The following is a 72,089-nucleotide window of genomic DNA, read 5'->3' as shown; positions in this document are numbered from 1 at the left end:
CTGCTAGGGAGTGTGGGGGGGGCCACAGCCCCGTCCTCCAGGGTGTGAAGCGGGTATGGAGGAGATCAAAACTCCAGACATCCAGAGGCCCCCAGAACACAAGAGACCATGGAAGACCAACAGAGGGGCAGCCGCGCCACTGTCCCAGTAAGAGCTGAGGAGAGTCCCAGATGAGGGCTCGCCCAGCAGCCGCGGAGCAGAAGTCAGGGGGAGTTGCAGTGACGCGCCCGTGAGCTCCGCCGGCCCCCAGCTGCGCCTGAGTGACCGAGCCCCAGGCCGAGAGGCCGGGGGCACCCCACCTCCAAAGGGGCCCGAGCGAGCCCCAGGCCCCAGGCCCCGACAAGCGGCCGCCAAGGAGTGAGCCGGTGTGCACCCGGACGCCCACCCCCAGACACAAAGAACCACCAACACACCGACACCTGAGGGAGTCCGCCACCGGCAGGGGAAGTGGTGGTGGGTGGAGATAGGCCTCCAAACCTTGGAGGGCCTGAGGTGTCCCCAGAGAGGTGGCGTCTGATACCCAACCTGACATATAGACACAGACATACAGGCACACACAGACACAAACATCCATTCCCACCCTCATGCTCTCATATGCACTCACTCCACACTCAACCAACGTGGAGACAGACATAAAGAGACGCTGTACACACAATCACACTCCCCAAGCGTACTCTACAAACCGGGTCTAGGTACCCTTGCCCCTGGAGGGGGGAATTGCACCCAGACCCAGGTGGTGTTACCCTTTTCCCTGCGGTGGGGAGAGGCAGACCACCCCGACTCCGCAGCAGCAGGGAGGCCCCACACCCCAGACCGCAGTCGGACGGCCAAGAGGGGAAGATTTTCAAATGTGATGTTGGTTCACTGGACTCTACTGTGATTTATATTATTCATTAATCCACCATCGCTCTGCTATTCTTCCATGCTTCATGAAACAAGACCAGAATGGTTAAATGAATCTAATTTTATTTATGCAGCAGCTGTCTGTTAGTGCTGCAAAATCAGAGTCACTAAAAAGTATTTAAAAGGAAATGAAAGTGTTCTGGAAGAACAAGATTTGAGTTGCACAAGCATAAATGTGGGCGAGGAGCAAAGGAAATTGCAGCTGAGAGCATTTTTCAGATTTTCATCTAAATTGTACAGCTTTGAATTGTTACTAGATAGCCTTCATTTTCTGCTTTTTTAGCACTTGGCAAATTGCTGGAGCGAGACAGTCAGTTTGCCGTCTCTGCAAGGAACTACGGCTACTTTTGCAAAAGCAGACTTTGCTTTGATTCAGAGGACGACGTGGAGAAGCACAGCTCCTGACAGCTCCTGCAGCAAGTTATGTAAAACATAAATGTTTAGGGGTAATAAATCATATTTATTATCCCGGTCCCTGGGGTGCAAAGTCATAGAATAATTAACAGCACGCACTTTAGTGTGAAGGGAGCTTCAGCTGTTATATTTCACTGTGAGAAACAAGATACGACACAGATTTCATTAAATCAGAACCAAACATATGCAAACAGAGTTGATCAGTATTAAAGTTTAATTTTAGGTTGTCAGTTCAGTGCAGCATGGTTTAGCATAGTGAATAGTAGACTGTAATAAAATGTATATATTTTCTATTTATGCATAGGGGATGTAGTCTAGTTTAATCATTAATAAATTGAGGAATGTTTGTATGTGCTCTCATCTTTCTCACCGGTCTCAACATCTGTTTATCCTGCTTACTTCAGACTTGGCAGGTGTCGTGCTGGATACATGAATATGAAAAGCACAAAACTGAAGTTTTTCGGATGATTGGTGTTTTCATTTGCTGTCTGTTCCCTGTTGGAATGACTGGCTGGAGTCAAACTAATCCTGTCATGTGATAATGTGATCAGGTGTGTTGTAGCATTTAATGGTTGGAAGCTTCCAGAGGATGTCACAGAAACATCTGCCAGGGAACTAGAAGATCTGACTCACACGAATGCATAAGATTTACTTTATTTATCGCAGATTTGATCAATTATATTATCCACAAAGCAGTCCTCTTCATAAGAGTAAGTGTTATCACTTGGCAGCCACCTTGAAACTCCCACAGGTGCTTGTGTTGTTGTTGCTGTTATCTTCGAAATCTGTTTTTAAAACTTAAAGGTTTTGCTGATGTTGCCTCGCTGGAATTTATACTTCTAACACAATCTCTGCTGCTGTTGCATTCTCCCACAGATTTTAGCTCAGCTTTCTTTAAGTGTCTCGACCTTGTATCAGTTGTCCTGTCTTTAGTAGTTTGATGTAACTACTAAAGAAATGAATCTCTGTATGTGTGCTTGTTGCTACTGATGTCAAAGCACTGACCTTAACATTTACCTTTACTGATGCGGGCAGCGTTAGTGCTGTATAGTATAATATGCCCGACTATACTTTAGTGTAGCGCAGTATAGTGTAGACTTTCTGTGTGGAGTCTGCATGTTACCTGTGCTGTGTGGGTTCTCTCCCACAGTCATGCATGCTAGGTTAATTTGTGGGTGTAAATGGTTGTCAGTCTCTCCGTGTCATCCCTGTGATGGACCAGCGATCAGTCTGAGGTGTACCCCTCATCCAGTAATAGCTGTGATAGGTTCCAGGCGCCTTAGGATGCTACTGGATAAGTGGTTACAAACAAAAAAAAAAACAGATGGATGGTAAAGTATTTGTCAATAGAAAACACGGTGTTTCAACCCTGAGTGTGAAGAATTGCAATTCGTATTTTGTCTCAGTGACCTAAGTGCTTATTTATCACTTGTCGATTTCAGATCCATGTCAGCTTCTATGAGTGAAGAACCTCTTGTCAACACTAATCTCCAAATAATTGCCTGTGAAACATCAATAATTTGCTGTGTGTTATGGATTCAAAACTAACAGCGCGTAATGATGCTGTGAGTCGTGCATACACGTAAAGATTCAAGTACATAATATTCAGTTCTGTTTGTTTTATTTCAGGTGTCTCTAGAATGTTTTCGAATATTTAAAAAAAATATTTAAACAAACATTAATATTAATTCGAAGCAGCTCTTAGTTGCTGCGCATGTTAAAAGTTAAGATCGAGGCATTTAGGGAGCGATGCTGCTCTGTCCGTGGTTCTGAAACGGCCTCGACTCGTCCTCATTTTGTTGAATTCCCAATTTTACAGAAATAGCTCCTTTGTTGTCCCTGTGATCCTGAATTATTTATTTCAGACCGTCTTTCCGCTGTGACATTTGCTCACATCGTCCCCGGTTAAGCATGTGCGGGAGCGTGAATCCCCCGTCAGAATTCGGAAATGTCAAGTGATTGATTTCACTATGCAAACACGCTCTATATTGTCAGGATCAAACCTCCAAAGTTACGGATCGGGTGGAACATGACAGGTGACATCGGGGCTCGTTGTGAGTGTTTGCTCTCGACATGCAAACTGAACGGACAGCTGTTTTAAGTTTACGCACATGTAAGTGGCCGATCCGTGATGCGTAAAAGGTGCGCTCCGGGGTGGAGACTTTCTCTGGAGAGGCAGCGGTAGAGAGCGCAACAGCACGACTCTCTGCATCCACAGGTTGCATCTCTCCTCTTCTCTGAACATCTTAGCAACCCGCTGCAGAGTGCAGTCACAGGACATGAAGTCATTTGAGCACGCGCCGGGCTGAGCACTCCGGACCCGGGCTGCAAACAGAAGCTCGCGAGCACGATGCCAAACCCAGGAAGAACTGCAAGACCTGATTCATCAATTTAAAAACGCATCTTTCTGATTTAACCGGTTGTCATGTGAGCGTCTCCTCCGAGGACTGCGCGTTGTGTTCGAGAGCACCATGCTACGGGTCCCTCACTGCAGCGGCACCACGGAGACAACGGCGGCATAATGGCATGCAGGAGCGGCTGCTGCTGCGGCTCCGGTCCGATAAACGAGGATAACGCGCGGTTCCTGCTGCTGGCGCTGTTCATCGTTGTCTATCTCCTGTGCGGGGCCGCCGTCTTCTCTGCGCTGGAACACCCAAAGGAGAGAGAAGCGAAGGAGCGCTGGGCGCAGAGGTTCGAACATTTCAGCCAGAAGTACAACCTGAGTAAGAAAGAGCTGAATAACTTCCTGAGGAACTACGAGGAGGCGAACGTGGCGGGGATCCGCGTGGACGCAATCAGACCTCGATGGGACTTCACGGGCGCTTTTTACTTCGTAGGAACTGTGGTGTCAACCATCGGTGAGATGAAGATGCTGGCCTCTGCAAACTCAGTCAGATACATCACTTTTTCGTTCTTTTACATAATCAGTTTCTGGCTTTTTGTTTCGTGACTCTGTGCTTTTGGTGGATGCAAATAGCAAACTCCCACATCAATGCGTCTCTTCATCACTTTATATTCCTTTCTCCCGGGAATGTAAAGACTGGCCAGGTTCAGTTTGATCAAACTGTAATAATGTCGTCTGTTGACTGGTTAACTGTCAAATTTAAAGCATCACTGCGACGTTTAAGACAGCGGATCTATTATTTGATGGAAAACTAGATGACAGTTTCAAATCTATATTAAACAAACTTATGAGGTGCTTTAGACTGTCAGGGGGAACTGTAAAAAAAAAAAGGTAAAAAAGAGCATAAACATTATGAACAATTTATGAGCACAACACATTAAAAACTGGGTAAGAAAAAACAAGTGTATCCAGAAAGGAGGCCGTTACAGCTGAGTAACTGCAGGCTTAATAATGTAGCAAACATCCAATCGCAGTTTAAATTTGAATCCTGAGTCGAATTTACAAATGTAGAAGAAGTGATGTGATGTTGGACTCCACTGTGGCAGGACTCCCACAAATTAGTGGCTTCACTGTAAGACTTTGTCATATTTTATATCCTCTGCAGTAACACTGGTATAATCACTAAAACACATTCATAAAGATCCTATTTTTACATTTCTGTTTTTCTATTTGTAAAAAAAAACTTGCCAACTACGCTAAAGGGTTGTTTCATGCTGCGTACATCCTGTAAAGACACAATCGAGTTATTATTTAATGATTATTATTGATCAAGAAGCAAATAATCACCCAAAAAAGACAAACTTTAGCTGTGCAACCCCAAATAACCCCGACTGTGTCCTGAGAGCGCTGTAATGGCGCTGAAATTTTACCTTTTTTCTTTGAAGCGCCGCATATCTTGTTCACAGGACTCATCAACATCAAATTTACAAAACAAGTGGAAAGAAATACACATCTATAAAATCCAGGCCATTTGGCTTTATTGTTGCATTTGGATGAAATCTCTGTTTCAATTAGCACCTTGAGATCCTTTCTGAATGTGAAGGCAATCAAACCCTCCACAAGACGCCTGCCTCTGGCATGGAGGCAGCTAGTCACGCTGCACCGTGTGTTTTTCCTGAGTGGATACAGTCATGTTTAACTTTGTTTTTAGTAAAAAGGACAATCATATTGTTAAACAATAATTTGTCGCACGAGCGTGTATAACTATGACGTTTCCACTCTAAAATAAAAGCCAGAGTTCGATTTTTCAACAATTGGTCAAGAAGAAGAAGAAGAAGAAGAAGAGCAGCAGAGAGACAGACGGCACTTCATGAGCTTTAGTGTTAAATGAGGGATGAAAAGACATCAGTGAGAGTGGTGCAGCTGAAAGACCTCATGTTCTGACTCCCATTTTCTTCATCTGCCAGTTCAGAAGAGACAAAGTCAGTCACAGAAAAACATCTTCAGATCCCGTTGGAATAAAAATCTGCAAAATCTGTTTGACCTTTAAAAATCTGGAGAAAAAAAAGCTACACCTGAGGCGTGGGGTGTCTCCACTGCGTCTTTCATTTGCCAAAATAGTGTGGAAAAAAATACAGTGAAATGTGAGACTGGAACACCTCGGCTCTCAAACTGAGTGTTGCTGCACAGAGAGACAAAGCGAGAGAGGGTTAGCATGTCACCAATGGCAACCCTGTGGAGGAAAGCAGTCGCATGAGCACGTTTTTCACTTAGTAGGAGTAGAGAGTTGTAATTGGCCGTCTTTGTTGATGGCAGATAGGAAGAGAGCTTGATTTAAAAGATAAAGCAGCTGCAGGTTGGTAGCCACTTTTCTCTAGTTTGCTTGTGTGTAAGAAAAAACCCAGAAGTTATGGGCAGGACTCGCATTTTCAAGTGAAGGTGACGTTTTAACGTACGAGAACTCTTTTAGTCTGTCCTTTCATTCAAAGATGATCCGTACAAGCTGAGGATTTAAAGTTCTCTCATTAATCATTTTTCCTCTGACTTTGTCCTTTTTTACATGTAGCACAGTGTAGCGACAGCATGATGCTGCTTTGAGAGTGTAAGGAAGGAAACAAAATAGCCTCATACAGTTTTAAACTAGTTTCATGAAGTAGACGTGTGGTATGCAGCCTTGGTTATACTCTGCTAACACAGCCAGCAGCCTGACAGCAAAGCAGTCCTTCCTTTTTAGTCTCAGTTACACTTTCCGTGTCCGTGATTTCGCTTCGGTCCAAATGTTGTTATCAGATGGAGAGTGTCAGGGTCTGTGTGCATGACCTCACAGGTCTGACCACACAGAGTTTAGATTACAATACCCCAACTACACATGCTCCCCAGTCAGGTGGCAGACTTCAAACTGGGCGCCAGCAGAGTTGGCGAGCTTAGCTCCTAGCATCGTTGCAGACATGGCAAGTAAAATCGAGAGTCCACAGATGCGACAAGCCACAGCTCAGTCATCAACGCCTTTGGTAAAAAGAAAAAAAAGAAGCTTGATGTTTGTGAAAATGTGCATCAAACCAAATTCTTTTAAGGTTTCTGTCTTGATTTTAGTTGCTGATGATGATGAGGATGATTTTCCTCTAAGAGTGACCATAAAGTAATCTTATCACATCAAACCATTATCTTTTCCTAAACGTCTTCAAACAGATTTGGTGTCTAAAAGTAACAATAGTGTAACATCCATCAACCTTCACCTTAAGGCAGTGGGGGAGACTATCCTGGAGGACATTAGGTGAAAAGCTAGATCAGACTCTGTTGGTCTTTATATGACCTCTGGCTTCTGTTAGTCTATTTTAAAAGGCTTTTGTCAGAAGGTCTTTCTGCTAAAAAGCACTGAAGGCAGACTTCTACCGCTACAATCTTTGTCAGTGTAGCTACAAAGCTCACATCACAACACTGAGAGTGTTCGGTTGTAGTACTAGAGAGGGTAAAGACCAATAAATGTGAGCTTCCACTGCTATTGTCATCTTATAATGATAGCAGTAACACTGTGTAAATTTACTCTCACTACGTGATCTATTTCTCTGTGTGTGAACGTCAGGGTTTGGGATGACAACCCCGGCCACCATTGGAGGAAAAGTCTTCCTGATGTTTTATGGCCTGCTCGGCTGTGCGGCTACCATCCTGTTCTTCAACCTCTTCCTGGAGCGTGTCATCACCGTCATTGCCTTTGTCCTTAAGTCGTGCTACGAAAGACGTCATAACAAGGCTGTGCTGCCACAAAACGGACGTCAAGTCTCTGAGGGAAACAGAGCAAGTGGAGCCGGGGAGGAACTTGCAGGCTGGAAGCCCTCAGTCTACTGCGTTATGCTCATTTTAGGAGCGGCAGCCGTTTTGGTGTCTTGCTGCGCCTCGCTGATGTACTCCGCAGCGGAGGGTTGGGGCTACCTGGACTCGCTTTACTTCTGCTTTGTAGCCTTCAGCACCATTGGGTTTGGAGATATGGTTAGCAGTCAGCGAGTCGCCTACGAAGGCCACGCTACGGTTGCGTACAGGCTGGGCAACTTCTTCTTCATCCTGACCGGCGTCTGCTGCATCTACTCCCTCTTCAATGTCATCTCCATCGTCATCAAGCAGGTACTCAACTGGCTGCTGAGGAGGCTGGAGGCCCCCTGTCGCTGCTGTTTCCCCAGGAGGGGTCACCACCCGCACCGGCATCCCCGTCGGAATGTGGTGGCCCCGGGCCACCTCCGTGCCCGCAGAGACCCATCCATCGAGACAGACGCCATTAACGAGAGCGAGACCGACACTGGACGCAGGTTGTCTGGGGAAATGATTTCCATGAGGGACTTCTTAGCAGCCAACAAGGTGAGAGTAGACTGACCACTCGTGTGACTCTGCACCTGATGAATGAAATCACACCTGTCTTTACAAGCAAGCAGTTCATTCTTAGAGTAATCTGATGACTGACGCGAGTAGTGGAGGGAAAACTCCTTTGTCCTGCTGCTGTCAGATGTCTCTTTATGAGCCATAACCTCCACGTGATTACCGGTGCATATATGTTCTTATTAAAACTGATCAAAATATTTGTATTCGCTGTACATATGTGTGAAAAAATACGGGGGAGAATTCCTATTTTGATACAAGCTTATGCTTCATATTCAGTGTCTTATGTTTGGCTGCTGAACTGCTGGGCTGCATGCATATGCAGCGTCAAAGTTCTTTGAATATCAACAGCTAAGCAACCACCGGCACTGCTTATTCAGCAGCTCTTGTGGCCCCTCAGGAGTGTCAGTTGTCCATACATTTCCATATCTACTACTCCACCATGTAGACAAGACTAATGAGCAGTGTGAGCTACAATTAAATGTCAAAAGTGTGCGCCCTTCTGCACTGGATCAGAAATCCTTCTTAGATCTTTCTTTACAGGTCCTGGAAGTCCTGACTGAGAAAATTAGAAGGCCGAATGGTTTAATTCTGCTGAACTGACACAACCAAGAATAAGTTAACTGTCTTGTGTTGTGTTAGGATTGTTAGTGAAATATAAGATGAATGAAATTTTGTACAGTTCAGGAAACTGAGTTTAATCGTCTGATTCAGCCTCAGAACAAGCTGATGACATCAGAAACCTGTGTGAATACTTTTTATCAAGCTGTAGGAACTCATGTCTTTGTGTGTTGGTTGATGGTAAAATTTATTGCAAATTATGATATTTCCCTGTTAGAGTGAAGCACGGTTTCTAACCTCTGAAGCACCACATGTTCATTTGCGCTTCTTTTTTACGTAAAACATAATAATTTATGGGTAATTGATGGTAATCGATTTCACTCTGAAAATGTGAGCCTGGAATTTCACTGGAGCACCTGCTAAATCTGAGAGACCACCTTTGAATGTTATGTACTGCTAATACAACAATAACAGAGAGAAAAGGGGCGGGGGGGATATATCACAGAAATCAGCAACTTATAACAAAACTTAGAACCTTCTTTACAAGTACAAACACTTTATAGTAATCTCCACTGCACAGTTAAAATAACTTAGCACTACCAAAGGCTTTAACTTTTTATTAAGGTGGAAATGCTGTTTGCACGATAAACCTGCAGCAGAATAATGGGCAGAGTTTGCTTTTCGGCCGGTTCCCTGTAAGCTCTGCTTTCATTATAAGATAAGATAAGATAAGATAGAACTTTATTAATCCCTCGGGTGGGTTCCTCTGGGAAATTCGACTTCCAAAAAGCACAGCAACGACCGAAGTTACAGTTACAGAATTGTTATATATATATATATATATACACACACACACACACACACACACACACACACACACACACACACACACACACACACACACACACACACACACACACACACACACACACATATATAAATACAGAGACAAATATAATATATATATATATATATGACAGTCCGTCTACCACTGTGTGCCCGTCTCAGGGGAAAGCAAAGGCTTAATTGTGAAACCAAAACAGGAAGAGGACAGTGCGTTTGTGTTCCCTGGTGTCTATCTGTAGCTTTCCCCAGCTAGCTAAAACGGTGGATGCTGGAGCAGTTGGAGTAGCTGTGAAAAGTCTACGAGATAAAAGAGAAAGAGTCGAGGTAAACAAGGTGAAGTGAGCGAGTGATGGTTTAATAAGGCTGTACCCCAGATGGGTATTCATTCATGGAGAAAGATCTGATGGTTTAGAGGGTTCAAAAGCTCTGGTGGCGTGACTTCCACGAGCTCATTAAGTTACAAAAGCTCTGTACTTATTAACCTGATACAACTGGGTGTTTAAAAACTGTGAGGTCTCTGAGACAGCAGCGAAGGGGGTGTGTGTGTGTGTCTAAGGCATGTTAATGTAAGTCTGTCCGTTCCACATCAAAGCGTTGCTTTCACTAACAGCAAAGGAACAAGAAGGGAGGTTGAGGCTTGGAAATTCAGCTAGAAATATGTACATTTGCAACATTTTTCCAAATTTCAAAGGACGACTTTGTATCCAGGTTAGGAGGTGGCTGATGTAACTTGTAGTTGGTAACACAAACGAGCTTTTGCTTTGGGGTGAATATTTCAAGGAACGAACACCGTCCACCATCTGTGAACCATACATGACAGCAGGCCTCACTACACTCGTCTCCACCCACTCCACCCTACCTGTGCTCTCTTGCTTTCCATGGTTGATCTCAGGCATTTAAACACATCTACCTTCACTATCTCTACTCCCTCCATGTTCAACTTTCCACCTGTCTCCCTCTAATCCACAGTCTTGTATTCTGTCTTGCCTCTACTGCCCTTCATTCCTCTTTTCTCCGGAGCATACCTCCACCTCGCCATACTCTCGTCCACCTGCTCCCTACTCTACAGATCAAAGTGTTATCTGCAAACATTATAGTCCACGTCTGCCTGGCCTCATCTGTCAGTCTGTCCATCAATTTTCAATTCAATTCAATTCAATTTATATAGCGCCAAATCACAACAAAAGTCGCCTCAAGGCGCTTCATAGATACAGAGAAAAGCCCAACAATCATATGACCCCCTATGAGCAGCACTTTGGCAACAGTGGGAAGGAAAAACTCCCTTTTAACAGGAAGAAACCTCCGGCAGAACCAGGCTCAGGGAGGGGCGGGGCCATCTGCTGCGACCGGTTGGGGTGAGAGAAGGAAGACAGGATAAAGACATCACCACTGCAAACAACAAGGTGCTGATGGAATCCACTTGTTACTCCTACCTCACCACTTTCTTGTCCTGCACCACCCTCACATACTTCTCTGCACCTCCTGACTTCCTCATACAATGCCACAGTTCCTCTTTTGGTACCTATCGTATAGTTTCTCTAGTTCCATAGAGGCAGAGTGAAGTTTTTACTGACCTCTATACTTCTCCATCAACACTCTCAAAGCAAACATTGCATCTGCTCTTTCTCAGATTAAAGCAATACTGCAGCTCACTGATTGTCACCTCCCTTCTCAGTGTAGCTTCAACAACTATTTCACATGTCTTCATGGTGTGTCTGATCGGTTTTATCCCTCTGTAGTTACTACAGCTCTTCCCATCATCCTTGTTCTTGTAAACTGGTACCAGTACACATCTTCTCCATCCTCTCATTCTCCTCATAATAAACCATGATGTGCCAAAACAAACAAAACAGTCTAAAAATTGTGCCTCAATTTGGATCATCTGCAGGAGCGGCCACATTTTTGTAAACATTTGCAGCTTTCTAACCTCCGCTCTAGCTTACGCACTCACAATATATCCTCTTTCTGCTGGCTGAAAAATGTATCCTTTGATTGGCCTCTTGATTTCTGCTATAAAGCCAAAATGGCAAGCAACGGGCGTCAGAGGTGTGTGGTGTTTCAAGTGTTTGTGGTGCACTTATTCACCCAAAACAGTATGGAGGTGAACCGTGTGCCAGGTTTGCCAAAGTCAGCAGATACACTGTATTCACTCACTCATCCAATTCATTGAATTCAGGTGTTCCAATCACTTCCATGGCCACAGGTAAAATAAAGCAGCTGGGAATGGAGAAAGCAAAGTCCTTAAAACCATAAAGTCCTGACCTGACAGTGGATACATTTACACCCGATTATATACAAAACAAGCCTGTTGCATTTTCTGCTCTTTGTTGTGCAGAAAAAAAATCAAAGGTAAAAGTTGCTGAGTGGCAAAAGTTAAATCACTGACACTCGCGTCAATACTTTTCACCTTTGTTTGCTTAAAGCAGCCCACTAAAGAAGAAATACCATCTGGCAGCTTTTTAATGCACCTGTGAAATCAGATGCTGCCGTTCGATCTGTGTTTGTTTGCCAAGACTTTATAGCTTGAATGTACCACTTCACTTTCCCCAGTTTTCTGCAGTTTCCGTTTCCTCTTGTGATGATTTTTTTTAATCTCTTCCTCTAGGTGAACTTGGCCATTATGCAAAAGCAGCTTTCGGAGATGGCAGTCGGGAACCAGCGCCAGTCCAGCTCCAGTTCACGTCAGAACGGCTTCTCGGGAGGGGTGGGTGCACTGGGCATCATGAACAACCGCCTGGCAGAGACTAGTGTGGACAGATAGGGAGAAACAGCGCGAGATCCTTTTAAAGGAAACAAAAGACACACGAGAAAGAGTATGACACTTATACTGAGCGCCGCCTCCCCGAGGAAGAAGAAGCTTTGATGTTGGAGGAGGAAGGCTGACCCCAGCAGCTACTGCTTAGACGGAAACCATCTCAGCCCAGCTTCTTGCCAAGAACTTGGCTAGATGAAAGATGCACGATAGCGTGCTGGATTTCCACATCTGGACCAGGCGTGCTGGAATGTTCCCCTGTGAGGAATCCAGTTTCCATGGTGATAAATAAAAGCCTGCCTAAAGCCTGTATCTAAGCTTTAAAGCCTGATGCACTACGTGCTGCTTCACATAGACCTGCAACTTTCACTCATTCACAGCACTTCACAACACTTACTACGACTCTGCCCGGTCCATGAAAGGTATTATTGTCAGAGAAGTAGCTTTAATAAAGGTGGTGTTTCTTCAGTCTCACAGCAGTCATTGCACAAAGCCCTGTGTCATGTTTGGAAAGTTAAAAAAGACGGGAAAACATGACTAACTAAAAAGATTTTAGTTCTACGCTCACAGCATTTGTGGTAAATGTTTCACAGCCATGTTGTTACACTATTCAGTGGCTCGCATCCATTCATTAAAACAACAAATAGCAACAACAAAGACAGAATCTCCCTCATTACAACCCTGAGCAGCCCTGCCCTCTGCAGAATCAGAGAGCCTGCACTGATCCCCATTATGTAGGATTTCTGTTTACTCCGAGTTTGTTTCACATTAGTCAAGCACAAATACAGAAATTATGGCATTTTCATATTTTGTTGTGACACAGGCCTGCTGGTGTTTGGTACTGATACAAATGAGGTAAAAACATGTAGTTCCAGGGCTCATTATTACATTTTGGCTCAGTGCTGCTTGCTGTTTCTTTTTTCTGTTAGTCTGGATCCACACGACAAGTGCAGTAAACAATTAGAAGAATATTCGAGGAGCCAAAGCCAATCCTTGTGTTGCAAATTTAAAACCAAAAGTGATCTGCAGCAACTCCAAAGTGTTTTACCTCCAATGTTTTACCTCCTCGCCAGGTTTCATGAAATTCGGCCTGATAGTTTTTGTCTAACCCGGCTGACAGACGACAGACTCTGTATCCTCAGCAGAGGAAAATAACTGAGGTAAATACTTCTGACTCGGCCTCAGGCACAGAGTGAGCATTGTCAGATCTGTTGTCAGAGGTTTGGGTTCTAAGGAGAATATTATGGATCCAAAATGTAGCCAAGCATACAGCATGGAATTATATCTGGGATATTTTCCCCATTGAGATCTGATGAGCTTTCAAAGTGCTCCTTTAATTTTTTTTAGCAGTTCATATTTTGACCATATTAAGATATTTTCCCCTTCAACATGTATTACAATAATGGTCTGGCTTTCTGCACTGAAATTACAGGGTTGTTATCCTCCGGGCTCCACCTCTGATAGTACCTGCTGTACATGTGACTTAAAGCGTGTAGAAGAGGCTCATCAGAAATGTTGATGACATGAATTCATTTAAATGTCAGTATTTTAAAATAGGCATGGCTTTCCCTGCAGCTCTCCCCACTACTTCACATGGGGTTCAAATCTCAGTCTCTCCAGGGAGACGTCCTGTACACGTTGCATCTACGGAGTTATTTTTTTCTCTTCATGCTTCTTTAAACAGCTCATCTGATTTGTTCTGAAAAGACCTGTATTTTTTCACAGACTTTCTGCAGCTTGACGACAGAGCCGAGAAGGGGTGCAGGAGTGCAGTTCACTCTCAGACCACTTGAATTACAATATGCTGAAAGGTTATTATGGATGTTTTTGTCTGCCCCAGCTTTAAGTGCGTCTCATGACCGAAGATGAAGAGCAGAGAGAGAATACTCTTGAGTTTTGTCTTGATGAGATGACAGCCATGCAAACCTGCCAGGGAAGTAAGATCCCTGCATGTAGTATTAGTACAACACAAACTGCCAATTGTAGTTTTTTTTCTGTCTACTTCTCTTTGAAATAAAGAAAATACCCCAAATTTAATATGGTGCATCTACCATTGTACATGTTGGTTTTTGGGTGTCACTGGTTGCTTCAAAGAAAAGCTGTGGTCCTGACAGCAGACCACTGTGCTGAATTTCCCCACTGAATGCCACCTGATTTTAGCTTCACCACAGACTGAGTGAAAGCACAGAGAAGTGTGGGGGGGGGGGGGTGCAAAAAATTTAAAATGGTAAAACTGGGAGCACACACTTTTTTTTTAGAAACACAATCAAAGTTTGCAAAAAATGGCAGGTTGATCCTTTAGAAAGTTGGCTCGTTGTCAAAGTCAGCTGGCTCTGCTACTGCACGTTCATTATGGGCTGACAGAATGCCCGGGTGTTTCATGGACGAAGCCTGGAAAACTTTTCGCTGTAGAACAAACAAGGACATTTCTATATTTTCATCAAGTAAACTAACCTGAAAATACACATTTAGACTGATTCTTTGCTACGGACACACAAACGCAATCACAAACTGCAACACACACAAACTATTCAAACGGAGAAGAATTATGAATATGTCAATATGCCTACATGGATAATAACAGCTTTGAAGAAATGTGTGTTCCTGTTTGTGTGTCTCAGAGTGCACAGATACATTATGAGTGAGACAGCAGAGCCACGGGCAGATGTAGACACACAAAGACTCTTTGTCAAAGCTCTTTTTTTTTAAACAAGTCACGACACCACCCAGAGAGTGACTGATACCACTGTCATATCCACTCTGTTTGATACGCACTCTAATGGAGGAGCCACGTGGGATGTGACAATATAGTTGATTCCACACTGCTGCACGGGTGGCCTCAGTGTGCTCCACCTTTCATGCTTCACTGAGAATAAACCTAATAGGTGGCTATTTTATTATTATGCTTGCAACAGGTGATAAAACGTTGTGTACCAGGGTAAAAAAAAACCATCATGTGTGAATACAGCAATTTTGGGAATAACTGAAAGTGGCTGTAGTTATCAGACTACAGAAAATGCAAATGATACTAAAGAAAGTCAATAAAGCCTCAGCGTTATACAGGTACTGTAAAGGACAGCAGCTGCCACGCGGTGACTTTGCACATGTTTGACTACAGGGATTAGCAAAACAGTACAGCTAATTACCTTAAACTTTTTAATAAACTTTTTAAAGCATATGCATCGTCAGTGTGCACATAACTCTTCATACGTCATGTGCCTGAGTGTGTCAGGGGAGAGTAAACAGCAAATCAGCCAATTAAATAGTGTCTGTGAACACCGAGGCTGTGAGATTCAGCTGGTGCTACCTAAACATATGCAGAGTGAACGCTGGATGTTCACAAGCAGCACCTTAGAAAGAGCGAAATCTCTGCAGCTCCCTCCAGTTGACTGCAAGGACGTTAATGCTTCTCTTAATGCCGTACATACATCAAAGTCTACTTTCTGTTTGTGTTCTTTGTACATCAACCAATAAATTGACTTTTTGTCTTTCTGCAAACACGGGACTCTACTCACTCTCTTGTCTATTTACGTGGCTCACAAGATTAATAATCAGCCACTCTACGCAGTAATGTGCGGTTAAACCTTGGAAGCACACGACATGTGATGTTCATTAAAGTTAATTTAATAAACAAAAGTGACACTTCATTAAATGAATATATTACAGCAGAGTGCAGTCAGTAACCAGCAGAAAGTCAAAGTAATGCTAATAATTACAGATTTAACAGTAAGATGTTTAATAATTAGAGGTTTGTGCTGCTGTTTAAAGTCAACTAATGGTCAAAGAGTCATATGGAGTTACATATACATATACACAGATCAGGTATAATATGATAACCACCTGCCTCATACTGAGTTTGTCCCATGGACTCCATTAGACCGCTGATTGTGCTCTGGTATAGTCCAGAGCATAATCAGCATAATGAGTGGTGATGTGGGGCCTCCATGGATGGGACTTGTTTTTCAGGCACATCCCACAGATGCTTGATTGCATTGAGGTCTGGGGAATTTGGAGGCCAAATCAACACCTCAAACTCGTTGTTGTGCTCCTCAAACCATTCCTGAACCACTTTTGCTTTGTAGAAGTGCGATTTCTGCTGCTGAAAGAGACCTCAGCCACGAGGGAATACTGTTTCCATGAAAGGGTGTACATGGTCAGCAACAATGTTTTGGTAGGTGGTACACGTCAAAGTAAGACCCAAGGTTTCACAGCAGAACATTTCCAAAAGCATCACACCTGCTGGTTTTCTTCCCATAGTTCATCCTTGTGCCAGGTGTTCTCCAGGTATGCACATGCACCTGGAGAACAAACAAACACATGATGTACAACAAACCGTGATTCCTCAGAGCAGACTAATTACTTCCATTGCTCCATGGTCCACTCTGATGATCAGGTAGCCATTGTTGGTGCTTTCAGCAGTGGACTGGAGTCAGGATGGGCACTCTGACTGGTCTCAGGCTCTGCAGCCACACACACAAGAAACTGCGCTGCTCGGTGTATTCTAGCACAGTTTTGGTATCAGAACTAGTGTTAACTTTGTGAACAATTTAAACTACAGTAGCTCAAGTGTTGGATCGGACCACACAAGCCAGCTTTCATTCTCTATGTGCATCAGTGAGCCTTGACCCTCCATGCTTTAGAGACTTATTTGCCTTACTGATTATTGCTTTTAGAAATTAATGTGAACAAAATACCTTGCACAACAACAAAAACAATAAAACTGAACATGTTTATGCTAGAAAGATTACCATAAAGAAAGTATGTTTGTAAAAACCATAATTCGTTTCCCTATAATTATAATACACTTGGAGGTATTCATAACACTTTCTGGTGGTAAGTGTTGTCAGGAGGTCCAGCAGGTCAGCTACTAAATCAGAAGGTTGGTGGTTCAATCCCTGGCTACTTCAGGCAAGGTACTAACCCCACTTTGCTCTCTGATGGGGTGTGAGTGTGTTTGAATGTTAGATAAAAAGCACTTACATAGAGAAGAACTGCTTGTGTGAACTGGTGAGTCAAGTGGTGCAAAACATTTTGAGTAGTCAGGTAGAGTAGAAAAGCACTATATTTACAATTCCACATACTTCACTTCTTCCACATTTGTCATGTTACAGCATTATTTCAAAATGAATTAAATTAATTTTTCACCTCAATACTCTACACAAAATACACAAATAAAAATTAAAAATAAAATACAAAAATATAACATGTACAGTATTCACAGCCATGACAGTCAAAATTGCATGGAGTTTGCCAAAAGTCACCTGAAGGACTCTCAGACCATTAGAAACAAAATCTCTGCTCTGATGAAACAAAGATTGGCATCGTTGGCCTGAATGCCAGGCCTCATGTCTGGAAGAAACCAGGCACCACTCATCACCTGGCCAGTACCATCCCTACAGTAAAGCATGGTGGTGGCATGTATCATGCTGTGGGGATGTTTTTGTGCAGCAGGAACTGGGAGACGAGTCAGGGTTGAGAAAAAGATGAATGCATCAATGTACGGAGATGTCCTTGATCATAACTTACTCCAGAGCACTCTGGAACTCAGATGGAGCAAAGGTTCATCTTCTAAAGGGCAATGACCCAAAGCACACAGCCAAGATAACAAAGCAGTGACTTTGCTACCACTCTGTGAATGTTCTTGAGTGGTCCAGCAAAATCCCAGACTTAAAACTGATTCAAGATCTCTGGAGAGATCTGAAAAGGGCTGCACAGCTCCCATCCAGCCTGATGGAGCTTGACTTGTTCTGCAAAGAAAAATGGAAGAAACTGCCCCAAAACTTTTAGCGTCATACTCAAAAATGGACTGTAATTGCTGCAAAACATTCTTCAACAAAGTATTGAGCAAATGACACGTGGGACTTGTTTTTTAAAGTGGTTTTGAACAAAATGTGGAAGAAGTGAAGCACTGTGAATTCTTACCAGATCCACTGTATGTAATACCACTTAAATTAGATGATGTGTTTGGCAAAGATGTTCAAAATTTGGACTGGAGTCTGCAAACATCTCTATCCCTAAAATGAATTGTGAACAAAAAATATCTGTGTCCTTATTAAAATGTACTAAATTGTTGACTTACTTTCTCTACTTATCAACTGCTAAGTATTCACTTTAAGTATTTCCATGCTAATCAATAAAAGAAGGACCAGTTGTTTTTTGTTTTAGTCCACAGTAACTACATAATAATGTTTAATATCACGTAGAATTCGTTCACGGCTTTGGTCGATAACCTTACACAGAACGTTAAATAAAACATAGAGGTTTTTGCCAACTCACTTCTCCATGCAGTGAAACTCTTCCGGCTGACACATTTTTGTCCTGGAGTGTTGCCGTACTGTGACGTCACTCGATAGCGACGAGCAACAATGGTAAGTGAGCAAGCAATTTTCTCTACGGCTCTTAAAATTAAAATATTGAAACCTATTATTTGCTACTTAAACTTTATTCTTCTCATTTTAAACTCCAGTATACGCGCTGCCACGTTCTTTCAGACTATTTTATGTATAACATGTGGAGTAAAAATGGAATTAAACATAAACATCAGTCTGCTAGCGAAAGGAAAGGCTAGCGACATTTGCTTTTTTCCTCGGGTGCCGTTGTCGAAGCTCTCAGCCATCTAAGCCATTCATATTTTCGATCGATGATTTCATCTATTTTTCTAATGTTAGTAATGTTTTAAAAAGCACAACGGGTTCTCTGTTAAAGTTTGTTTTTCCCGTGGTGTAAAATAAAGGGCTAGCACTTTCCAGTTGCCTGTGAGGCGCTAAATATATCGCTGAGCTAACTGGTGATTTTGGCTTACAGATATAATCGTCTGTAAGAGACAAAGTGAACTCGTTCTTTAATTTCTACTGTGTTAACACAAGTGTGTTTTTCTTCTAGGGACAAAGCCAGAGTGGAGGCCACGGTCCAGGAGGAGGCAAGAAGGATGACAAGGTGAGAATGCCAGCTGATTGTTTTGGTAGCAAAGGTTTATCTTTACAGTGACGTCTGAACAAGTACCTCGTACCTTCTTGTCACTATTTTTTATTTCCAATACTGTGCAAAGGTTTTCATGCCACATTTTACTTCTAATGAGCCAGACTTGTTTTTTTAATGTGGCATGGTAATGAACCCAACACAACCAACACAGTAAAAGCATTTGTGGATAGAATATTACGCAATGGAACACCATCAGTCAAGGATTGGCCTCCACAGAGCCTGGACTTAAAATATTATTTAAACTCTGTGGGATAATCTTGAAAGAACAGAAAAAATATGTGCATTTTTCTCCATGACTGTACAACAGACGAGTGCCAAATGAAAGACATGAAACTGAATTCTTACCTCTAAAGTGAGGGGATCTGGTGGCTTCCTTACATAGTGGGTTGCATTTTGCTGGCGTCATGGTTTGAGGAAATGGATTGTATGTATTGGTATGTATTCAAAGGTCCTACATAATAGGCTGATAGGATGTGTTTATGTTGTTACATAAGTAGTTTGAGCTTTGAAACTGTATATAATGTTTCCCACTGTTAATTTGTTCTTTTTCTGCTAAATGAAGGATAAGAAAAAGAAGTATGAGCCTCCAATACCCACCAGAGTTGGCAAGAAAAAGAAGAAGACCAAGGGACCAGATGCTGCAAGCAAACTACCATTGGGTAAAGGAGTGAAAAGCTTTGCACTGGGAACAAAAATCTCTGCTGCCAGCTTGTTTTCCTGTAGATCAGAAAATTGACATTCATAATTACATTTTATTCCATGCTTTTATTCGATATTCTGTGTGAATTCATTGGATGCATCCCTGGACACTTTGTTTTTACTCAAGATATCATGGATAATTGGCAGTTTCTAAAGTTGAAATCTTTTCCTTTGTGTGACATAATATTTGTGGTTGTATCAACTGGGTTATATGCTGTGCATCTTTTTGACGTTCTGCTTGTTTGCTTTCAGTTACACCTCACACTCAGTGCCGCCTGAAGCTGCTGAAGCAGGAACGGATCAAAGACTACCTGCTTATGGAGGAAGAGTTTATCAGGAACCAGGAGCAGATGAAGCCCCTGGAAGAGAAACAGGAGGTCAGCATTTGCACCTCAAATACCACACTTCTTTCTGTGAAGCAGGTCTGGGTGAAATGAAGTTACCAAAAACAAAACAGTAGTGTTGGGGATCTTGTCAAAATTAATTATTAATTTAACTAATTTAATTAATTATGACCTCAGAATTCAAATTCATCATGCAGTACCACCTGAATAGCATCTGACTTCCAATGACTTCCTTTTTCAAAATGACAATGATCCCAAACACATTGCTGTGCAGTAAAAGCATATCTGGGTTAAAAACACACAGTGGAGCTTTAATTATGCTGAGGTCTGGCTTGTTTTTGTAACCCAGATACCTCAGCATAATTAAAGCAGCGTGGGATCATCTTGACAGTATTTGTCAAAAAATAATTTCCCCCAGGGATCAATAAAGTATTCTGATTCTGATTCTGATTTGTACCTGACTTCATTTTGTGCTCCATGTCTGGATCAAATGAAGTTATTCCAGTGCTGTTTGTGTTTACAGGAGGAAAGGTCAAAGGTAGATGACCTGCGGGGGACCCCCATGTCTGTAGGCACTCTGGAAGAAATCATAGATGACAACCATGCCATTGTGTCCACCTCAGTGGGATCAGAGCACTACGTTAGTATCCTGTCCTTTGTGGATAAGGATCTTCTGGAGCCAGGCTGCTCTGTCCTGCTCAACCACAAGGTAATATTAATATTTTCTTATTTAGATTAGATTAGATTAGATTAGATAGAACTTTATTAATCCCTCGGGTGGGTTCCTCTGGGAAATTCGATTTCCAAAAAAGCACAGCACCGACAGAAGTTACAGAGTTACAGAATATTATATATATATATATATATATATATAGATACACACACACACACACACACACACACACACACACACACACACACATATATATATATATATATATATATATATATATATATATATATATATATATATATATATATAATACAGAGACAATATAAATAAAATATACGAAGGGGATAAATAGAATAAATAGGAATAAAAATACAAGTGAATTGCACATTTCAAGTATTGAGTCTATTGCACCGTTGACTATTTACAAAAGGTATTGTACAGTGAGGTGAAGAGGCACTACAGCTTAGTTGTTCCCCCCTCCTTTGTCCTCCTGTTTCCCCTCCCTCTCCCCTCCAGGGGGAGAGGACCAAAGAAGAGAGGACCAGTGAAGACCAAAAAAAAAAGTGTTAATGAACTTCCCAGCAGTGTTTTTGACCCAACTCCACCACCTAACTTAATACTCATTGACCTTGGGTCAGTGAGTATTAATCAATTCCCCAAAACTGAATTTAGCTGACCTCAAAAATTCACACTAGTTGTCTTGTGTTTGTATATTATTGTAGGTTCATGCTGTGATTGGGGTACTGATGGATGACACTGACCCCTTGGTGACGGTGATGAAGGTGGAAAAAGCCCCACAAGAAACCTATGCTGACATCGGAGGACTGGACAATCAGATCCAGGAGATTAAGGTACACTATGACAAGAAGCCAGAAGCCAAACTGACGTCTTATAGTGAAGTGCTTCTTTTTAGAGATTAACTGCATTTTTTTAAACAAATTTCTAACAGGAGTCAGTGGAGCTGCCTCTTACACATCCAGAGTATTATGAAGAGATGGGCATTAAGCCTCCCAAAGGAGTCATCTTATATGGACCACCTGGCACAGGTAAGTCTCTGAACTGTGGGTTTAGGCTCTTAAAATTTTTTTCTCCTGCCAACAAACATTAGTGTCCACACTGATATTAGTCATGCTGTAGGGAAATAATAACCTATGAAATCATTTTAGTGGTTTTGTGTCATCTCTCCATTCATCCTACTTCTTAGAAGTTTTAAGATCCTTTTCAGATCTAACCTTTAAATATTAATACTTTTCTGTAATTTTCAAACTCCACTATAAGGCACTATAATATGATATTCAGTGTGAAAGAAAGAAAAACTCTGCCATCAGTTCTTTTTAATAAAGTGTCCAAAGATCAGTTTCTGCCTTTAAAAAGAAGTGATAGTCCTGTTTACTGTTGTTGTTGTGGTGGTGATTGGTTGTACAGTGAACTCCACCACAAGTGTTTATAATATTTTAATCGCTTAATGTCTGCTCAGAAATCACACGACACTGTTTGAATATCTCATTTTATGAGTTTACATAAAATCTGTTCTTGACTGAAGACGATGTCAGCAGCATGTCCCAGCACAATGACTGGGACATGCATTGTGCTTTGACTTAGCTGTAAATTTCACTGTCGTGTCTGGAGCTCGCTGGTGTTTTTTATGAGGCGCTGCATGTCATTGCCGTTTCACGTAGAAAGATGCTTTGGGCTGCTTTCCTGCCACGAGGGGTCGCCACAGCAGACAGCTCTGCATGTTTGATCTGGGAGAGTTATACGCCAGATGCTCCTCCTGACACCTCCCCAGTGGGGCTTTGTCTCTCCTGCTAGAATTGAACCAGAGATGTTGAAAAACACAAAGCTAGAGCAGGGCGATGTGACCAAAAATATTTATCACGATATACATTTGAAAATTTGCGATAACGATATAATTGACGATATAATTGACACTAGACAAAATACTTTACAACTCCGCAACTTTATTAGTGCAAAAAAAAAAACCCCATCAATGTATTTTCACTTAAACAAGCAGCTGTTTTTTATGTGCATTTAAGTTATATAAAAATGTAACAGTGAAAATGCAAATTCCTCGCTGACAGTTTAACCAAAAAACATTTCCAGTGGAAACTGGCCGACATATCCTCAGCATAACCATGTATAATATGCACAAAACTTAAAAAGAGGTTATACACACACAATACAGTAATATTATGTTGAAGCACAGTACGTATCACTCCGCGAGGCTCCGCCTACAATAGCCGTAATGCTCCGACAATCCATCAAGCGGTGCGGCTTCGTAGCTCAGCAAAGTCGTACTGAAACCTTTAACAGATTTTCGAGCGCCGTGCACATAAAATCGTTTCGAGGTCAGTAAACACAACCAGAGTTCATACATAAGGCGCACGGGATTATAAGGGGCTCTGTCGATTTTCAGAAAAATCAAAGGATTGATTTTAAGTGCGCCGTATTTTCCAAAAACACGGTAATAACGACGGCCCGCTAGCATGCGCTACCAGAAATAGTGCTTTGTTGTGTATCTGACGGACGAAAGCTAAACCAGTTCCACACCAGTGAAGCTGCAGCATTTTTACAAACCAGTTCTGGTTCATCCGTTTCATTTAACGATCTGCTTTCACCGCCATGCTTTTTCCGACGTGTGTGCATGCGCGTTTTACCCATATTCTATCGCGATATTTCATTTTTCTATCATTGCCCAAAATTATACTGGTATTCCCGTGAACGGTATGATATAGCCCAGCCCTACACAAAGCTATGTATTTTGGTACACTTCATATGTTTGGCTATTTATTCTGTAATTTTCAAGGGCGTCCAAACAAACATAGCAACATAGTTTCACAATTTCACTCTAAAAATGGTTGTCTTGAGGGGATTTTGAGAAATATCTTAAACAGAAAAATAATAGTACGGCGACTGCAGAAAGTTGACTTTCTTTCAGTGAAGGTATTTTTGTGTGAAGGCCATCGTGTCTGTGAACTGTGCAGATGATTGAGTTCCTAATTTAGCTGCTCAGTGTTTAATATTTTATCTTCAGAGTTCATAAAATCCTTTTAACTTCTAATAAAACATTTCCAGTAATGTTAAATACATAATGCATGGAAAGCGATAAAGCTAAGTGAGTAATACAAGCGAGTTAGCTGTGATTATGTTATGGAAAGCTGTGTAACTCTTTCCCCTATAAAGATTCCATCTGATGATCTCCCGTCTACCCGTAATGATGGGTTCTGACGCCTCAGTATAAATCAATAAAAACTTTGTTTGAGGACAATTAGAATAGAAAATTTACAAAAAAAAATTTTTCAAGGGTAGCTGCGTCGGCAGAGATCACCCTCACTAACTTCTGATGCAAAGCCAGTCGTTGTGTTCTGTAAGCAGGCCTGAAATATGACACAAACTGCACAAAGCTTAAAGCATTACTTTTAGGAGGCTTCCATAGGGGTAAAGAGTTAAGCCTTCTTAGAAACTGTAGCTGGTGATCTTTCTGTCAGCAGCCACAGGAAATGACATTTGTGTAATGAGCTCTTTGCGACGCCATTTTTACTGGAAATGTCCGCAATTGAATGCAGGCTCATGGTCACAGACGAACTGTTCTTCATGTTGCATTGAAATGAAAGATTAAGGTTCAAGTGAAACAGAGTCCAGTCCTACGCTGGACTCTGTTTCACTTGGATTAAACTATACTCTTTTAGGGAGTTATATAGACGTGTGGCAGGTATGTTTTACGCTTTCCTCTGTTATGCATGTACCAGGTAAGACACTACTTGCCAAGGCTGTAGCCAATCAGACATCAGCCACCTTCCTGCGTGTGGTGGGCTCAGAGCTGATCCAGAAGTATCTGGGAGATGGGCCCAAGCTGGTGCGAGAACTCTTCAGGGTAGCAGAGGAGCACGCCCCTTCAATTGTCTTCATCGATGAGATTGACGCCATCGGCACAAAGAGGTAAAAAGAAGCTCTGAAAGCATCGGCACAGTGATGCTTTACCTGTGCTGCTGAGGAGCTGGAAGGGGACGCCAAGGTGTTGATTAGTATGTGTGATAAATGGCGGCGTTTTTTTTATATACTTTCACAGCACATTAACAGTGCAAGGTGATGTGCTGCTGCAGGGTTTTCGTCATCTCAAGTACAGGATGCTGAGTTTATTAGTTACACTGCACAGTCCTTTCTTACACGTTTTACACTTCATTTCGCCTCTCACCCTGCTGCAGGTTGTAATAGTTCAGGGTGTAGTCTTTGCAATAGGAAATGTGTTTCTGTGACCACAGGCAGCTTGCACAAAGTGGTGGCTGCACAGTGTAGTGCTGCTAGGAAAATATGGCACTACTTGACATTAAAAGCTGCTCAGTTCCCTGATTTGTTTGTAAAAACTTTAAAGGATAAAACAATTCTGAGCAGTGTGTGTCACTGTTCCCATCCTCTGCCCATGTGTCTATTGTAACTGTTTTCTTTTTCTTTGCTTGCTGCATGTGCTGCTCTTGTTGAGCGCTGTGAGATCACTGCAACAAACAGACTTTGTTGTATGAACCTCAGACTGCAGGTTACTAGGCTGCACTATGATTTCGACAGTCAGTGCACCTCCTCCTCCTTTTCTCCTCGATGAAGGTCTACATTTTGTCCAGCACATTCTCCAGTTTTTATCTTGATTAATTCTCAGCCTTCACTTTAAGCTGAATAAAAGGTGCCACACAAATGAAGCCTGTTTGATGGAGGACCATAAGCAAGCCCATGACGGGAGACAATGTAGGGGATGCCTTTGATTTTCACGTGGTGTGTTCACTGCCTGTGTTGTGTAGGTACGACTCTAACTCCGGCGGTGAGAGGGAGATCCAGAGGACCATGCTGGAGCTGCTCAACCAGCTGGACGGCTTCGACTCGCGGGGAGACGTTAAAGTTATCATGGCCACCAACCGGATAGAAACGCTCGATCCAGCTCTCATCAGACCCGGTCAGTACCAGTGTGACTGTCACCGGCCTTCCATCTTTATTCACATCCACAGTACTGTAAACTAGACTGACATTCAGGACATGGCTGCATTTTGTTGAGTCACTGCAGCGCTGCTTTTGGAAGTGACTGTTCATATTTTGTTCTAATCAGCCACGAGCAGTAAAATGTTCTTCCTCAGTGTTTTTCCAGAAAAGACTCAGTGCTGTCTAAGCTTTAGCAAACACTGCTCCAAGTCCTGCTTACGAACAGTGTTGGGAGTGTCATGAGAAAAGTAGCTCCATAAATATCTTCCCTGCATTATTAATGTATGATTGATCACCTGAGTTTGATTAACAAGACGGTTTTTGAGTGAGACTCATTGATCTGCTGAAGACTAACAGACTCGTGGCAGAACAGAGTCACAGTCAGTTTGTGATGTTTTGTTTTCTGTCGTACTCCTCAGGGAGAATCGACCGTAAGATTGAGTTTCCCCTTCCCGATGAGAAGACCAAAAGAAGGATCTTCCAGATCCACACCAGCCGTATGACAGTAGCAGATGATGTCACCCTCGATGACCTCATCCTGGCAAAGGATGACCTGTCGGGAGCAGACATCAAGGTAAGAGAAGACTACAGGCTTTTTTCTCTCTCTTTGGCACTCACACCTTTTTCTTCAGAGTACAAAGAAGCACAAAAAACAATAACTGAAGACAGAAACTGACACATTCTAGCTCAGCACAAGTTTTTCCCTCCCAGTCCTCCAGCTGTGATGGTTTGACCAAGTGAATGCTGTGAGGCTGAACTCGAACTGTATTGAATTTTCTGCTCAATGCAAACTTCAGTTTGCTCATTTTTTCCCTTCCATGCAGACTCTGCCGAACAGGAAATCCATTTTTAATTCACAGGGAAAATAATTTTTCACATTAAAACTATTTTTTTTAAACTTTAAAAATTAGTAAACAAATAAAACTACCATGAAATGACTTGTTCAGTGTTAAGAAATTACCCCACAAAGTTTGCTGTTCACTTCCAAAAGCTGAAACTGTGGCTGTACTTGTAGACCTGACAGTTTTAGCTACCAGTCTATTAACCACTTTACTGCTTTAGCATTAGCTAACACCAAGCTCAAATTGTCTGCCAAAGCATTTAGATGGTTTTTAAATGTTTCACCCCATTAAATTTTTTTGTGCATTTGTGTGAAAAATAGAAATCGATAAAGATGCTCAACCTGAAATCTGAATTGGCGTAGGGATCTCTGCTGGACTGTTTAAAACATGAGTGAAATACGAAGCATGTCCAGCCTCTTTGCATCCTAGCAGAGGAGCTGTGTCCTGCTTTCTTCATTTGCTCCGGCCTCGCTCTGATGCTGCAGCCATCTATTGATTGTGTGAGGGCTTGGCGGCGAGCCAGTTCACACTGTGGCTCAGCAAAACGGGGAATATAATGAGCAGAAAAGGCTGCTTGAAGGAAAGCAAGCGGGGGTTGATTTTCTAAATGATTTTCACATCAACACTTAATTAACTTTATTAAGTTCCCCGTTAAAAAAAGACCTGGCCCAAAGTGTTCGGATCACTCACACAGCTTTGCTGCCCTCGTGTGGAGCGTGGCAGAATGACACATGGAGATTTCTTGGATGACATTTAAATGGAAATGTTTGGGAAGCAAACAATGAGTTTGAATATTAGGGATGTCCTTTCTTTCCTCAGACAAACATTAAACATTAAGGCTCTGTCTGACTCTGACTGACATGACTGTTCATGGTCAGTTTGACATCAAGTCAAGCCACAAACAACCGGCTGTTTATTTATTATAGCTCGTACCGCTTTGTCACATATTTGTATCGAATTCCTTCAAGTAAGCCGTTTTCACGTTCTATTTAGATGTTCGTAGGTTTTGCCTGAGATTATTCAATGAAGCATTTATCCAGGAAGATAAACTTAAGAATCTAAATAACAGCACAAATCAGAGCTGTTATCACAACCAGTCTACGTTATTTTTAGACTGTGTAACGTGCTTGTTTTTCCTCCAGTTTGACTCTTGTTGCTCTCCCTGTGTTTCCTCCTTTCATCTTCCAGGCCATCTGCACAGAAGCAGGCCTCATGGCTTTGCGAGAGCGCCGAATGAAAGTCACCAACGAAGACTTCAAAAAGTCCAAGGAGAACGTTCTGTACAAGAAGCAGGAGGGCACGCCAGAGGGGCTTTACCTCTAACCTTGAAACATTTTTGTTTTCTCTCATCCTCCCCACCCCATCACTATCTATCGCTGTGTGAAAGAGAGGAGGCAGCAGCTGAGTCGCCTCCTCAGAGAGTTTGATATATTTTGTGCATGTCATGTCTGGCTTATCCCGCTCTCCTTTAACCGTTACGTGTTAAAACAATAAATGACAAAATATAATATCTAATCACTGCGTGTTCTCATCACTTTTTCTTTCACTTTGCTGCAGCAGCATCTGCTTCCTTTTCACTTCCTGTAGTCTTCATTGGTTGGCTACAACATTTTGAGATATTCACATGAATTATGAGACTTCTCCCGTTGACCCGAGTGTCATAAATAGTCCTGTTAATACACAAAGTCTTGTTTTGTGTGTTCCCCATACGCAGCACAGCACACTGGCTATTTAGAGATTCTCAGAATGTTTGGGATGAAACGCCCTGATTGTGATGTTTCACTCAGCCGTCACCTCCAGGAGCTGCATAATGTCACTGCACTAATGCCCAACTTTTTAAGTGTTTAGAGAATGCAGAGTGGGTTTTGGTACATGTTTATGTTTGTGCGCACAACCCCCTCCCCTATTTAAATCAGCCTCCAAGTTAAGTAAATCCAGCTAAGCTGCCCTTGCTGCAGTGTGACACACGGAGAGCGGCAGCGTTGATTTAATTCCTCTTGATGTGGAGCCATGTGCAACTCGCTACTCAGCAGAAAGTGGCCCCATGCAGCACGGGCATCAAACCACTCACCGGGCTCCAGTGAGGACCGAGCTGCTGCTGCTGTTCTGCAGCCCCCTCCTCGCAAGCTCTCTCGCCTTATTAAATCAGTCACGCATTTCAACTGCAGCTCATTCAGCAAATGGAAGAATTGAAGGGGGTAAAAAAAGAAAAACATTTAAATCAAGCGCAGCGCGTTTGGGTGTCGGCAGATGGGTGCCGTGTTTTATAATGAGACATTTGCCCTGTCAGCTCAAGGCTGGGGTTGGGTATTAACAGCCCCCGTGAGCGCGTGCACACACACGCACCAATATGAGCTGATGCAGCTGGGTGTCGACACACTTTGATAGTTTCCATTTAATGCGCTCTCCCAAAAAAACAACAAAACCCCTGAAGTTCCCGTGTATTAGAGAAAAAAAAGAACAAAGTGCTGTATCAGAAATGCCTTTAATTGTCTTTGTGTTGGTTGGAATATTTAAATACTTATTTGCCTTGCAAATCTTGTATCAATGTATTTGTATATTTTAAACAGCTCAAAGTCTTTCCTAATGGCTGACTAATCATTCTCTGATACTCTCAGGTAAGCCCCACATATCCCCCGCCCCCCTTAATTTTTTTAAGAACATAAAGGTTTAAGGTGAGAAAAGGGGATCGTAAGGCATACATACAAAACAGCAATATTATGTTTCATATGCCATTTGTGCTGGAAAATAACCAGCAGAGCTCATGCTTTCGCCTCTGATTCTGCAAAGAGCAAACAATTTAAAGAAAAGACACAAATGTGTGAGAGAGAGTCGGAGAGATGCAAAGCAATAGCAGGAAAAATGTATATCTGCTTATGTAATGGCCATTTCTCCCGTTAAACAGGGCGAAACACTGAACAAATTCAGTAAGAGGTCACGATTAGTTCCAGCAGATTAACAAATGAAACGGCTCAACTTGAGTTAGTTACTCGACCTGATGAGAGGGCTGCGAGGAGCCCGGCTGGAACACATAGACGCACTATGCCGGGCTAAAGCTTCCACTAAGATATCTAAGAAGATATTTAAAGGATGATCTGTCTTGGTGACCAGTTCCACTGCTACTCTGTAACTGTAGATATATTAATCATATCTAATTATAAATACAGTCATAATGACTGTTGCATCATATGTTTTTTTTTTTGGGGGGGGGGGTTGTATGGAGAAGAGTCGTAATGTTCAAAGTTCTGCTGTTAAAATAGCTTTGACTGTGATTTAAAACATTTTGGGGCCTTGTATCAGTTTAGTCTCAGGATACCAAAGGTCTTCTCTCTAAGATCAAGGTTGAGAAACAAAGCTGCGACTGATGAAACATTTCAGCAACCCACACGCTGTCATCTCACTGTTAGAAATGGTTTATGAAGGATTCATACCCTTCATACGAGGCATTTTTTGTCCTTATGAAGTGTGTGGCGTCCTCCTGTTACCCGCCTGGCTGCTGTAAACAAGCGTCCAAAATTTCTCCACTTTGTCCGCTGGGTGGTGCTTTGTTGTCGGGCACGCTTCACACTCTGTGGCGGGGGTCTTGGTGGTGTGTGTGCGGACTCTTGTGACAGCACTGCGATGCCGTCTGCTCTGCCAAATTCTGCACCGTCATTCCCACCTGCCCAAGTCACAGTGTTATACCCAGGAGTCAGCCACTGTTATTACTAAGAGTAATAACACAGGACCGCTCATTTTTAAACCCACTCCCCTTTTCTCGTCTGCGACCGAAAACAAGCAGCTAGCAACCCCGCCGTGCTTTACTGTTAATTTCGCGCAGGCCTTCCAAACCTTTGTGGCAGCCAATAGCAAATGTGCGCACTTCCTATATCGAGCCTATTAAATGTTTACCCCTCGCGAATGAAAAGCCGTCGCTTCTCCTCTCGCCCCAGTCAAATTTATTATTATACAAAATAAATAATTGCTTAAACTCCTCAAACAGCGAAAGCGAGGCTCTGAAAGGCGCGTTGTTTTTAAGTTTTATGTATTTGTACTTATTCTGTTTCCATCAAGTGCCACTGCCTGGTGCAATGCAGGTCCCGTGTAGCCAATCGATGGTGCCGACACATGGAGTATAATATTGCAGGTCTGCAGCGGCCAATCAGAAGCGACCTCACACACCGGCACAGCAAATCTCCGGCGTCAACCGGGCTTCCTACACTGGCGGTATCCTTCCGCGACTGCAAACTAGTACCCATATTAGTAAAACATACCTGCCCCTAGAATAATAATAACAATGTAAATCCTGAGCTATAGCTGGTAGCGTCAAAATTTCTTGTAATTTTTACTTTACAACTCGTCATTTTATAAACCCAGTGAAGTTGCCAGACTTCAACTGTTCCGATCTCTTTTTAATTTAAAGACACAGTATGTTTTTTACCACCACATCGTGAGTTTTGAACATTGAATGCTAAACTTGTTACCAATAATAAAATAAACTTTTGGCTAACGCTAATTATCAAACTGTAGGAAAGGTTTTTACAGTGTTTCCAGATAAGTATTAATCACTGGAGTTCGGTCAAACAATTTACTAGTGCATGCTATCCTCTGAAATGTGGCCTCATCTTATTCTTGATAAAGATGAAGGTGTTAATGGTTTGCTTCACACTCCTTCTTTTCTACTTAAAGTTAATTATGGTCTTTATATGCATCTTAATGGCTCCATAAATAGTTGGGCTTAACTTTAATGTGCTGCTTTACTGCTGCTTCATTCAGTTATTGCCTAAAAGCTCCCAAGGGGAACTAACCATGTAAATCTATAAGCAATATTAGTCTGCATTAGTCAGCAAACATCCAAGTGAATAAAAAGTAACATCTAGAAATATTTATTCAGATCATGTTTACTAGCAGGCTCAGAATTTCAACAACATGGGCAGCGGTGTTTGTCTGCATCAAAAAGAAAAACAACAACACAAAACGTAGAATAATGTGTAAAATAACTGCATGTCTGCCACATCCCAAGTTGTGTAGTTTGACACGAGTGCAGGGACGCTCTCTCCATGTACTGCAGGCGTTTTGGCCCCAGTGATTGACGTGTCCACTGCTGGAGGCCCGCGTCGCTGTTGCTGCTGCAACAGCCCTGAATTGAAAATAAGGAAGTGAGTGATCAGTGCTAGTGTGGCGGAGGGATACACGAGGCAATCCCCATTCTAACCACGGCCAATACACTCACTCCTAACCCGCCAGTGGAACTCCATCTAAGGAACGACTACACTCCTAGTCTGCCTCCACAGACCAACAAGCACACAACCCATCCAACATGGTATGTATTGTCATTCATTCCGTTTAGTAGGGAAATGTGTTTTAAACGTAGGGAAAGCCTGCTTATTAGAAGCGCAAACCTACCATACGTGTATGTTAACTGTTTAGTCATTGATTCCTCTTATCAGCTATCCGGTATGCGCGGAGGAGGCGGAAAACGCCCGCCAGGCGCATTTTTTAAGCTAGTGCATGGGGCAATATGAAGTACACTATTATGTGTTTTGTCTGTCCGTTTTAGTGACTTTCTAAATGGAAATACTGTCCACTTCCAAATGGGTTTGCTTTATGCTTCATAACTGCGCAATTCACACAGCATTATTGGCTATTCGGCTATATGGGGTCAAGTAGCCGCTTCACGGCTGCACGGTGCATATCGAATTAATTCTTGGACTAGTTTAACGGTGTAACTAGCAAGCTATTCTGGGTTATTACGGCATAATTCTGGAGCCACGGGTGAGTTAGGGTGCGTTTTTACAATCCGCCTGAGGAGCACACCTTACCGAGAAGCACACCTATCGTTCGGAGAAACGTAGCCGAGCCATAAAGCGCTGTTTCCCCAGCCGGGAGAAGCGTGTTTGAACAGAGAAGCGCGGTAAATTTCGCAACGTGAACGCAGCACTGGTAATTAGAAGGAAAACGAACCGGCTGCGTTTGCTTCTCCCTCCCTCCATTTTTCTTTCTTTCTTTCTTTTTTTTTAGGTTGCACCACCTTGTTGGTCGAGCCGAGCCGTGTCATGATGGGGAACGGTTGTTGTATCTCGTCAGTGTTCCGCAACGGAAACTGACCATATTTATGTAATTGCGAGGTTATGGCTACATTATACGTGTCATCCCGGCCTGTAAACAACCACTAATAGACGCAATTCCACCTTTAATGCATGCAGCCTTTACTGGTGGTTTATCGTAAGCGGGGTTATCTATTTGTGTTATGGTGGCTGATTTGCTTGGCTCTTTGCAAATTTTTCTCGATGTTATGCAAATGTGGTGCCTGTGTGAGTTGTCCAAGAAGCTCTTTGTGGCGCTTGGTCACCGCAAAAAAAAAAAAAGAAAAAAAGGCATCAGCAGCTGGAGAGTTCAGTCGACTTTTTCCAAAACCAGATGTTGCGAATTATGGGAAGTGGCAGGCTTGCACTACAGAATGCAGTAACCTGAATTCTGTGAGGGGGGGGCAACTAACAATTTTCACCAGATCCCTGAAGCCACACACACTCTTGACATCTGCAACCAGCTAACGAGGCAGAGCCTCTCTGCTGGCTGTGAGGAGAAGTTAACAAGTGGAAATGATCTGGATGTGGAAAAGAGGCCTTCGAGCTTAATCCATTGATTATCGGGCTTGATAGCTCATTAATGGCTCAAGGAGGTCAAGAAGCTGTAGACCTCCTCCAGCCCCTTTGCTGCAATCAAATACCCCATATATGGTAACAAGCTGTGATGCAGTTTCATGTTGCAGCGCAGTGCAGTAATTGGAGTGTAAAGGGGAATAGTTGTCCCCTTGCATCAGCCGCTCTGAAAAGTTTAATCCACGGCCGTAAGCCCCCTTGTCTGCATCAATACATGCGCTGAAGTGGAAACAGACTCCCCCGTTGAGGTGGACGTATCGAATATGTAGCGGGACCGGGCTAAGGCCCTATCCTGTTCCTGTTACGCGCTTGCTTGCTGATGCATGTTTAGTAACTCAGTTGACATCCTATCCAGTGCAGTGAATAATTTATACGCTTGCCGACAACACCTAGCCAGGTCCCGTGTTCCCAGTGTGTGGCGGCAATGAAGTACAATGGAGTACCCGGTCACCTGCCACCACCAGCCATATGGTGAACGGGCGCCCCCATTGCAGGATGTTGGGAGCCTGGTGTTGTTTACACCATCCTCACTCCCATTAGACACAGCTCGGCCCTGAGGCCTCGCTGTTCTTTTTCTCTTCTTTTTTTTGTCCAGCCTCAAAGAGAAGAGGTGTTAAATGCGCTGTGGAGCTCAGTGCTACTATAGAACAGGACCGTGTGTGTGTGTGTGTGTGTGTGTGTGTGTGTGTGTCATACCCATCTGTCAGACTGACAGCTGGTTCTGCACCTTTCACTTGGTGAATGCAGAGATGCTAGCTCAGGAATTGTTAGGGCACCTCGGTGACAGATGAGCAGCAGCAGAGAAAAAAAAATGCACATTAAACATTGATAACAGGCTGTTAAAGAAGAAGATGATAGTTGATGGTGTTCTCTTGCGCTATTTTGCATCCCCTATCTAATTAAATCAAGTATGAACATAGGCGAATGCAGTGTTTGTACAAGCCTGATATGGAAGGAAGTGAGAGCTAAAAGCTATTTTACGCTGGCCCAGGGAACTGTCTCCTGCCTCCCGCAGTCCTGTTTGGAGTGCATAGCTAGGGCTGACTGCCCAGGCAACAGTGGGAGTGGTTGACCCACTCGTGCCAGTGAATTATTGCCAGCAGAGCACACCCCATCCCCAAACAAGCCATTTTTAACACCGGAAGCCTGGCAGCAAACATGGCTGTCCATAAGACAGTGAGGATGGTGAATCATTGGGAGTTTCCTCTCAACAGTATGCCACATATGGAGAGAGAAGAAGGGACACACAGAGGAGAAAAGGTCTGAAGGAGGAAATATTGGCAGAGGTACAAGTGCCAGGGAGAGGAGGAAGGACAGGAAGAGATGGGTCAGTAGTGAGCCCAGTGGTGCTGCGGCACCATAAGGCCCCGACAGCTTGGGCCTAAGCCAGGAGAGGTTCCATAGTACTGAGTCACCAGTGCCCACACCCTGTCCGCTTAGAGAGACAGCAAGAGACAGCACAAGCAACACAGCTTGACAAAGAGGGTGACTAAGGGAGGACTGGAAGGTGGAGTCATGAACACAGTGAGAAATTCACACAGGGGTTAATAAGGGACGAAAAATGTAAAGAGGAAGAGAGCAGCAGCAGAACTCAAATACAAAGATGAGACTGAGAATATCGGTCGACCCAAGTGGCACGTCAGCGTCGGGGAGGTTGCTTTTGTCTCTTGACATTTCCTATTCCATCAGATGGAAGTGGAGACAGGAGGAGGGCAGAGGCAGGGAGGAAAAAAGCAGAAAGAAAGAAAGAAACGTGTTCAGAGCAGGTTATTGAGTCAGGTCAGCTAATTGTACGAGTGCTCGCGAGGTTCTTCGTGAACCCCTTGCTGACTGAATCGATCCATCCCCAGCCTGCTGCTACTGCTCAAGCCGTGAGGCTTCTTTCTTTGGTGAAAAGTTAAAGGTCATCTGGCAGCACATTGTGTGGTGATCTGCTAAATCGTATCCAGTCAGAGCAAATGTATGAAGCAAATTTGATTTACTGGTTTAACTGAGAAAAACAAGATACTCTCACTCCCAAATGTGAACTTCACAAGGGTCAAATCGCCATAGCTACGGCGTATAGGTACGACCTGGAGGGCGTGTTTGTCTGTACCCAATGCAAAATTACATGTGCAAACACATAAACACACTGATGGGCTGCAGGAATTCGCTTTGAGGCATAACCGGCTACTCTGACTAATTCACAGGAAACATGGGGGTGGAAAGTATTGGTGTTGAGGAAGAATGCTATTAAAAGGGACTCTGTGTATGTGTGCGCCCTAGCTTACTCTTCCATGTTTGTCTGTGTGTGTTCCTTCCTTGCTGCCAAGCACAATGATGTCAGAGCGTTCTGTTAACAATACTAATAAAAAACCCAAAATCATGTTTTATAAGGCAGAGATTGGAGTGTACCGGTGGGAGTTATCTGCACCAGTAGCTTTGTATTCACACTTTTACAGCTGAAGGTGTTTGTTTGAAATCGCTGGCTCTTTTTACAAACAAGCTTAATAAATCTATGTAAAAGGCCTGGTGGTGGATGCTCGGTTTCAAGCCATTTAAAGTATGTGTGAGTCACTCTGAGCTATTAAGACAGCTCCAGCTGGCACAGCGAGCAGGGCTGGGAGGGCAACCAAGCCGGGCCAACCCGCCAGGCCATTATTCTTGTTACTACGGTTATGGAAAACACGCCGGCACTGATATGTCCTGAAACAACCCCGCCTAAACTTTGACTCCTGGTCTGGAGGCAGCACTTAATCAAATTTATTGCAGTATCTTGTTACCCAGCAGTCCTCCTTGTGAGCACTGCTATGGTGTAGCCTACTTTTATACACGAGGACGTCAGTCTTAGGGAGCCACTCTTCGGCTGGAAATTACATTTCATACATCACCTTCATGTAGTGCTTTTATGTGTTAGCTCTGTGCCAGTCTTACAAATACAACCTTGACGGTATGACGGTAAGCCTCCGCTCTCACTGTGAGCAAAACCTGATTACTAGCTTTTAGCGTCAATTTTATAGCATTACATTTGAGACTTACTGCCATGTAATTGGCAGTTAACTATTATATGAGAGAACAAAACACTATTTTGATAAGAAATATAAGGAAACCCATTTGGAGTATTGTTGTGGGTAGGTTTTGGCAGCCCCAACAGGAGCTCCTAGCTGAAGCCAGCCAACCCCAGAACACTGTGGCCAGTGTTTAGCTGTGTGGTGGTTGCACGGTGGGGATGATGAGGAATGTAATGACAAAACTACTTGGGATTTGCAATCTTTGCCCTGTGACTAAGACTTGTTTGTTTGTGACAATAACAATCCATTCCCCCCCCCCCCCCCCCCCCCCCCCCCCAACCACACAGGCTGACCAGCTAACAGAGGAGCAGATTGCAGGTAAGAACAAGCAGGTTTTCCCTACTTCCCCTTTTCTCTTGGTGCGATGTCCCCTGTGTACTAGTGGATCACTTACATGCTGTAAAGTTCCAGAACTGAGTAAGGAAATGTCTCCCATTAGCTGTTCTGGCAGTTTCCATGTTGCTTATAGGGAACATGAAGTGAAAGAACATTGAAAGATTCGGCACCCGCCCTCCCTCAGCAGATCATTATCATTTCAAAATGAACAGGACATAAGGGGAAGAACTATTTGCAGCAATCATAAGTCAAGGCTGAAACCCGTGCAGCACATAGACGGTTTTAAAGCCAAGCTTAGGAACAGTCTCAATCACTGAGGCACCTTGATATTCTTAATAATAAATGATGGGAAAAAAGTGAAAGCTGCACAGTTTCTTCTCACTCAAAGCCCCTCTGTGGCTAATTAGCTTGTGTTAAGCCTCAAGGCTGATGCTCACTATTGCCTATTTTCAATCTCTGGATGGGTTTTTATGGCCTGTAGTTAAGAAGCCTGCTTGTTCAAAAGATAAAAACAGACACGCTGGCTTTTTCCCACTTCCAGTCTTCTGAGTCTTATAAGACTTCTTTGTGCAGTCAGAGCTCGGCACACGTGTGCATTAGCTTTGCAGGTTAGTTGAGAATCAGTTGACCTTTCTAGACCTGACCGCAGCGTCCCAACACAACCTATTCTCTAACTGCACAGCAACAGCAATCTAACTGGCGCTCTCACCTCCAACCCCCACAGAGTTCAAGGAGGCTTTCTCCTTATTTGACAAGGATGGTGACGGCACCATCACCACCAAAGAGCTCGGCACCGTCATGAGGTCGCTGGGCCAGAACCCCACAGAGGCTGAGCTGCAGGACATGATCAACGAGGTGGATGCTGATGGTCAGTATACTCACGCTTCATTTCTTGGCATTAGACTAACAAAACTGTGTAAAGTTACTCATTACAATTATGATTTGTCAGTTCAGTACATGCCTAGGTGCCATATAAGGCAGTGAAGTTTTCTTGATTGGTTGAAAAAGTACTACCCTAACTTTATGTTGACGATTATCACTTTTATTGAGAACATTTTTTTAACCCCGTCTTTGTGCCATAAGGTGAAGAGTTTGTGTTTGATGTGATAATTGAACAATAACGTTTTCCAAATCCAAAAACAATATAGGCGACTAGAATGAGGGATGCACGTGGATGTTATTTGTGGTACGGTGCGTCCAGGCTACAAAAACAAGACTTACGTTCTAAACCAGGGAGATGGGTTTGAACATTTGGGTTAATATGATCCTTTCCTGTAACGGCCCCACTTTTAATCAACAAAATGACCGGCAGCTGTCATTCCCAACAGAGAAGCAGCAAAAATTACACAACTGCGACTCATTTGCCTAAATACAGTTGGACATAATTTAACTGATTTTCAGGAGTGGGACTTCACCTCCATGCAGACCCCTTCTGGTTCTGTCTATATGTGGACCCCACCCCCACGCTGCACGCTGTTCGTTGTTGTTTTGGTGGCCCACCCACACACCCACCCTCTGTTTTTCAATTCATTCACTTCTTGTCAGTACATGGGGATCTGCATCCAGTCCCCAGACTGCAGCCTCAATTCATGTTCACGCCATCTGCCATTCTGTACTAGAAACACTATCAAACCTAAATGAGGATGTGGTCCCAGCTAGGGAAAAGAGGACTAACTGTTTGGAGATTTGTCTGTTAATTTGATTGGATGGTCTAATGGGGTGGGTGGGACTTTAATTTCTAGTTAACATTTCATTGCGTGACTTTAGCGATAAAACCTCTGTTACAAATGGACGAGGGATTAGTTCGACCATCCATTATGGCCCTTTCTCGAAACACATCAGCGGTGCTGTTGCCCACGTCCCTCCCTTTTCTGCCAACTGTCAACCAACTGTCCAAGCCAACTGTCCGGCCAGCCTTATCTTTAGATGACGTATCCTCTCTGTGTCAGCAGTTTAGTCACCGTGCGTTCAGCTCCATCACAGTTGTCAGTGTCACGCATATGGATGTGCACGAGGAGTGTTCAGTGCTGGTGAGTGCTGTGTGTCGAAGGCTCAGCGTTACCGAGCCCATGTTGAACCACCGTCGGCTGACATAATTCTCTTCTCCTGTGCATCCGTCCCTGCGCTGCAGTGTGAAACAGACATAGTGAGACAGCAAACTGAGTTAGAGGACAGGAATCCAAGTTGTTGGCTAGTAGCTCAAAAGTTGGCCGTCCTTGAGCTGCACAGGATGTTAGCTTTCAGTGGGGCCTTTACCTCAGTGCTGCTCTGTCAGCTTATAGGATTTCGTAAATGGGAGCACATTGATCAGGAGAAATCAATTGCGTCGCAGCTTGGCTGCCCCTTTATTGAAACGTCCTCCCACAACCCTTGATGCCCTCCCCTTCTCTTACACCCAAGAACGAACACACACACACACACACACACACACACACACACACACACACACACACACACACACACACACACACACACACACACTAACATCCCCTTGTTCTGCCTCTGCCTCCCTTGGCTGATGCAATCTAGGTCAGACAGCAGTGAAGCTAGTAATGGAAAATAAAAGTGGTTACATAAGGCCTCTCTGCGCTTTGCACATCCAGTACCCACATCAGCAGCCATGGGATGTCAGCTGGCCCATTGAAAATCAGCTTTATTTACCAAACAAGGAGGCTGGGGTAAAGAATTACAACAAATGGAGACAGGATGGAAGGCTTTAGCTAGAGACGGCACTGTGTCGGTGTGGTATCAGATAGAAATGCTGGTTTTTAATTCGCCACCGCACAGAGTTGAGCACGAAAGCATAACCACACATGCTGTAAAACACCCGGGAGCTATTATATTCCTCAGCCTAAAAGAAGATCACATCATGTTTAAGACAGGATAAAAAACAAGCGTAATTATGAATTAAAATACAAGCTTTAGCTGCAGCACATCACTCGTCATCATTACACAACCCGACCCTTCCTTCCCGGCTCTGGGATGGACGCTGGCTTTATGATGCAGGAAAATCCAATGACCACACACAAGTGTCGAGATGCCTCAGCCTTCTATAGTTTGCGTCAGCACCTCTTATGTGTAATCGCACCATCTCCCACTCGGTTCACTCCTTACATTCTCTCCTCTTCACATCTCCCTCATCTCCAGCTCCCTCTCTGCCACCCACTCACTCCCTCCCTCTCTTTTTTTCTCTCTCTTTATCTTACCACCCTTTTCTCTTCCTCTTCCCATCTGCCTTCCTCCCTATCTTCATCCATCTGCTTCTACCGTTCTTCCTCATTTGCTGTTGCAGCTGGCCTGAGGTGCAGCTGTACAGATATCGCTCAAGGGCTACCTCTCTTGTTATTTTCCCCCTTGGATTGTGGTCCCCCCCCCAATATCCATCTCTCCCAACCCCCCAGTGGCAGCATGTGTTTTCCCTTCGGTGCTGCTTGATGTCTCTGTGTTAGATAACAGGTCCTTAGACTGCTACCGCAGGCCATGAGATCGCCATCTGCCCCATCACATTACGACATTCCTTTTTTGATATACACGTCCATCCTCTTGTTCACTCTTTAGCTCTCCCTCTAAGGCATGCTCTGCCATTGGTTAATCTGCCCACAATCCCACCCCAGGGCTAATCCTCATGGTTACTTTGCCCTTGGTGTCCCTGACCTTCATTTCAATTCCCTCATAAATTTCTGGGTATTTTTTGTCACTTGTTAATGAAAATACATTTCCCATAGTTCTTACTGATTCTTCAGATCTTGTAATAGATCTGGAGATCTGTTACGTCCCCCACCAGCTTTCCCAGCCTCCTTCTTATGGTGTTATTGGTGAGCCACTAAGCTCCCCATAGAGCCTTGCACTGTCAGGAATGTCTGATCCTTTGGTAATCCTGTCTTGACAACACCTACATGGATATTGATCGATTTGCACACACATGCATGTGTCACTAGCATAGCAGCTACCATTAGCACCATCTGGAAAGCCATCGCTGGTTCACGTGTGCCAGATATTGCACTTTTTCTGCAAACAAAATAGTAGATATTTTACAGGGAACAGGAGCAACAAAGATGGATAGGAGGGACGGAGCATCCAGACCTTTTCTCGTTCTCCCTCCAGCCTCAGTTTGTGACTGTGGGGCCACAAGAGATCTTTCGATACATGCAGGCTCCTTGAAGGCAAAGCTGCACAGTACACTAAATGTCTGCATTATGGATGACTGCCCATGGGTCCCCTCACTGCAATCCTGCTGCGTTGCTTATAACATACGCAACATTTTCCAAGGGCTTCCCCTAAGGAAGAAAAGGAAGCACATACATACACAGAGTCACCCTCACACATACCCCCCTCCTCCTCCTCCTCCTCCTCCTCCTCCCAGCCTTCAGTAGATATGTTTAGCACAGCAGTAAAGGTGTATGATAAATTATTTTTGAACTGTTCAGCCTCAAGCTTCACTGTCAAAAACATCTTTGAAGAGCAGACGTGGCCTAAATGCTAATATAAATGTTTCTGTAATACACAGCAGCAGCAGAAGGACATAAATGAGTATTTTTGTGCTTTTCATCAGCTAAATGCTGCGTTGTATTATGTCTACTTATCAGTGTTTGCTTTTACGTAATTGCAGTTTTTTGCTGATTAAACGCGCCCCGTTGATCACCCATTGCAGGTAATGGAACCATTGACTTCCCAGAGTTCCTGACCATGATGGCCAGAAAAATGAAGGACACAGACAGCGAGGAGGAGATCCGCGAGGCTTTCCGGGTATTCGACAAGGTAAATAAGCTTTTAAGAGCATCATTAAGGAATTACAGCACAGCGTCCGTGCTTTCCAAGCTGAAGTTTTGGTTTTGGTGGAACAAGAGGTCGACGGATTGTTAAATAAATGGTAAATGGCCTGTATTTGTATAGCGCTTTACTTGGTCCCTAAGGACCCCAAAGCACTTTACACATAATAACAAATAAGCCCGATAATTCAGAGCAGGGAGAGCTTTTTGTTTTCTTTGCCTTTTTAAGATTAGTTTTAGAGGGGGAAGAAATGCAGCAAATGCTTTGGTAACGCAGGGACTAAATGGCATTTGGATGCATGTGGTATGCGCCTTAACCTCTTGGTTATTAAGTTGCATGATAATGTAAATTTATTACAGCAGGCCAGGCTAATGTTCAATTAAAGCAGAGCTATTCTATTCATTTCCAGCTCAGTGGTTTTTATTTTGGACTCTACTACAGTAGCGTTAGACAATCCACACAATAATCCTTAGTTGTCTCGTTCTTGGCCGTTGTGAAGCCCCTCAGTTTCTCCTCTGTGTGGAACAAGCTGCCTTTCTTCCTCCTTTATGTCAGCCTTCTTCTGATTGGCTGCCCTTCCTAAACAGAGTTTGAACAGCAGGTGGGTCAAACTTTTTTGAGATGACCATATTGGGAATATCCTATTTCTTTGACATGAAGATCCAAGAATTGAAGACGAGCATCTCCCGTTGTAACAGTAGCCTGTATGTGACAGAAAATAGACCTGATGCAAAGAAAAGTCGTCTGTTCGTTTACTTCCTGCTTGCGTAACACCTTCTCCTTACTTACTTACTCCATTTTTACCTGAGCAGTTGTCAGCCTGCAGGGTATTTGTTTTACCGCTTGATGCGATTGTTCCCGTGCTCCGTTTCTAGGACGGAAATGGCTACATTAGCGCCGCAGAGCTGCGTCACGTCATGACGAACCTGGGAGAGAAGCTAACGGACGAGGAGGTGGACGAGATGATCAGAGAAGCAGACATCGACGGAGACGGACAGGTCAACTACGAAGGTAAAAGACTGTGACGAGCGCGAAGGAAAGTGCATGCTAAAATGTCACGCTACACAAATAGCTTTAGTTTCTAGGCCAGGGTGCGAGCTTTTATTAAACAGGGAGAACGGAGCGCTTCATTTGCCAAACTGTATTTCTCTGAGGGCGACCGCAAGACAAGCCAGCCGCACATTATATTAGTTATTAGATGGGGGGTATAGATGGAGCCTGCTGAAACAGAGATAGGAGAAAGCCATCCTCCTGAATTATCATCAGTGCGCCAGGAGCCTTTTCACTCTTTCTCCCTCGTCCTCCCTTCCTCCCACTGTTGGTCCCCTGGCACATTACACGAGAGACTGCGCTCATTTTCTAGAAGGCTGTTGATATATTATGAACAGTCCATAAGTCCTGGCTGCAAAGTGCCCTACTTCTACACTCCGACCGGATACACGAAAACCTCCTTTTATTTGTTCACTCTTGTCAATTTCACCATCACATTTCTCCCCAGCTGTAAGCACAACGCTCGAGCTTTTTAATCAAACGGGTTTAATGAGATGAACACGGAAGCTGTTTGGAAAGGGGACACTAATTAGTATGTGTGTTCTGAACCTGCTCAAGTTGATTAAAAAATTAATAAAGCATTGAACAATTTAGCAGGTGACTGCTCTTACTGGCTGTGCCAAAGCCGCACACCCAATGTCCTCATTGTCTCTTGTCCCCTCTCTCTCTGTTTGCAGAGTTTGTACAGATGATGACTGCAAAGTGAAGCTTGCCTGCCCCGTCCTGCCCCCTCTTAGAAGAAAAACAAACAAAAAAAGGATAAAAAAAAAAAAAATCAAAATGTTTTACTTACCTCTTGGAAAAAATGTTCATTTATTCATACTGTTTCTGTATAGAAAATAATTGAATGTTGAAATAAAATATCCTTCTGTCCACACAGGAAAAATATAAAAACATACAAAAAATATCTGCATGAAAATGGTTAGTGATCCTGTCCCCTCCCCCCCGGAGATCAGTTTAGCATCAGTACTTAACAAGTAAAAATAATAACGACAAACCCTGTAACTCCCTTCAGACTAAAGCAGCAGCATTTGGTGAACTCCTTCCAGTTCCATTTGCTAGTGGTAAAGTCTGGGCTGGCCATCTCTTCTTTCTCTCTGTTTTCTGTTCTTCATGCATGCAGCTTGAGACCGGAGCACTAACCTAACCCTCCGACCCCTCCCTCACCTCCGCCCCTCCTCCGGGCTACCAGAGCGTGCTGATTCCACTATGAGCTGTCCTCTTGTTGGTTTGGTACAGTTTTTTGTATTTGGAGAAGGAACTCTGTACTGTTAAGATGAGAGAATATAACAGGTTCTAACTCAAGCGTTAAAGTGGAACGGGACTTAATGTATGCTAGATAAAAAGTGGAAAAAACAAAACCCCACAATGTACAAAAAACATTTTCAAATGTTTGGCATGTTCTTTTGTTTTTGTTATGTTATTTGGACGGCCATCTTAGTAGTTGTGCGTCCCGCCCTTTGAAAGGAGGGGGGACTTAAAGAGTCTTACGGTGAGCTTTCTCATTTCTTTTTTCTTATCTTTCTTTTTTCTCGCTGAGATGCAGTGTCTGTCCTCTTTTCTTGCAAGAGAGAATCACTGGCCTTCACTTTTCTTCTTCTGTTTCTCGACTCAGACGTGAGCATAGTGAGGGGTGTACTGTGTTCGCAGCGCATGCTGTTAGGAGTGTCGGCACACCGGTCTTTGCAGATGTTCTTCTGAGTTCAGTTTACATTCATTCCAAGTTGTACATGCTAGTCTTTATTTCTTTTTTTCAAATAAAAGACCATGAACTTTATCGTGTCTTATGTCATTTTTCTTATGCTTGATTGTGAAAATGATCTATAAAGACAGCATAATGAGTCTGTATGTTGTTTACCGAGTAGACAAATGTGTCAACAATAAATAATTCTGATCATCCTCTCCATGTGCCGTGTCTTTGGGTGGTGCTGAGAAGGACCGGGTGGTGTGTGATACTCCTTTACATGGCGGTGAGGTTTACGGAGAGCGAGCGCTCGCAGGGGAGGGAGAGGCAGCAGGATGTGTTTGCTTTCCCGCTCAGCCGTGGATATACATACACATCCGTGACGCCTCTTCCCTCTCGAGACCCAGCTGGTTGCTAGGCAACAGGAGCATGCTGTAACTGGGATGTTGGGGGTTTTTGAAAAGGCAAGTGGGAGTTTGAATAAACCCTCCTGCTTTCTGCCAACGACTCCATGTTGGCTTGTCCTAGTAAGGCAAACCGGGCCACAGCTTTTTACACAACACGCACGGACAGAGGCAACGTAACAGGGAGCAAGCTCTGCCATGCCTCAGTGCTACCTAAAGGTCTGAAAGTAAAGCCAGACCTAAACTGTTTTACTATATTTGGACTGTAACGTCACCGTGTTTGGAAAGAGGAAAAGATGTGGCCGCTCTCCTCCCACCAGCATGCATGTCTGGCAAGCTCGAGCTTGATGTGAAGACTTGCCTTAGACATATACGTTGAAGAAAAAACACAGAGGGGTTGGAATCTGCTTTCAAAAGACAAAACACAGAATACTCTCTGCATACCTCACGTCATCATTATCTCTGCTGATCTGGTCTAAATTAGGTGGTATTTAGCTTCTGTGGACTTGCCTTGCACACGTTAATCAGATAAAAAAGGAAAGGGTGGGTAACAAGAAACAGCGCCACCCGACTACTGCCAGGAACTGGGAAGCCTATCTAATTACAGTCATGATGTTTTATTTGGAAGAAGACATAAACTCGGCTTTCCTGCTTTGCCCCTCCCTGCAGTATCAGATGAGCTAATAGCAACTGCTGCTCAGCTGATTGACAGCTGGGACCGTACCTCGGTTAGTCTGATGCTCCATCTGTGATTTTACTTTGAAAGGAAGATAAAAGAGGTCTTCATGAAGCCCACAGACCAATAAAATCATGAATGGTGGGATAAAATAATGAAAACAATGCGCTTTTGTGAAAGTCATCCTGCTGCTATAACATTAAAACTTTAGCATTAGTCTCACTTCTGTTACAAAATTTTTTTTTTCTTTAACTGAGCCGTAGTCTTTTTATTTCAACATGACATCCTTGGATGTGGAGCTCCTGTTTGCTACTATTATCAATTCCAACTATATACACATGTATATGTGTGTGTATATATATGTGTATATATATACACACACACATAGATATACATAGATATTCAGTTTTGTGTAATATTTATAATTAGAGCTATTTTGTTACATTTAGTACATTTAAAATATATTGTATTATTTAACTTCGTCTAGTTAGTTACTGTTCTTGGAGAAACTAATAATTTTCTCCTGGAATTAATAAATAAATAAATCTAATTTTGAAACTATGTTACTGTGTCTGCTTTAAGGAGACTCTTTGTGCCAAAAACATACAGCCAGATAACTGCTGCTTCTAACATGAGCTCTACAGTTTGATGCCCAGAAAAAAAATCCAGGCTCCTGTTAACCTGGTTTAATCAGCCTGATGTCAGAGGATAATGGCCAGACAGGCCATTCCTGTAACAGGAATAACCACTCCTTAGATGAGCAGAAGGGCACATCTGAACGCACAACACAGCAAATATTGAAGCAGACAGGCTACGGCAGCAGAAGACCGCACCAGGTGCCTCTACGGAAAACCGTGGTCTCAATTTTTGCTGCGACATTTAGATGCAGCGATCAGAGTTTAGTGTCAACAACATGAAAGAGCAGAGCCACCCTGCTTTCATGTTGTTTACTAACATGGAACGGTTTGGGCTACTGCTGGGGGTGTAATGTGTGGGGGATCTTTTCTTGGCACACTTTGGAGCCCCTCATCACCGACTGGGCCTAATGGCCTACACAGTCACCAGCTCTCAATCCAACACAGCACCTTTGGGACGTGGTGGAAAGGGAAAGTCACATCCTGGATGTGCAGCTGACAAATCTGCAGCAACTGTGATACTACCATGTCAGTATGGCCCAAAATCTCTGTTGAATGATAGTAGCAAGGCGTACCCAATGAAGTGGTTGGTGAGTGTATAATAGATTTATTTTCTTAAAAATAGTGAATACTAGGAAGTAACACAGTCTTGGAGCCAGTAGCTTGGTGACTGTAAGCTGTAAAGGTGTGCCTGCAGGTGCCTGTTCCCCCCCCAGCATCAATCAACACTTAAACGCTAGCAGACTGACAACAAACAGCCACACTGGCTTGTTTGCCTGTAAGCACTAACCAACCAATGAAGAAAAAGCAAGCACATCCTCTCAACCAATCCCAGAAGAACAGGGGTGTGGTTTCAGTGTGGAGGCTGCAGGTTCTCTGGAAAAGGCCTCTCCCCCGGCTCTTTGGGAGAGGAAGGGACACCTGAGCACCCCGGGGGTTAAATTAAGAACATCAATATTTCACGTGTAAATGAAGCAGCTCACTGCAGAGGCGGTAAAGTGAGAGGGACTGACCGGGCACGGATATCAAGTATCAATGCTGCTGGAAAGAACGGGCATGCTTTTAAGACAGACCTATGACATACAGGATGAGTGTGTATCCTGTATTTAGTAGTGTGTGTGTGTGTGTGTGTGTGTGTGTGTGTGTGTGTGTGTGTGTGTGTTAGGGTTGCCAACTCCCTGAAAAATAAATAAGGGACACCTCGTGGCCAGGGCCGGGCGACCCAGTTGTCTTCACCCTTCCCAGTGTGGTGAATTTTCTAGCTCTTTTTTTGTGTGTGAAATTATTTTTTTAACCATTTGACTTGAAGTTGATTTAAGCAGATGCATATTCTATTCTTTGTGATATGAACACATGTGAAACAAATGATCATTTAGCCATTTATTTTTAGCTCAAAATGACAACATTAACACAGTAAAACAGGTCTCTTTCTTAAACAGAAGCCTGTCATGCTTAACTTTTGAGAATATAAGTAAATCTTTCTTTAAAAGCACTCTGTCCTGCTTAACTTAAAATAATAGAAAACAATAGAAAGAAAAACATTCTTGTAACAGTGCACATTTAGTGCATTTAGTACAATTGGCTTCAGCTGAGGTATTATTTCAGCTTTTCTAAAGCTAATCAGCTGCTCCTGTTTGTAAACCCGCTTGTTCCCATGATTACGCATCATAACTCATCATCATTATTCATCTATGTATTACTTTTATGTATTAGTCATCTATTTGTTGTAATCATCTATCCTTGCAGTTGTTTATTACACAAAATAAATTATATTATCACACTTCTGGCCACATAGAGCTGATATTCACTGCACATGCCCATATTAACTTTTTCCAGCCAGGTGTTTTCCTTTTCCCATTCTTCCCTTTCTCTGAGGGGAACAAACATTGCTGCTCTAATGCTGGGCTTACACTGTGCGGTTTTAGGCCCATTTTGAGCCGATTTTTGAGTGATCGGACCGATTTTGGCCTTCATCGTGCATCGTGTAGTATACGTGGGGTAACGAGAAGTGATTAACACCTCACGACCAGCTCCCGATCATCAATCGCTCGTGAGGGTCTCACCACAGCCGCTCACACTGCTCACGCGCAAACACGTAAACGTTGGTGTAAAAGATGGAGCAGCACGGCTGTGCAGCGTGTGATCTGGACACAAGTGATGGAGGCACTTGTAGAACTTTGGAAAGCTCATCCGAGCCTTTTCGATGTGGCATCACAAAATTATCACGACCACAACAACCGTGAAAATAGTTGGATTTACATTGCTGCTCAATCACAGCTGCCTGATCATGTTTTTCATTAGCAATTTAGCAAAGTTGATGGTGGTGGTGTGTCTGTGTGAGTGAAAGACAGAGAGCGCGACAGATTTTCTGTTATAACCTTCATGTTATGGACGCACAGTGTGAGCACTCAGGTCGCATCAGAGCATCGGGCCGTATAGTGTGAGACCTGCATCGTGACCTACCAACTTCTAACCCCTGCGAGTCAATCGTGCAGTTTGAGCAGGAGCTGAATAACGTGACTGAAAAAAATCGCACAGTGTCTGCCCAGCTTTAGGTGTACTGTCGTCCGAGACTTGCACCGCAGTGTCGGCGTTTGTTTCCCTGTTGGCCATGCTTCTTGTTGTGGTCATCTGTTGTCTTCCGGTATTTTCTCCGTAAGCGACCTTTCCTCGACCAATGAGATGAGTGGTAATCTGAATTGTCATACTCGTAAGTGTGCTGTCAGCTCATTGGTCACAAAGCAGGAGAGGGGCTGGGAATTATGTTTTCAAACAAAGCGTTAATTCCATTAAAAGTTATAGACTACTTTTGATTCTCACTGTATTACGGGACAAAGTGCGTCCCTTATTAGCTCAATACGGGACGTGTACTTTTGTTTCTAAATACGGGACGATTCCGTATTTTAAGGGACGGTTGGCAACCCTAGTGTGTGTTGGAGGGCAGGGCATGGAGCTCTGCTGGTTGGTGTAACGTCCAGCTGTAGTAGCAAGTCAAGGAAGTGGATGAGCGGAGCTGATGGAGACGTGCAATCAACATGAGAAAGCTTCTAGTACTTTCTATAAGTACCCCTACACACACACACACACACACACACACACACACACACACACACACACACGTTTTCACATCTTAATCAGGCCTTCCCTGAAACCACATTTTGAGCCTCAAAATTCCACGAGTACAGTCCTCACAAAGACATTTAAACAAGTACACACGCGCACACACACAGTAACACAGGTCCATTTGCACCAGCGTAACGTGCTTCGGACTTTGCTATATCGACCTAAACAAGCATATTTGCCTTTGTGGTGGCTGGAAAGGTGGCAACGTTTTAAAGGCCCACCTGTCTCCAGAGTGAACGGCACAAAGCCACGAGGACTGTAATAAAGAAAGGCAGGCACGACCTTTCAGAGCGGTTTGATCTTTACCCCTCGCGCTCACGCTGTGTACGTACACACACGCGAACACGCTAATCACTTGGAAACTTGTGTTTTGTGTGGAGACGTTACCTGCAGCAACACAAGGACCTTCCCCAGCTGTGTTTTATGTTTTGCCTTTAGAGCCGTCTTTACTTATTTCACTTCCTTTTGCTGTATTCATGGTAAAAAGGAAAGAGAGTAAAATGATGCTATTGCAGCCTCACTGCTTATTATGGGCCTTTGAGGGTCATTTTCACCGTGCTGCACTAATGACGACTACAGAGGTGCCGGAGCAAAGAGTGAGGGGGGGTTCGGCTGTTCTTGTGTCCTGGACTCTGCAATGCAGCGAGCTCTCCACCAGCACCATCCCACCAAACCCAGCTAAGCTTCCTCTGTAAATCAGTCCCGCTGCCTTTTCAATTACTGGGCCAGCGTCGGTCTCCGTCTCTCCAACTCTAACTCTTTCTCTCAACGTCTAATAGCTCCATCACTCTCATTTTTTTAATCCTCCGCCTTCTCACGTCTTGTCTTTTCTTACTGTCTCCCTCTCTTGTCCTCTCCCTCCCTCTTTCCCCCTCATTTACCTTGCTCCCTCATCTCTGCCTGCTCCATTTGTCTTACAGTGTATTTTTATGGACTCAATCACTCTTCTAGCATTTTTTCTGGTCCCTTCCTCTTCCAAGCTCCCCACCCACCCCCACCCCACTTTATAGCACGTCAGTGTCACCGTCACCATCTCTGGGTTCCTCCTCATTGGTGCCAGGCCTCCCTCTATTTACCTAGAAGAATAGGCTCATCCATCTTTGATTGTTGTGAAATATTATGGCGGTGTCACGACAACCAAGCCTCCCCGAACCTCATGCAATATTCAGAGGCGATGATATAAGATTCCTGCTAATGAAAAAAACAGCAGGCAATACAAACAGCCCTTTAATAACGGCCCGGCAGAACAGCAGGCTCCCTGTTGAGCTCAGGAGTTGTCTGAGACACAGAGACAGAGTGAGAGACCCTGTATATCAGTGCTAGGCCCCTAGGGTGGAGGCACCAGCACCCAGCACCCGTTTGCTCTAAAAACCCCACTTCATTAGTACCATGGACATATCTAGAACAAATGCATGCAAAATACTGTTTAACATGTATATAAAAAAGAAACATATGTAGCTACTTGTCATATTAAAATATTCCTCCATGTTTCTCAGATCGTTAGAGGAGAGCTTGTAATGATCTGCAGTTTGTTTGGGACGCTCCACTCCAGCAAAGCCTAAAGTAAAGCCTGCATGTTGATCCACTTTTCTAACCCTGTCACGCTAAATTGCACCAGTCCACCTGCTCCTAAATCTCCATAGCAACTCAGGCTGTCGATGGAGAGTGATTTCAAACTTAGATCAACGCCATTACATACTGTGTTAACCTGGCCGACACATTACCGACTCAACACTACTGCGCCAGAACTCTAGCCACCCTGAAACTAACCAGCTGATTAACTCTCACCTTTGCTTCACCAACAAAAAATATCTCATCCTTCGCCTCCAGAGCGGCAGCGCTGCAGCACATCAAGCTGAAATAAAACTCGTTACTTTTTTAAACTTTAATCCGAGCAGCAGTATAAAGGAGACAGAAAGACCTTGCCAAAGTGGCGCTGCAGAAAGGATTTTTTCTGTAGTACTGCAGCTACACACAGCATACAAGTGTCCAAGAGCTTCAGTCTTTCAGGATATCTCTGTTTTTCCTTTACAAGTATTTGGGGCTTGAAACGAGATGATAAGATCACAGTCGGTGTGTTGGAACGGCGTTTCAAGATCCTGCAGGTGTATCACGCCGGTCACATGACTGAAAAATGTGAAGGAGTGACAGGCCTGGAGCGTGTATCCTTGTGTTGTGTAGAATTGTGTAGTACGGGGTTCAGCATTACTTCAAATATGCCAGACCGCATTTTGCTTATTTATTACAGAAATATACTTAATAAGTAAGAGTTATTTATTACGTAGAAATAAATAATCTGTTTATTTATTGGATGGCGCCACAAAACGAGATCTGGTAGCATCAAGATGTCTGTTTTATCAAACGATGGACGCACATGTCGTTCCAGAAACTATATTTACATATTGTTCAGAATCAGTGGTGTTGGTCAGTGAATGAATTTCAAATTGTGACCACAAGATAGTTTTCCACTCCGCCTCAGTACGTCCTAAACGAGCCCTGGAACAGAGACGGTGGCTGTTTTTCACGATCATGTCAAAGAAATTTGGCACATCAACTCGTTTTCTGCAGTTTGACACTGAGAAATCTTCTCAAACAGTGAAATCACTGGCCCATGCAGACGTCCACTGAGCGGTGATCCACTTCCCTGAAAGCCTCGCAGAGTCGCTCCCTTTATTCCCACTTGCATTAGGATTCAGCTTCAGGTGTGATGTTCTACCAGTGTCTATGTTTTTTAGCACTGGACAACTTTTCCTGTCCTTTTTCTGCACTACCCCAATTTTGTTTCAACATGCTGCAGGCATCAAATTCAACATGCAGTAAATTGTCTGTGTCAACATTTTACTATCTTCAATTAAATACGAGGTCGATGGCGACAGCAGTTCTAACAGTGTCACACACACACACACACACACACACACACACACACACACACACACACACACACACACACACACACACACACACACACACACGTTAAGTGTATGATCAAAAGGGAGGGGTTGGCTTAGTGGCAGTGCATTGCGTCAACAGCAGGGATAACCCTCGTTCCTCGTTCCTTGTCCCAAATGCGCAGATCAATGCAGAGGCACCTATCCAAGCACGCAGCAAAGAGACGCACCAGCGGGAATAAGGAAAAGATGGGAGGGAAGGGAAAATGATGCAGAAAAATGGAGGGAGGAGGAGAGAGGTGTCAGGGAGAAAGCGCTGAGCTGGAATCCTCCAGCCAGGGATTTCCTTCCTCTGATGTACCCCCACCCAGACCTTGTCCTTTTTGTTTTCCCCCCTTTTTTCCTGCCGTAATCTTTCTGAAGTTTGCTGCTTATTCCCAGCAATACCCGGCCTGTATGCAGAGCAACTCACTGCCAAGTCTCTGCAGACAGGCACTACCCCGACGCTGGAGACAGTGATGATGATGTTAATGATGGTGAGGGGTTGGAGGGAAAGAAAAGGAGACATAAAAAGGGCAAGGGGAGATGAGAGAATGAAAAGGGGGCCAGTCTTGCAGAGGCAATGCAGAGGCAATACGATGCAAATGCAACATAATGCAGTGGTGCTGGGGGGAGGCACTGCAGATGAGACGGGGCAAGGGCGTCCAAGAGACGTCTGCTGCTGCTGAAGGCCCCGCCAGTGCTAGCAATGATCTTTGCAATGCACCCTTGACCTTGATACATATACTTTGTGAATTACATACTAGTACGCAATGGAAACGCGCGACAGCAGACGCAGACGAAAGCGAGAGCAGCCAGACATTGTCCCCTCCATCCCAGACGCCAGATTTGTTTGACACGGCATCAAATCCAAATTCCAGCCCTCCCCCCTCCCAGTGCACGCTTAAACATTCATCAACTCGTACGTGCGCTCTAATAACGATCCACGTACTCATGCCCGACTCTTCAATTATTCATTACCAATATACGCTCAGTCTGAGCAAAACACAAACAGCTCAAATGTACCTCGACACAAAAGAAGTCATTACTGCAGCCAGGCTGGGTTTAGGTAACGCAGACATGGCGATCTATGCTGACGCAGTACAAACTAATACAATTTTCACAAGTAATCTTGTTTCAAGTCTTGTTAGACTGCATACAGCCAGAGAATCACGATGCCGCTCCCTCTTCACTCGGGGTACAAGCCTGGAGAATGTTCCCTTAAATGTTAACATCCTCTTTTTCCCCCCCTGATTTAATAATTCAATAAAGCTAAACTTAAAATGGTCTGCGCTCTCTCAGCACTGCCAGGAACAATTCAATTAGCCAGACAACGTGTTGTGACAGCCCGGTTTACGCTTGGATCCCTTATTTGTTTGTCCCGTTTGTATAACCCCTCAGCCCCAACCACCTTTCTCTCCCTCCTCCTCTATCTCGCTCTTTCTGTCAGTTATTTCTGCATCGACAAGAAAGCTGAGGCAACTAGCCGACTCAGACTTTTTCTGTCCTACTCTGACGAGCCGCGGGCCACATTTGCTGTGGGGATAGGGGATAAAAAAAACCCTGCTGTCAAGGGGTAGCTGGAACAGTGGGGAGAAGTGTGATGGGGATGGCGACGTTCTGCATTTGTACAATGCTGTATGTGAAAGGTGCTGACGGGCGACAGTGTGGGAAGGGCACAGCATTTGTTCCCAGGATGGGACGGCCAGCCGCCCGTCAGTGCGGGCTAATCCGGAGCTGTGTTGATTGACAGAGAGTCAGCTGTCAGCAAGAGAAAAGCGCTTTGTTTTCCCAACACACAAAAGCGTTTCTGTTCGACGGCAGCGCCCTGCATGGACACGTTCACCTCGGCCAACGGCAGAAAAAGGAGATGACTATTTAAAGGAAACGCTTTAAATGGTTAGGCATTAGATATTCTACAGAAAGGCCTCGATCGAGCACATGTCATTTTGCAGTTTGACACTGAGCAGCTACTACGTCATGACTCTTAAATCTATTTACATAGTGCCAAATCACCCTCTAAACTCTTCAGATCTCACAGGACCCAAAGTTTCCCAAATCAGGAGCCAAAGATTTGGAGTCTCCAAACTGGGAGAAGGTTTCACACAAGAAGGGCCTGAAGGCTCTGCGTCCCGTTCTACTTTTAAATATCTTATGAGCCACACCTAAATCTGCAGTCTGAGAGTGAAGTGCTGTGTTGGGATGATACAGTATTACGAGGTCTTTAAGACAAGAGGGGCCTTGTTGTATGTGAGGACAAGGATTATAAATTCAGTTCAGGATTTAACAGGGAGCCAATGAAGAAAAGCTAATGTGGGAGAAATCTGCTCTCTGTTTCTAGTCCCTGTCAGGACTCTCGCTGCAGCATTTTGGATCAACTGAAGGCTTTTCAGGGGCTCCTTAGGACATCCTGATAATAATGAATTACAGTAGTCCAGCCTAGAAGTAACGATTGCAGGATCACTCTGAAACAGGATATTTCTAATCTCAGAGTTGTTGCGCAACTGCTACCACTGAATTCTGAATGCAAGTGGCTGATGCAAATATCTGCTTACTGTGAATAAACAGAAATTTCATTCACAATAAACAAAGATTTGTGAGTTAGGCAAATTTATTATGTGATTAGGTTAATAGCTGTATTATCACAGACCACATGTAACTGCTACCTTGACCCATTCAACTGCAAACAGATAGTAGGCTCATAGCATGCTGACTCCATCTTATTTTATCATCATCTCGACGCACCAAACCTGCTTTAACAATGGAACGTGACTGCGAGGTGTTGTATGGCTGAAGCAAACAATTCAAAGTTCATTGCTCATCAATTCATTGATCATATCACAGTCTCCAACTGCTGTTCTCCCTAGTGTAACAGTAGCATCGGGTACTGCAGTCAGCAACAATATTATAGACAGGTTCAGACAGGTGAAGGAAATAAGATTAAACTCTCTTTCCCTTTGACAACTACCACCCACTGAGACACAAGCCCCAACCCACCCAGGCGGATGCAGCGTCACATGCATATGGAAAATCTACGATGTTCAAACTCTCCAGATGTCACATGACTCAAAGACTCTATGTGACGCTCCCAGAGGTGCCTGCCTCGATCAGTTTGTTTTGGCAGTTTTCACCTCATCGGCATTATCTGGCTTTATGTGATGATTCAACTGTATGCACAAGTGTTTCCCATTAAACATCACCAAATGTTTTCCGTGTTTTATGTCTGAAGTGAGAAATGCAGTCAAGCATAATGCAACGTCACTGCTCGTGTTTGGCCTAATGAGTGAATGTCAAAGTCAGCTAGCAGTTCAGCTAATAGTTGTTGAGTTCATGTGGTCTGGACCAAAGTGGGCAGACTGACTGACAATAAGCCACACTGACAGCACAGCTAAAGAGCTGAGATATTGATTTAACTCTGTTGCAAAGTTGAGCATTTTACCATGCGAGTCTTTAGGGAGGAATGCACTTTTGGAAAGACGGTTAGTAGCAAAAGTGCATTGGCTTCATTTTTCTGCTCAGATGCACCAGACTGTGTTTACCTTTGTTTATATGAGCTCTTATTTGCACTTATACAAAGAAAAGACAAACAACTCTGAATAAAAAGAAAAACAGAATCTAAACAAAACATGGGCTGCTTGGTCAAAGTCAATCTGGAACCTTTGTTTGCTCAGATGTATTTGACAAACTGAGGAAGAAAACGTGTTGTTTGCTTTAAATAGCAAAGAGCAATATTAAGCTTTCTGCATATATAAAAATGTGTCTGTAGGTAGAACCAGAGACAAGCCTGGAGAGCAGCAGTGTCTTCTCCGCCGTGTCCACCCACACAGGGGCCTAGTCACCAGGTGGGCGGCTGGCAAGTCCACTTCTATTGGCCAGCCGAGAATGCCTATCCAGTGGAAACTGCGAGAGCGCAATTTTTCCAGCCAAAAGACGACGATTTCCATCTCCTCATCTCCCCGCACGAACGTACCCCTGCCACAGTGATGAGCACGGCTGATTCAGAACAGAGAATTGCCTCGACTAAAATAGTTATGCCATCATCATCATCCTTCTTTGATAAGCACTTCTGTGAATTTAAAGCAACGCTTAAGAATTTTGAGACGTGTGTGTCATCATGAACTTGGGTGACCTGTCAGACCTTGGCTCATTCTTACATCGTTCAAATTAATAGAAACAGATGCGGATGATGTAAATGGAAGTCAGTGAGGGGAAAAACAATCACACAAGGCACCATTAAAACATTTTGCTGATGGGTTCACTTATATTAAAAAACTGCTTTTGGCTGGAAAGTGATTAATCAGACTGTTGAACACCTACAACACTAATTTGAAAACCAAAAAGCCTTACTGCAGAGTTGAAAATGCTTTCATAACTACTCATATGACTCTACGTAGTTAATGTATGACGTCTGCAGTACAGGGGAGTTTTGGAAATTTCAGGATTGTGGAAAAGTCTCAAGCCTCCCCTCATTTCTTTGTATTTTGCTTCCAAGTAGCCAGACTGTTGTTTTTTATTAAAATGGTCTCAGCGACAGTTTTTCAGGTTTTTGAAGGTCATTGGACATTGGCTTCTTTTTCATGTTTTTTAATCAACTTAACATTGGTCTCTAGATCATTCATAAATAAAAAGGATCCTAACTCAAGCAAAGAACCACATAGCATCTCTCTACAAAGAGCCTATTTTAAATTTTATACTTAGGCACTTTGTTACTAGCAGCCCGTCACCAAAGCACATAATTAGTTCCCATTTTTTAATTGAATATAGAAAAATGTTTGTGAGACATGAAATAGTATTTTTGCAACAATGTGATTCACAAAGAGCAACTGGCCTAAAGCATGGCAGGTCTCGGCACAGTGAGCAGTGTGTCCTCAAAAACAATCTTAAAGTGGAGAAGGAAAGGTAGGCCTAAAAAAACAACTTTGCAGATGAACAGTATCTAAAAGTCACGTCTTTAAGAAACATATCCACAGGATCTGAGAGATGCATCTTCAGCTGGTTCATCTAATGTTTACTGAAGCTTCATCAGAAATGGTGTCAGTGGAAGAGTGGCTGTCAGAGAAAAAGTAGAGACAAATAACACAAAAATTCGAATGATTCATCCAGATTTCAAGTTTTTGGTTAAAAATGAGGAGGTCAGTAGAGAGTCATGGCAAAGGATGTCAGCTGCTACAGCTTTGGATGTTCTTCCAGCAACACGGAGAACTGTTCCTGAAACTTATTTGAAGAAATTACGATAAAGCTGTCCGAAGAAAGTTCTGATTTAAAAAAAAGGGTAAACGTGGTCATAGCCCTCAAATTTTGCGGTTTGTGCAGACTACTGCTGCAAGTTCTTGGACCAACCACTCTGGTCCACTCAATTCAATTCAGTTTTATTTATACAGCGCCAAATCACAACAACAGTCGCTTCAAGGCACTTTATATTGTAAGGTCGACCCTACAATAATACATAAAGAGAAAACCCAACAATCATATGACCCCCTATGAGCAGCACTTTGGAGACAGTGGGAAGGAAAAACTCCCTTTTAACAGGAAGAAACCTCCGGCAGAACCAGGCTCAGGGAGGGGCGGGGCCATCTGCTGTGATTGGTTGGAGTGAGAGAAGGAAGACAGGATAAAGACATGCTGTGGAAGAGAGATAGAGATTTATAACAAGTATGATTCAATGCAGAGAGTCTGTTAATACATAGTGAGTGAAGAAGAAACACCCAGTGCATCATAACTAAGGGAGGACTCAGGGTCACCTGGTCCAGCCCTAACTATATGCTTTAGCAAAAAGGAAAGTTTGAAGCCTAATCTTGAAAGTAGAGATAGTGTCTGTCTCCTGAATCCAAACTGGAAGCTGGTTCCACAGAAGAGGGGCCTGAAAACTGAAGGCTCTGCCTCCCATTCTACTTTTAAATACTCTAGGAACAACAAGTAGGCCTGCAGAGCGAGAGCCAAGTGCTCTAATAGGGTGATATGGTACTACAAGGTCATTAAGATAAGATGGGGCCTGATTATTTAAGACCTTGTATGTGAGGAGCAGGATTTTGAATTCTGGATTTAACAGGAAGCCAAAACAGGAGAAATATGCTCTCTCTTTCTAGTCCCTGTCAGGACTCTTGCTGCAGCATTTTGGATTAGCTGAAGGCTTTTCAGTGAGTTTTTAGGACTTCCTGATAATAATGAATTACAGTCGTCCAGCCTGGAAGTAATAAATGCATGAACTAGTTTTTCAGCGTCACTCTGAGACAGGATATTTCTAACTTTAGAGATGTTGCACAAATGGAAGAACGCAGTCTTACATATTTGTTTAATATGTGCATTGAAGGACATGTCCTGGTCAAAAATGACTCCAGACTAAAGCAAACCAACCATTCGGTGATTTTGCAATGTTTTGCAATGTTGAAATATGATACAAAAAAATGTAGCAATCACTTTTATACCACTATTGCAACAACCATCATGTCACACTTGGGTATTTCCCAACTATTACATTATGTAGAACAGCCATTATAACTTCACTGATGTACAGTATAGTTTCCTGTGTTGAGCAAAGTCAGTTTCCTTTCACTTTTTTCTCTTCTCTCCATTTTCTCTCTAATTACTGCTTCACAGACTAATGAGGAGGATTCTTTCTTTAAATACAAACAGCACCCTGACCCTTAATGAGCAGCGTCTCTGGTTTTTGAAAACATTGTGGCACAGATAGGAATACAGCATCTAATAAAAGATGGATATAGAAACCCAATATTTTGTGGACTGCCTTCATGAAACTCCCGGATGAGCATTTTGGCTGTTGCCATTTTTATTTTTATTTTTTTTATTGTTGCTGATCACGTATGAAACAAAGAACCAACAATCATGACCATAAACTCATTAAGAAAATGTCCCAGTATCAAAATAAGACACATGTAGGCTTATTTTCTCTGCGAGCTTCACTGAATCTGAGAACTAGAGAAGTTGCTTGCTGGTGGATATTAGAAAGGATGAGCGTGTAAGGCACTGGCTACATCCATCTCCTACATACAGTCTGTGGGCACAGATATGTAACTGGAAAAAATGTTGCAACCTTATTGCAGCCTCTATCACATGACCCTTTTAAGAAACAAATCAACCACAGAAGCTCTGACCTTGTCTGTGCTAGCTGCTGTTATGCTGTTATTGTGGGAAGATAACATTTTTAATTAAAAGCTCTTTTCATCTTTTCAACAGATTGCTGGATCTTGGCAGATAAAAAATGCAGCTACTACTAAAGAGTGTGATGGTAAACCAGTACAGCATTCGAGTATTGTGGATGTGCTTTGCATTTTCTGGATGAAACAAATGGTTGTCTAATAATATATTTACTATTTATACGTTACACTCATTTGCATATGTCAAGACCCCAATCTGAGCGAACAAATACTGAGCCAGTGAAGCCAGTGGAGGGTCAGAGGCTAAACACAGAAGCCTACTGAACTGTGAATATTTCCTCATTCTACATTTGTTTTGGTGATTAAGACTTTAAATTCCAAGTACAATTCTCGCTCTTTCCTCATAAACACAGTGAGCAGGCACGGCGGATGCACCTTCATCCGCAGTTACCAAGAAGACCAGTGGTGGATTTGAAGATGAAAACCTGAGATGATGTCAGCAGTCTGCTGAAACTCACCACCATCGGCTAAGGTGTCTTCAGTTTCCAGAGCAGCACCTCATCCTCAACAAGAGCCAGTGCCAACGATTCTGTGCCGCCGGACTGGGAAACGACAGACGGCCAAGGATCAAACGGTCGAGCGAGGGCAGGAATATTTGAGGAAGATGAACTGACTGCTAATGAGACACTGGATCCTAAATGATAACAGAGTGTTTATGAGAGGTCACCTGAGATGGCTGATGAATAATAAAGGGACCGTAGCCGTGTGAAAGCAGGATAAACTCATTGGGCTGTGGTTAGAATCGGTGCAGCCACAGAACAACATTTAGGGACTCGTGCATGGCCTCAGCAGAGGCAACAAGTGAGCAGGGCAAGTAAAGGCCAACAGAGGGCAAGCAAAGGCAGCAGCGGGTCACAGAGTGACAGCAGGAGAACTGGAACCTCAATACACTCTCAGTACTGACTGAAATACTTTAAGAGCAAGTAAGCCTCCTAATTTATTATTTATTACTCTTATATATATATATAAGAATACTTCTTCAAAAGCATTTTTTTTTCTGGCGCAGAGACACGTTCAAGCTCGAGGCATTACACAGAAAAAAGCTACTTCAGTCCTCTGCTCTGGTTTGGAGATGACGTAACCGTATATTCATTTATTAGTTTAAACTTTCTTCTCACTATGATGAATATTTGAATTATTGTCTGGTCTTCTTACCCAAGTACAGAGAGAACCATAGCATTTTTATTTGTTCTTTTTTAAGTATATATTTTTGTATTTAAATGCATTTTAAGATAAGATAAGACTTTGTTGATCCCACGACGGGGAAATTTTTGCGTCACCTCAGCTCAGGTACAGATATCAGAAGGAAATACAAAAATACAAATAAGTACAATCAATGAAAAAAAGTAAGTTAATACGCTATATACAATGGTAGCATACACAGTATGTGATTATGGATATGGTTGGAAATAAGACATAAACTATATACCTTGACATAACTATTGTACCACTACTATTCCTATGTATAGACATGTACACACACACATGTACACACTAAATATACATATGTATACATATACAGTGGGGCAAAAAAGTTTTTAGTCAGCCACCGATTGTGCAAGTTCCCCCACCTAAAATGATGACAGAGGTCAGTAATTTGCACCAGAGGTACACTTCAACTGTGAGAGACAGAATGTGAAAAAAAAATCCATGAATCCACATGGTAGGATTTGTAAAGAATTTATTCGTAAATCAGGGTGGAAAATAAGTATTTGGTCACCTCAAACAAGGAAAATCTCTGGCTCTCACAGACCTGTAACGTCTTCTGTAAGAAGCTTTTCTGTCCCCCACCCGTTACCTGTATGAATGGCACCTGTTTGAACTCATCATCTGTATAAAACACACCTGTCCACAGCCTCAAACAGTCAGACTCCAAACTCCGCCATGGCCAAGACCAAAGAGCTTTCGAAGGACACCAGGAAAAGTATTGTAGACCTGCACCAGACTGGGAAGAGTGAATCTACAATAGGCAAGCAGCTTGGTGTGAAGAAATCAACTGTGGGAGCAATCATCAGAAAATGGAAGACATACAAGACCACTGATAATCTCCCTCGATCTGGGGCTCCACACAAGATCTCATCCCGTGGGGTCAAAATGATCATGAGAACGGTGAGCAAAGATCCCAGAACCACACGGGGGGACCTGGTGAATGACCTGCAGAGAGCTGGGACCAAAGTAACAAAGGTCACCATCAGTAACACACTACAACGGCAGGGAATCAAATCCCGCAGTGCCAGACGTGTTCCGCTGCTGAAGCCAGTGCATGTCCAGGCCCGTCTGAAGTTTGCCAGAGAGCACATGGATGATACAGCAGAGGATTGGGAGAATGTCATGTGGTCAGATGAAACCAAAGTAGAACTTTTTGGTATAAACTCAACTCGTCGTGTTTGGAGGAAGAAGAATACTGAGTTGCATCCCAAGAACACCATACCTACTGTGAAGCATGGGGGTGGAAACATCATGCTATGGGGCTGTTTTTCTGCCAAGGGGACAGGACGACTGATCCGTGTTAAGGACAGAATGAATGGGGCCATGTATCGTGAGATTTTGAGCCAAAACCTCCTTCCATCAGTGAGAACTTTGAAGATGAAACGAGGCTGGGTCTTCCAACATGACAATGATCCAAAACACACCGCCCGGGCAACAAAGGAGTGGCTCCGTAAGAAGCATTTGAAAGTCCTGGAGTGGCCTAGCCAGTCTCCAGACCTCAACCCCATAGAAAATCTGTGGCGGGAGTTGAAAGTCCGTGTTGCTCGGCGACAGCCCCAAAACATCACTGCTCTCGAGAAGATCTGCATGGAGGAATGGGCCAAAATACCAGCTACTGTGTGTGCAAACCTGGTAAAGACCTATAGTAAACGTTTGACCTCTGTTATTGCCAACAAAGGTTATGTTACAAAGTATTGAGTTGTATTTTTGTTATTGACCAAATACTTATTTTCCACCCTGATTTATGAATAAATTCTTTACAAATCCTACCATGTGGATTCATGGATTTTTTTTTCACATTCTGTCTCTCACAGTTGAAGTGTACCTCTGGTGCAAATTACTGACCTCTGTCATCATTTTAGGTGGGGGAACTTGCACAATCGGTGGCTGACTAAATACTTTTTTGCCCCACTGTACATACATATATACCTGTACATGTCCATACACATGGAAGGTCCATTATGCATGAAGTGGTGACCGTGGATGTCCACAGTGTCCAGTGACTTATGACACCGTGATTGAGGAGGGTTTTAAATGTATTTTTCAGATATATTGATGATTGATTCTATTCTATATTTTTACAGGCAAAGAGAGATCTTTAAACTTTTCATCATGCCCAAACAAAAGGCTAAAAGTGCCAGGGCAGTAAGTTACAAACTACTGCAGGTAGTCGACAATTCCCACTGGGACACTCTCAGCATCCGAATGTGAGGTCAGGGATTTATGAGTCGAGCCGGCCGGCCTGAATCCAACGCTGTTTGCTAAGTTCAAAAAACTGTAAAAGAAAAATGCACTCGAAAAAAAAGTGGAGACAGTTGCAGATGCAGGAACAAAGCAGCAGTAAATAGAGAGTCACTGACATTTTATTAACCACACCTGTTCAACTGCTCGTTACTGTAAATATCTAATCAGTTAATCAGATGTCAGCGACAAAGGGCCAGACTGCTCCTTGCTGATGATCATTTGCTTCACCAAGGTATGCACAAGAGCATCTCTGAACACACACCATGCTGAACCCTGATGCAGCTACAGCAGCAAAAGAACACACTGGATGTCACTCCTGTCATCTAACAGCAGGAAACTGAGGCTTAGCAAAACTGGACGTCAGACTGTGTGTCGTCTCCTGTCATGCTTAGTGTCAGAGCATCAGCACAAATGGTGATGCTCTCCTGCTTGTTTGTGTACATTTTTTGTGTCTTCAAAACTGAGTTTTCCCATTACAGTGATATTAAACTTTGTTAGTCTACAACCAGTAAGCAATTTAATACAGTTCATTGAATTTATGTTTTCTCTGCATTACATTTCGTTCGCTTTCATTCACCTGAAATTTTGTTACACTGACACTCAAAAAATACACAATTTCACAATTGATCTCGTGTGCTGGACTGGAGTCTTTGGCAGTCTATTTCAGGTCCACGTCCCATCTTCAGAGCATCAATACAAAGTTGTTTTAGGTGATCCCTTTATGCAGCTCTCCACAGGGAGCTGTGTCTGTGTCTCCATCACTGTCGTCAAAAGATGGTTGTCCATCCGTCCAGCACAGTTCCAGAGATCTAGAGAATCAGTGCAAAGCTGTACTGAAGCTGCACCCCAACAACTCAGTCTGTTGATTTTTACTCTAATCTGTGATCAGTAATCATCAGTTCTGCAAACCGGCTCGTCTGTATAATGTAGACGGAAACCTGACACCCAGAGGAAGACAGGGAAAACATGCAAACTCGATCCAAGCAGGCTTCACACACAAAGGTTGCTGTAAGTTTACTTTGAACCCAGGAGGCTGCTTGATGTGAGACATGCTCGCAGCACAGCTCGACTTTTTCATCATTTTTCCTGATGACAGTTATTTGCATGGATTGCTTTTTTTGGGCATTGCTGCTCCTAACCTTGGCCCAACGAGACATTAATGAGAACAGGTGTACTCTTAATGACCTAACTGGAAAATCTCACCGAGAACCGCTCACAATGAAGCACAGTTACATCATCTGTGTACAGTACTAATTGCCCCAGAATTCGTTGCTATTAAAAGCCTGTTGGAATTATTTGGACTTGAAAATGATTGGATGACGGTGAATTCCATTAGTGCGATCTCTCTTTTCTCTGCATCTGTGCAGCCTCCATCTCTCTAGCCCATTAAAAGATGCATCCATTTCACAATAAAAGCCTTTTTTTCTGCTCCGCAGCTCACTGCATTAGGCTGCTGACGGATAAAGAGAACAGAGTGTCTCCTTATGAAGAAAATGCAGACACATCATCTATCCGCATGCAGATGGATAGATGCATGGACAGACCAGGTAGTCGGAACTGCTTTTGCTCTGAGGGCCTTCTGTCTTTATGTATGTTCCAGTGCACAGTCTGCGGGGCTTAACATGCACCCATGAGCATCACTGAAGCTCAGCGAAGCCAGCACATAAAGACGGATCGAGCCTGCTTGCTTCAGCTCGCCCTCCTTCTGAGGGTTACATAAGAATGGGAGATGCAGGCATACCGGCGCTGTTGCAGCTGGAGGTGAAAGTAGGCCTGTTAAGCCAAAGGGGTGATAAAAGTGTGTGAGTGTGTGCATGTTAGAGAGGACCATGTGAGGATGAGGGAAAAAAAAGACTGCTCGAAGCGGTGGGCTGGGCCGAGGCAAATGGAGCCACTGCTGGACACGAAATTCTATTTACTTATTCATAAATCTAGACCTCGAGGACTTGTTTTCTACACACTCACTGAGTAAGTGTGAGCCTTTTATTTTTTTTTAAATGTGAAGCAAGGAAACATATCAGCCAGTAGGTAAAATGCAGATATTACAGAGTATTAGTGTGTGGAGAATATAAACTTGCTGCAAAAATGCTTTGTCACAGTCACAGTCACGATCCATATGAACGCCACCAGATGCTACAGGACGAACCTGCAACTGACAAATAACCCAAGCTCTGCTTTACCCTACCTTTCTGACCCCCCCACCTAGCTCCACCCCCTTACCCCGAACCCTCTGTGGAACAACATGAAGCTTTTACCAAAGACAAGATGACCTCATGAATATTCATGTCGCAGACACTGCTGGAGACGCAACAGAATTCGCTGAGCTCAGCGCTGAGAAATCCCCGTTGTGTGGCAAACATGCATGGTGGGCCTCCCTCTCTTTGTCTTTCACTCCTGCTGACCCACCCGCCTGCCCCATCCTGGTGCTGAAAATATGTGCATTCATGTTTACATGGGCTGACTGGTGGATACTGGGGCCGACATGTTCTACATTTTTCCATCGAGGAGGCCTGTAGTTAAAAAACTTGGACAAAATACATGCCATCCTAAGAGAATGCATAACCTGTAAGGCTGACAGTAAAGTCATGAGGAAAGTTGTTACTCAGAGTAGCTGCGAGTTAAGAAAACACCAGTAAACAGAAAAAGCCTGAAATGGAAGTTGAATAAACCTCAAAGGAAGATGAATTTTTTTTAAAAACACATGTATCTACAGTATTATATGACACATGTGATTAAAACACATTAGCTGCATCTTTTTCCCCTCACAGCACTGCAGTGACCTTTACATGTTTTGGTTTCTGTTGTTAGTGGTCCCCAAAAAGGCTTTTGTCTTGTCTTGAGTTTTGCTTGAAGTCATATTCAGCTTTTAACAGTCTTTTGAAAATGAGTCAGAATACCTGGAGCCATACTAGTGAGTGATATCTGAGTTTTTCTTATATCTGCATATGCATTTGTAAAGATATGTTGTAAAATCCCTTATTTGGCAAAGGAAAATAATCCTTCTAAAAGTTCCCAAATCCACATCCAGGTCAATCACTTCTGAGACTGAGCCCCTCCCACCAGTTGGCTACAAATTTTCAGGTAAAACTTGCTAACAAACAGAAAAAAGTAACCAAACCAAATCAGTTGCATAAAGCAAGCATCTGTGGAAATGAGTTTAGATTATGTCTGTGAAGGTTCTCAGTCATCCAGGTCATCGTAGTCAAAGGAGCTTGCAAAGAAAAGCGTCTGGACTTCTTTAAGTTGCTTGAAGACGTTTCACCTCTCATCCGAGAAGCTTCTTCAGTTCTAAGGTCAAATGGTGGAGAGTCCCAGATAGTCCCAGAGTTTAGATTATCTGCAATCCACATGTTGACAGTTGCTTCTCTTTCACATTACTAGCCATACAAACACACACAGATTTGTGCTGAGAATCGCAGCATTGGGACAGTTTCTCACTGTGGTCCCTCTGTCGTGTTCACGAGTCAGTGCTTTATCACGTCCTCCGATGGCTCTGCACCGCGTGCTCAACACCTGTCTTTCAACGTCTCAGTTGAGAGGAGCTTACAGTACCTTAGACTAGGGCTGCCACGATTACGTCGACTATCAAAATCGTCGACGACTGATTTAATAGTCGACGCGTCGTTTGAAGCTTTGTAAGATCCCAAAAGACGCAGGAATAAGTAGCAGGATTTAAGAGTGTAATAACGGACTGAAACAGAAGATGGCAGCACTGCATGTACAAGGATGCCAGCTGCCGTTAAACCCCGAAGAAGAAGAAGCTGTATCCCAGAATTCATAGCGCGGCCCAGCTCAGTTTCCAACAATGGCGGCAGCTAGTAAGTTTTAATGTTACTCTTATTATTCTTTCTGGGTCACAAAATAAACGTTTAACATATTTTCATGCGAGAATGTAGCTGTGTAAACCTCAAATATCTGCTCAGTTTATCAAGACACCGCATATTTTCAAAAGCGCTCCGACGTTTTCGGAGACGTCTGTTACCCACTAGCTCGATAGCGAGCCGGGGGCTAGGTCACTAGAGCCGTGAGAACACCGGACTCCCGGCAAATCGTTTTCAAACCCACCGCTGTCTTTCACTACTCAGGTTAAACATGATATATAAGTCACTTAGATAACTTAAAAATGTTATTGTTTGGCTTTCTTTAGTATTTTATTTGTTCCTGAGTAAATCGGTTTGGCTGAGATTAAAGTTTTTACACAGCTGAATAAACTCAAGCAGACAGCTGATTATCAGAAGTGTGAGATGCTGGAGAATATACTCCGGTGTCCTGTTATATTTTAGATAGCAAGGAGTTTATTAAACTTCACCGAAACAATCTGCAAATGTCATTAAAATTTAATAAACTATCATCTTGTCTTTATTTTTAGTTAGCACAGACCTGAAACACTTAAAGCTGTAAGCTAATGATAGTTATATAAGAGCAGATGCTGCTGGTGCAATAAGCTGTACGTTTTATGTCCAATGGATGATGATCTGATTAGTCGACTAATCGCAAAAATAATCGGTGACTAGTCGACTATCAAAATAATCGTTTGTGGCAGCCCTACCTTAGACAGAGCACAGGCAGACTCTTGATCATGAATGGAGATGACAGACAATCGGATGTCATCTTTGGAGATTTATGACAGGGCTAAGCCGAAGGCCCAAAACATTGACAAGTAACCTCATAATAGCGCTGTACTCTGTGATCCCCTGACAGTGCTGCTCAGCTCACAGCTGCACATTTCATATGAGTGACAGAGGAAAGTGATTTTGATTTAGTGATGTTGTAAACCCATGCACTGTGTGCATATTTCTTTTGTACTGAAAGACGTTTCTGAGAATGTGGCTCAGGGGACACGTTCAACTGGATGACTGGATACGACAGTAAATAAAAGTGCAATCTTTTACACCTGCTATTCTAAACAGTTAGCTTACTAGATCCTGGTACAGGAAATCTGTCAGATTTGATATATTTTCAACAGCTGTTAATATCATTCTACGTAAACAAAGAAAGGTTAAAGGTTAATCAGTAGCTGTTACTGTCAATAAAGCTAAGAGTCTACATCCACGCTAGCAGATTTCTGAGGCCATGTTAAGGCACTGCTGTGAATTGTCATCGTGATCACAGTGATGATAAATATGCATGCTGTTTAGAAGATGTAATGTCACAATTACATTGTCACAATCATTCGAGCTTAATATGTTAATATGCTAAGGGCTACAAGTACAGCTGAGGCTGATCATGTCTCTACTAACATCTCAGGTGAACTGGATAAATGATGACAAAGTTGAAGATCACAAAGTCCCACAAAACTGTTTGCTTGGTCTTCCAATAACACCTCAACACCCTACCGTCAAACTAGGATTCTTGTCTGTGAGGATCATGAACATGCTCGACTCATTTCTCTTATATTTTGCTTCCATGAAGACAGACTTTCGTGTCATTTTAAAGTGGTCTTGAGCAATATTGAGCACTAGTTCTCCAGGCGTTTTTGGAGGACTTCCAATGTTTTTCTTTGGACATTGGCTGCTTCTTCACTCATTTTCAGTGTATTTATACTTGACCATTTTGAGAAGAATATTTTTTATTTGTTAAGCCATCTAGTATTGACCTATTGATCATTTAAGCACACAATACAGACAGCTTTGACAAGTGCACACATTTGTTCCCAAATGTTACTTTAAATTGATGGAAAATGCCATAAACAACACAGTTTGACAGGCATAAAAGTGTATTTTTGCATCAGCGAGGTGACTCCCACAGAACCTTTAGTGGAACAGCTAGCATATTTTGGAATGGCGTGCAGTATATCCTTAAAAAAAGTTGAGGAAACTGGACAAAAGAAGAAAAAGCTATCAAGAGCTGACAAACAGTAAAAAGTTACTTTCTTAAGAAACAGGAAAAATTCAGGAAAGACCTAACAGAAGACCCGAGAGAAGCATCTGGTCCTTCATTTGATCCATCTACTCTATCATCAGAAATGGTCTCAGTGGAAGGATGGCTGTGAAGAAACCATAGTTAAGGAAAGAAACTGGGGAGAAGGTTGTGGTGGAGGTAAAGGTGGAGGCTATGTCATTGTTTGGGGCTGCATTTCAGTCGGTCGTGTTGGGGATTTAGCTAAAATTGATGGAAATATAAACACGGAAAATTATAGTCAGATTTGATCCACCATGCAATACCATCTGGAAAATGTCTGATTGGTAACAGCTTCATTGTGCGGCTTGACAATCATCCCAAACACACTGCTAATGTCATGCAAATCTACCTGGATAATAAAGGCGGTCATCCCATACATCGACGTTCAAACTTATCACATATATGCAAAATATTTTTGCATTATATTCTGTATTTCCACATAAGTGCAAGTTTCAACAAATCACTGCACCTATTTCCAATGTTCCTAGCAGAACACACATTTATGCACAGCACTGTGCAAACAGGGAAAATACAAGAGTATTGAAAGTAGCGAATTCTGGACACAACGTATTAACAAAGTAATACGCTGGAAACTAAACTCACGATATTTCGTGTTGGACTAAAGTTGTGGATCTCTCTGACTGACTTCATCACTCCATCACCCACTGTTTGATTTCTGAGCCACCGTGTAAAATATTACAGTTCCTCCTCTTGTTATTGGGACTCAAATTTCAATATGTGGGGTTTCTCAGCGGACAATATATCTGTTAATGTCAGATAATAAAATCACAAGTATGGTCTTATATAAAAGCCCAGCCACAAACAGTGACCAGAGTAAGGGCAACTGAGGCCACAGCCTCTAGGAAATATGCAAAAATGGCAGATTCTAACATAAGCAGTGTGATCACAAGCCATTGCTGTCCTCCACTGCATATCTGTAGTCACATGTAGGCCACATGTTTTTGTAGAATGATAATAATTTCCCTTAGGGGAGAAAAACACAGTAATACCCTCTTTGGCACCAGCCTTTGTTAATGCACTTGTGGTAAACCCCAAATGTCTTCCCAGAATTCCAGTGTAAGGAAGACATTATAAACTCACATATTTAACGTCATTAGCTTACTACAATATATATTGTAGTAATATGGGAAGATGGCACACTGAGGACGGGTACAAATGTATTTGAAAATCACAAAAACGCTGCTCTCAAATGGGGAAAAACACAAGGGATCACAGATGTCACATGTTATTAGCTCACTTGGTTTGAACAGTTCTGGTGACAGAGCTTTATTAAAATTGGAACATCCTCTGAATATTTTAAAAAGCTATATTTAGTAACAGGAGGTGTGCTCTCAGCACTCTGAGTGTACTGAACTTTGGACCATCCTGTGTCCTCTAAGCCATTTTGTCTCCAAGTCATCCTGTCAGTCAGTGACTCATCTGAAGCAGGAAAAATAAAGACTCAAAAATTAAACCTCTCAATCTGTGAGCTGCTCTGTTATTACTGCTGTTTGCTGAGTCAGTAAATGGTTAGGAACAGAAAAATGTCTGTGAAGGTTCTCAGTCATCCAGGTCATCGTAGTCAAAGGGCGTAACACACAGAAGAGACTGTGCTTTAAAATGCGGGGTCATCCCCTGATGGCTCTGAAATTTGTCTGCCTTCCTTCCTGCACTCAGCCAAACAGCAGTTTCACCTTTTAAACTCTCCCTCCAGTTTAAGGGAATTAAGAACGCTTCAGCTCCTCTCAAAGCAGACGCTCCCACGGGCCTTACACATTAGTCTCCGGCTTTTTCTAGAGCATTCCCTGAAAGAAGTACGCAATTAACAATAATTCTGAGGCCATACGCCACAATGTTGATTATGATCATGACAAAACGTTATTTAAAAGCAGTGAAAGTCCTTTTTTCATTATACGCCAGTCGTCTTCTTGACTGAGCATAGATTTACTATAGCTGCTGTATTTCCTTGTCTTTGGCATCAAACCTGCTACAAACCACGTGAAACATCTGTAAAATATGCAGGAAAAAAACAATATGACAAAAACAAAAAAACCCCGGCACATTTCTGCATGTGGCACAGTAAAAACCATTTTATAAAAGTTTGATCTTATTTGACCTTGAAGAAGAGGTCACATGTGACACGATATTTAAAATCTATATAGGGTGCTAAGTTAGTGAGTTTCTAAGTTATAAGGCTTTTTGTCAATTTTCAACCAATATATTTGAAAGTTGACTTTGAAGGCCTTGGTGGATGTAAGCCAAAGTTTAATGGATTGTTAAAATGACCCCACTCGACACCCCCCCCCCCCCCCCCCCCCCCCCTCCGTGTTTATAGACAGAACGACGACACGCATACACGCAAACGCTACCAAAAGCATAAGCTCTACGGTAATAATGATGTTTTGTGTTTCTCTGTGGAGAAAATCCACACAGGCAAACTCCACCTGACCACACATATTGATCTACACACAGTTCCTGACACTTCACCTTTCGGCTGATTCTCACAGAGCCGAACTCCAACACTGTTTCCAGAAAACCTGCACTCTGCTCTTGGCAGAATGCTCGGCATTGTTGAGATAAACTGCACCTTTGTATACTGGAAGTGTTTAAGCTGCTGCCTGATGCTGCAGGAAACTTCAAGGAAAGACTTCTGGAAACAGCTGGAAGCAGCAAGCAAACTTTAGCCCTTGTTAAGCAAAGATTACCTTCATTAGTGGTCATTGAGTTGAAATGTCACAGACAGTGTTGCCAACTCCTCAGTAAGGAAAATCGCTATTGGTTGTCCTAAAAGTCGCTAGAAGTCGCTAAATGACATCATCGCCTAAATTGCATAATTGGTCATGCTAATCTAATTGTAACCTATGTTGTTGGAGAGAGAAATAACATCGTGGAAGAGACATAAAGTGAGTAAAAAATGTCCTAAATGCATTTAGAGTTTATTTAGAACTACAAATTAAATTTCTTTTAGCAATTATTGTTTTTTTTAATGTCACAATTCCAACCCTGCACCTTTACCCGGGCTTGGACCGGCAAGTGACCCGAAATAGGCGCTCTGGTGGAGTTACTTTGTGTGTGTGTGTTTATAAGTAGTTTTAAACCTTGTGATCCACAAAACAGCATAAGAGTAAAAGAAGAACTGACTGCGTTACAGCACCCGCTGCTTGTTGAGAGTAAAAGCGATACGCGCTTTCACGTCTTCTTTTAGCGACTTTCTTTAGAGAAAAAGTCGCTAAGGGGTCTGAAAACTCGCTAAATATAGCGACAAAGTCGCTAAGTTGGCAACACTGGTCACAGATTGCCTTCATTGTATTTTACAGAGATTTTAAAAGGGATGTGCAGGTGTGCAGCGTAGCGAACATGGGAAAAATGTGCTTTTAGAAATGTCTGAGAGTGAGAGTGCAAATTCTTGTGCAGGCCTATCTGCTGACTTTTTTTAAATTTTTGACTTTCAGGTTAGTGGAAAGGAGGTCTGAAAGGACTTGAGCCTGTTTTACCACAAAAATGGTGAACTATCACTTTGTGCACAAAACACCCCCAAAACAACAAAAAATCCCAACACTGCAAAAAATGTA

The 72,089-nt window shown here is 43.1% G+C and overlaps 3 protein-coding genes across 3 annotated transcripts; all 3 read left to right on the top strand.

The window, feature by feature from the left end:
* The first annotated feature begins 3,573 nt into the window (after positions 1-3,573).
* LOC308397224 (potassium channel subfamily K member 13-like) lies at positions 3,574-12,302 on the top strand. Its single transcript, XM_080883026.1, has 3 exons — positions 3,574-4,175; positions 7,245-8,011; positions 12,042-12,302. Exons 1-3 carry the CDS (start codon positions 3,839-3,841, stop codon positions 12,195-12,197), a joined length of 1,260 nt encoding a protein of 419 aa, XP_080739152.1. The 5' UTR covers positions 3,574-3,838; the 3' UTR covers positions 12,198-12,302.
* Positions 12,303-18,512: 6,210 nt separating this feature from the next.
* Positions 18,513-28,207, top strand: LOC308396457 (26S proteasome regulatory subunit 4). The gene is made up of 11 exons (XM_080881772.1): positions 18,513-18,556; positions 19,071-19,124; positions 19,732-19,828; positions 20,121-20,245; positions 20,736-20,921; positions 21,608-21,736; positions 21,835-21,931; positions 24,635-24,824; positions 25,676-25,827; positions 26,270-26,424; positions 27,881-28,207. Exons 1-11 carry the CDS (start codon positions 18,554-18,556, stop codon positions 28,013-28,015), a joined length of 1,323 nt encoding a protein of 440 aa, XP_080737898.1. The 5' UTR covers positions 18,513-18,553; the 3' UTR covers positions 28,016-28,207.
* A 3,658-nt stretch (positions 28,208-31,865) lies between these two features.
* LOC308397373 (calmodulin-1) lies at positions 31,866-44,316 on the top strand. The gene is made up of 6 exons (XM_080883229.1): positions 31,866-31,994; positions 36,671-36,701; positions 37,444-37,587; positions 41,371-41,477; positions 42,365-42,500; positions 43,217-44,316. The coding sequence occupies exons 1-6, from the start codon at positions 31,992-31,994 to the stop codon at positions 43,243-43,245; spliced, it is 450 nt and encodes a 149-aa protein (XP_080739355.1). The 5' UTR covers positions 31,866-31,991; the 3' UTR covers positions 43,246-44,316.
* Positions 44,317-72,089: the final 27,773 nt, after the last annotated feature.

Source organism: Rhamphochromis sp. 'chilingali' (genome assembly GCF_963969265.1).
Source record: "Rhamphochromis sp. 'chilingali' genome assembly, chromosome: 5".
Classification (NCBI taxonomy): Eukaryota; Metazoa; Chordata; class Actinopteri; order Cichliformes; family Cichlidae; genus Rhamphochromis; species Rhamphochromis sp. 'chilingali'.
Note: the sequence above shows the minus strand (reverse complement) of the source record. Positions and strands in the feature narration are given on the sequence as shown.

What these genes read in the sequence shown, in the direction of transcription:
- LOC308397224 (XM_080883026.1), top strand. Translation starts at nt 3,839, where the DNA reads ATGGCATGCAGGAGCGGCTGCTGCTGCGGCTCCGGTCCGATAAACGAG. An exon ending in AACTGTGGTGTCAACCATCG is followed by an intron (nt 4,176 to 7,244) that starts GTGAGATGAAGA and finishes TGTGAACGTCAG; the next exon opens with GGTTTGGGATGACAACCCCG. An exon ending in ACTTCTTAGCAGCCAACAAG is followed by an intron (nt 8,012 to 12,041) that starts GTGAGAGTAGAC and finishes CTCTTCCTCTAG; the next exon opens with GTGAACTTGGCCATTATGCA.
- LOC308396457 (XM_080881772.1), top strand. An exon ending in GAGGCAAGAAGGATGACAAG is followed by an intron (nt 19,125 to 19,731) that starts GTGAGAATGCCA and finishes TGCTAAATGAAG; the next exon opens with GATAAGAAAAAGAAGTATGA. An exon ending in TCCAGCTCTCATCAGACCCG is followed by an intron (nt 25,828 to 26,269) that starts GTCAGTACCAGT and finishes CGTACTCCTCAG; the next exon opens with GGAGAATCGACCGTAAGATT.
- LOC308397373 (XM_080883229.1), top strand. An exon ending in CAACGAGGTGGATGCTGATG is followed by an intron (nt 37,588 to 41,370) that starts GTCAGTATACTC and finishes CACCCATTGCAG; the next exon opens with GTAATGGAACCATTGACTTC. An exon ending in CGGACAGGTCAACTACGAAG is followed by an intron (nt 42,501 to 43,216) that starts GTAAAAGACTGT and finishes CTCTGTTTGCAG; the next exon opens with AGTTTGTACAGATGATGACT.